General features: G+C 47.9%; 3 protein-coding genes, 1 long non-coding RNA gene and 1 other non-coding gene across 11 annotated transcripts; 3 read left to right on the top strand and 2 right to left on the bottom strand.

Moving 5' to 3' along the window:
- Window positions 1-17,626: 17,626 nt before the first annotated feature.
- Window positions 17,627-17,701, bottom strand: TRNAD-GUC (transfer RNA aspartic acid (anticodon GUC)). Its single transcript has one exon. It is a non-coding gene; the product is annotated as a tRNA-Asp (tRNA).
- A 5,430-nt stretch (window positions 17,702-23,131) lies between these two features.
- Window positions 23,132-28,597, top strand: RTP3 (receptor transporter protein 3). 7 transcript variants are annotated; one of them, XM_066350604.1, is made up of 4 exons: window positions 23,183-23,246; window positions 23,725-23,826; window positions 24,270-24,478; window positions 27,546-28,597. In XM_066350604.1, the coding sequence occupies exons 3-4, from the start codon at window positions 24,312-24,314 to the stop codon at window positions 28,525-28,527; spliced, it is 1,149 nt and encodes a 382-aa protein (XP_066206701.1). In that variant the 5' UTR covers window positions 23,183-23,246; window positions 23,725-23,826; window positions 24,270-24,311; the 3' UTR covers window positions 28,528-28,597. The 7 variants fall into 7 exon arrangements, with proteins under 7 accessions (XP_066206702.1, XP_066206700.1, XP_066206701.1 ...); XM_066350605.1 differs by lacking the exons at window positions 23,183-23,246; window positions 23,725-23,826 and adding an exon at window positions 23,132-23,148; XM_066350603.1 differs by lacking the exon at window positions 23,725-23,826 and having other exon boundaries at window positions 23,146-23,246.
- Window positions 28,598-28,628: 31 nt separating this feature from the next.
- On the top strand, window positions 28,629-32,423 carry LOC136381944 (uncharacterized). The gene is made up of 2 exons (XR_010747177.1): window positions 28,629-30,898; window positions 31,319-32,423. It is a non-coding gene; the product is annotated as an uncharacterized lncRNA (long non-coding RNA).
- A 547-nt stretch (window positions 32,424-32,970) lies between these two features.
- Window positions 32,971-55,646, bottom strand: LRRC2 (leucine rich repeat containing 2). The gene is made up of 9 exons (XM_066350609.1): window positions 55,559-55,646; window positions 50,303-50,446; window positions 48,589-48,796; window positions 47,179-47,335; window positions 44,841-44,977; window positions 42,922-43,067; window positions 40,224-40,379; window positions 36,135-36,271; window positions 32,971-33,213 (listed from the first exon to the last, which is right to left on the bottom strand). Exons 2-9 carry the CDS (start codon window positions 50,425-50,427, stop codon window positions 33,164-33,166), a joined length of 1,116 nt encoding a protein of 371 aa, XP_066206706.1. The 5' UTR covers window positions 50,428-50,446; window positions 55,559-55,646; the 3' UTR covers window positions 32,971-33,163.
- Window positions 55,647-62,261: 6,615 nt separating this feature from the next.
- CRIPTO (cripto, EGF-CFC family member) lies at window positions 62,262-69,587 on the top strand. The gene is made up of 8 exons (XM_066351387.1): window positions 62,262-62,358; window positions 62,828-62,923; window positions 65,852-65,891; window positions 66,839-66,891; window positions 66,983-67,117; window positions 67,554-67,668; window positions 67,761-67,870; window positions 69,089-69,587. Exons 2-8 carry the CDS (start codon window positions 62,917-62,919, stop codon window positions 69,196-69,198), a joined length of 570 nt encoding a protein of 189 aa, XP_066207484.1. The 5' UTR covers window positions 62,262-62,358; window positions 62,828-62,916; the 3' UTR covers window positions 69,199-69,587.
- The last annotated feature ends 232 nt before the right edge of the window (window positions 69,588-69,819 follow it).

The following is a 69,819-nucleotide window of genomic DNA, read 5'->3' as shown; positions in this document are numbered from 1 at the left end:
GCACAGCAGCACCTGCCTGTCCAGCCGCCTGAGGAGAGACGATGTGAGGACAGCAGCAGGGAGTGGGTAGGAAAGGCTGAGGTGGGGGCTCCCTGATCACCCCCAGCCCCCAGCACTCTGCTGCGAGGACGTGGGAACCAACTTCCACAGAAAGGCCTCTCTCCTCCCTGGAGCCCACATCAGCTTGCAAAGATAAGGAGAGAGCCCACCAGGGAAACCCCTGTGCTGAGCTGCGAGCACAGGAGCCGGGGCCCCCCAAGCCCTAGAGCACCCCCCTCTCAAGGCCAGAGATGCTCTCATCTTAGTGGACTAGTGGCCAGCCCAGGTCGTGAGTGTCTCTACAGGGGTCCTTAGCAGCCCGGGCCTGTCCAGGGACGCCCCCTTCACTTCCCTCTCCCGCCCCTCCCAGCTCTGGATCCTCTCCTGCTCCCCCTCCCTCTACTTGGGTTCGACCCAAACCAGAAGTGAAGGTAGCACCAGCTCCGGCCCCTTTAGAAGGTGCTTGCTCGTGGCTGTGCCATTTACTCCTTTTTATTTTATTTTATTTTATTTATTCATTTTAATGGGGTGACACAGATCAATCGGGGCACATATGTTCAGAGAAAACATCTCCAGGGTATTTTGACATTGATTATGTTGCATACCCCTCGCCCAAAGTCAGATTACTTTCTTACACACATTTACTCCTGAAGTGTGTGTTATTCCTGAAGCTACACTCCCGGGCTGCACAGCGGGCGAGAACGGGCCCAGGGTTCTGTCCAGGGCAAGGGCCCCTCATCCCCAACCTCTTGTGTGTTCACGTTGAGAGGGAGAGGAAGGTTGGGGGGCAGGCACCCCCTTTTCTTGATCCCCCAGGCAGATCTTTATCCTGAGCAAAGAGTATTCATTTCCAGGAAAAAAAAAAGACATTTGGGAAGAGACTTTTAATGTCTGGTCACCTGGTTGACCCTCTTAAAAAGAGACTTGAAGTCCCTGGAGCTCTGTGGTGTTTGTGGGGTATTAGGGAGAAGCTTTGGGGGGGCATAGCTCTGAACCAACAGCACTGTTGCCCATGGTTGCCCCCCTTGCCAGGGAAACTCGGCAATCAAAGAGCTTCTCTCCGCTTGTCTGTCCCGCCCCTCCTTCATGTCTTCCCCTTCCTCTCTGAAGGCCCCTCCCTGTGGTGCTCCTCTCGCCCGTGTCTGGCCGGGGCGGGCCCAGGCTCTCGGCTGCTCTCGGTCGGTATCTGTGTGTCCTTTCCAATTACCTCTTCTGCTTCACTCACGACGTGCAATCCGGTGCCCAAACATACTGTGTTCCTTCATCCTGCCTCTGTGCTCACGCATTCTTTTCATCCCATGGCCACGGGAGGGCCCTGGGCTCCTGATCCCTCTCCTTGACTCCTGTCTCCCCCACTGCGGTCCGTCCCTCAGAAATGTTTCAAGACCGCAGAGCTAACACTGCTTCCAACACACCTCGCTGGCCCCTCCTCTCCTCTCACTACATTCTGTCCTCGAGGCAGCTCATCCTTCCTCCTCTGGAATCATCCAAGGCCTTCCCAGCAAGCCAGGTCCACACACCAACCACTGTACCCTCTGGTCGGGCTTCTGTTTTATTTTATCATATCCTGTGTTCATGCAGGGGAAATACTGTTCAGTTAAACTATTGTTTATGAAAGGAAGGAAGGAAGGAACCAAGGAAGGAAGGGGAGAAGAAAAGAAGGGAAGGGAAGGGAAGGGAAGGGAAGGGAAGGGAAGGGAAGGGAAGGGAAGGGAAGGAGGGGAAGGGAAGGGAAGGGAAGGGAAGGGAAGGGAAGGGAAGGGAAGGGAAGGGAAGGGAAAGAGGGGAAGGGAAGGGAAGGGAAGGGGAGAAAAAAGAAAAGAGGCCAAGTTCCTCCCAAGCCTCTGGAACCGTGACTTTGAGTGAGCGCCCAGGTAGGCCAGGCCAATGTTTTTGAGAAATGCAGATGTTAAGTGTGTGTATGGAGGAGAGAGGAGAGAGAGCACTCCATTATTCTTCGGGTAAACTCCCTGCGAGAAGAGATCGCTTTCTTCTTGTTCTCTCTCCCACACTTCTTGTTCTCTCTCCCACACTTCTTGTTCTCTCTCCCACACTTCTTGTTCTCTCTCCCACACTTCCTGTTCTCTCTCCTCCTCTTCCCACTCCGCTGCCCTGCAGAAGGCCACCCTTGAACCACATGGCCCTTGTGATCTGGCTACTGACAACGGACCTCTGTGGATCACTTCACTCAAGCTGGCCAAATAATTCTCTTCAGAAACTTTTTAAATGATTCTCATACAGAAAACTGTAGAAACAGACAGGTACAACTCAACAACTTATCCCAAAGAAACACTCAGGGAACCACAGCCAAGGTCAAAAAAATAAAACATTGCCCATGTCCCCTTAGACCTCCACTCACACTTCCAACCTCTCCCCATCCCCCAAGATGAACTACTATCCTAATTTCTAAAGCTATCGTTTATTTCTGCATCTATCTGAACGTTATATAGATGGAATTATTCAACATGTATTCTTTGTATCTGATTTCTTCATTCAACATGGTCATCAAGGCATCTATATTTTATTTTCATTTCATTTTTCTATTAATATATAGTATTAAAATCTATTTTTGTATATTGTCCTTATAGCTAGCAATCTTGTTAAATTCACTGATTAATTCTAATTATTTGGAAATTTCCACAAACACAATACTGAGAGCTTCATTACTTTTTTCCCATCGTTTTGCATGGAAGAGACTTTGGGCACAATGTTGGCTGGATGGGGCCATCAAGACATCCCAGTTGGAAAGCTTTCAACATTTCACCCATTAAATAATTGTAAATTAAGGAATTGCCCTTCAATTCTCATTTTTTAACATAAGTGAATGTTGAATTTGGCATCTATCAAGCGAACCATTTGATTTTTCTCTCTTGTGATGAATTGCACTGATTTATTTTTGAAGGCCAAACCAACCTTACGTTTCTTTTTTTAAAAAAACTATATATATTGCCCGGTCGTGGTCATTTAGCTCTCGTTCCTCGCATGAGGCACTTGTCGCCGAGACAATGACTCATCAGAGACCGCATGGCGTACACTGAGCTCTGAGCCTGTTCCGTGTTCCTACTCAGGGCCTCTACATCACCCCCCGTTTTTGTTTGAGCTATCTACTAACGATTCAAATCTTCAAGAGGTCCGGGAGGACATTTCTTCTACAGGCGGCAGAGGTTGCCGTGGAAGGTGAAGGGCAAACATGGAAAAGGGTTTTCGGCGGTCACAGGCGTGCCTGTGTTCTGCGGTTCCTCAGCAGGCCTGGTCAGATGCTTCCAAGTGCCCCGGGTGATGTCAGGCGCTCCCTGAGTGCTTGGGAGCCAGTTAGGTCTCCTCCTCTTTTTCAGGTCATTCCCGGAGGTGGACTCTCTATCAGTTTCTGAATCTCTAGAACCGAGTTCTTCCTAGGGGCTGATGCCAACTTATGATGAGGTTTTATGTTCCCTGCTCGTATCCAAAGAGGAGCTGTTGGTGAGAAAATTGCAACATACCCTCACCCCCAGGTTAGCAATTTGACTGGATCCTGCCACCCAGGGCCAACTAACACATCCTGGTACAACACAAGAGAGAGGCTTAGGTCGTTGCTTGGCTGGTATAAAATGCCTCTGGGCTGCAGTAAGTCCAGATGAGAAAAATGTTCAAACAATTAAGAGTACAGCCTGACCAGGTGGTGGCACAGTGGATAGAACATAGGACTGGGACGCAGAGGACCCAGGTTCGAGACCCCAAGGTCGCCAGCTTGAGCGCAGGCTCATCTGGTTTGATCAAGGCTCACCAGCTTGGACCCAAGGTCGCTGGCTCGAGCAAGGGGTCACTCAGTCTGCTGTAGCCCCATGGTCAAGGCACATATGAGAAAGCAATCAATGAACAACTAAGGAACCGCAACAAAGAATTGATGCTTCTCATCTCTCTCCCTTCCTGTCTGTCTGTCCCTATCTGTCCCTCTCTCTGACTCTCTCTGTCTCTGCCACACAGAAAAAAAAAAAACTTAAAAGTACAAAAAGCCTTATACAATTGTTCTTGTGGGGCAAGTCTCCTCCTGACTCCCCCTTTTCTGTTTGTGCTGTTGATGCTTTAAAGGCTCTTTCTACGGTACCTGTAAGTTTGGGTGAATCCCTCAAGCTCCTGAGACCCTCAAAAATGTCCCAAGTTCCTTTTTATTTTCCTATCAGGACAATCCTTTTTCTTAAGTCCTTTCCTTCCTCTCCTTTTCTCACCTCTGTTCACTTTCCCAGTTCCTTCTCTTTTTGTTTCTTCCCTCTGCACAAACCTTCTGCAACCCGCACAACCCTTCTTCTCTATTCAGAAATAACCAGCTTTCAGAACGATTTACTTTCTTCCTTTTCCTTTCAAAAATGCCTCCATACCTTATACCATTTACCATTAAAAAACCATCCAAGGCCCTGGCCGGTTGGCTCAGTGGTAGAGCGTCGGCCTGGCGTGCTGAAGTCCCGGGTTCGATTCCCGGCCAGGGCACACAGGAGAAGCGCCCATCTGCTTCTCCACCCCTCCCCCTCTCCTTCCTCTCTGTCTCTCTCTTCCCCTCCCGCGGCCGAGGCTCCATTGGAGCAAAGATGGCCCGGGCACTGGGGATGGCTCCTTAGCCTCTGCCCCAGGCGCTAGAGTGGCTCTGGTCACAGCAGAGCGATGCCCAGGAGGGGCAGAGCATCTCCCCCTGGTGGGCAGAGCGTCGCCCCTTTTGGGCGTGCCGCGTGGATCCCTGTCGGGCGCATGCGGGAGTCTGTCTGACTGTCTCTCCCCGTTTCCATCTTCAGAAAAATACAAACAAACAAACAAACAAACAAAAAAAAATCCAATTTCTTTCCAATTAATCAGAATTCTCGATTTCCAAAAACCTCAACTTTCAATGAGGACTAAGTTAATATCAATAATTAGCAATTTTAGATTTATACTTTTATGAACATATTTCATGACCTTTAGAAACAGGTTTTTTCACTGTTTTGAAAGAACAACTGTTTTGTTTGAACATTTCCTCATCTGGACTTACTGCAGCCCAGAGGCATTTTATACCAGCCAAGCAACGGCCTAACCCTCTCTCCTGTGTTGTCCCGGGATGTGTTAGTTGGCCCTGAGTGGCAGGATCCAGTCAAATTGCTAACCTAGGGGTAAGGGTATGTTGCAATTTTGTCATCAGACAAAACAGTGAAATAAACTTATACTTTCAAAAGATGTAACAATGATAACAGGAGCCTTCTGCCCAAAACATTCAAGAAAATCAGAAAAAAATTCAAGATCCAGTCTAATTTCTGATATTCACAACTGTGTGTTAATGGACTTTACCAAAATATTTTTTTTTCTTCCTAAACGTACCCTTTGGTTTGTTTGTTTTTAAGCCAAATTAATATTATCCTAGTTAGAGTATTAAGTCCAGTTTTAACTGGTCCTGGTCGTTTGTATTAACACAATTATTCTGAACACAACCAGAAATAGCAACTGATCATCATGATTTCTTACAATCGGAATTTTCAGGTTAAGTTTTAGTTAGCCCCTCAGGGCACACACAAAAGGCACACTACACAGGTGCCATGAGGCTCCGCCTGCAATCTTCCTGAAAACGTCCTTCTTGGCCACAGCGATAACAAGTTTCTGGCAGCAGGGACCTGGGCTCGATGTCATTCAGTCCCTACATTTTGACAAGTGTGAGTCATCTGGGCTGGGTTAGGGTTTTGTCGTCGCAAAGGGGCGAAGACTTTCTGACAATCTTCATTGGCAGTTTCTCGTGCCAGTTGGAGCACGAGGACATTGAGTACTGTCTCTTTGTCTGGAGATGGCATTCTGTAGACAATTAACAAGATCTATATATATATAAGGTTCATTCGCCCCTTGTCTGAAGATAGCAGAGGAGCCCGTGGGGACTTTGGTGTCCAGAACTTTACCCCCCACGCCCTGTAAGCAGCTTGGTAAAAACCATAGGAAATGCAGCTCTGTTTCATTTGCCACTGAGCCTGGGGAGTTTCGTAGGTGGCAGTCCCAAGTAACATGTCAATTCCAATTGGAAACACCAGCTCCTAAATTTTTCCTGGCCAATCGCTGAGCGACATCCTGGTATTCTTGTAGCCAGACACTGGACTGGGCAGTGGTGGTTACTGCTTTCATTCACCCCTCTCAGTCCCATGGGGTCATTAAATATCCTGCCCCCTAAAGCAGCGGTTCTCAACCTGTGGGTCGCGACCCCGATGGGGTCGCCCAAAGCCATTGGAAAATACATAACGCATATCAGGTATTTACATTCCGAATCATAACTGTAGCAAAATTACAGTTATGAAGTAGCTACCAAAATTATTTTTTGGTTTGGGGTCACCGCAACATGAGGAACTGTATTGCGGGGTGATGGCATTAGAAAGGTTGAGAACCACTGCCCTAAAGGCTCTACGATTCCCTTGGATCCATTTTCAGAGCCAGCACCCCATTCGCTCCCGGTCTTCAAGGTCTAAGTTCTCTTTCGGATACCGAGGACACTGTTGACACAATAAGCAGCTTTGTGATTTGCCTATCGGTGACCTTACATCCCGCATGGTGGAGGAGGCCGTGGAGTTGCAGCTCACGGTTACGCTGCTCGGGGCGACAGGAAACTTCACAGGCTAGAGAGTAAATGAAGGAGAGGTGGGGAGAGGGAAATGGGGGGTCCACTGGTCTGAAACCTATTTGACCTCGCCGCAGATGTTTCGGAGACTGTTCCTCTGTCATCTGTGTCCCACTCACCGGACGTGTCGGACATCCTTTCCCTTTCCCGGGCTTTGGGAGGTCGTTTCATTCCAGCGCCCCACATTGGGCACTGCTCGTCATGGTAGTTTTGTTCTCAGTCCTCACACAGGGCACTACTTGTCACGGAGACAGTGACTATTTGGAGATCACATGGAGTGTGCACCGAGGGACCTAGGGGAGGCCGCCTCATCGTCCCTTATACAGGTTTCATGAGGTGGCCTGACTCCCAGTCCTTCTGGGTATTTATCGATACACACAAAGAGAAGCAGGGACCAGAATGAGGAAGTCAGGAAGCAGAGAAGAGAATGAGGAACTCAGGAAGGGGAACTGCTTTAGAGCAGATAAAAGGACAAGGGAGTAGCTCAAACGTCCTCACCTATTGATTAATCAGAGTTGCAAATTCTATCCCTATTGTGCTGTGTTCAGCACAGTACTGCGTTCAGGACTTTTGTCAGTAAAGCCACTGTGGCTTTTGCATCAAGGCACCGAACTCTGTCCCTGTTCTATGTTCCTATTCAGGGCCTCTACATTCCCCAGTCTCACATGTTCTGCTTTTAAAAGTAAACTTTTTATTGGAATGAAACTTACAAAACATAACAAATACACAAATCATAAGTGTACAGTTTGATGGGTTTTAAAAATCTGAACACTTCTCTCGAAAACAGCTCCAGAACATCACCAGCCCCGGAACATCACGTGCCCCTTCCAGTCGTCACCCCGAAGGGTAACCACTCTCCTAAGCTCTAGCATAATGTATGCATTGTGAGTGTTGAAGGTTTTCATAAGTGGAATAATATACACTGTACCTTAGGTATTTTGTTAGAAATTGGGTTTAGGAGATGCCCCCGATGTTGGTCCATAAAGAAATAGTACTTATGTTTTCATTGTTATGTGCTCTTTGTTTATGTGAATATACCAAATATTATCTTTTTCTATTAGTAGTAGACATTTGAGGAATTTTTAATATGAGGCTATTACAACAGTGCTATTGTGAACCTATGTGCTCATATATGCATAGCACATAGGTGCTGCTGCAGAAACTTCTGCCAGATGGTTTTCCAACAGTAACTGTAACAACCTAGATTCCCACCAGCATTGTCTCTATTTCCTGCTCAGGAAGGTCTTCCAAGCTTATGGAACAGAAAGTCTTCCTTCAACCAAACAGTGCTTCATTTGTGAACTGCACCGTTACCAGCACACAGAGTTAAATATACAATCAGATTCAATACAAGAGTTCCCTTGCTTCACGCCTTTGCCAACTCTTGGAATTGTCTGTCTTTTTGTTTTAGCCATTCTGTTGAGGATGTAGTGATACAGCTTTATAGTTTTAACTTGAACTTGCCCTGATGACTAATGGAATTGAGCATCCTCTCATTTTTTTGGGGGGGGGGGGAATATTCAGATAGCCTCTGAATATTCATGCAGCTTTTTGGATCACTTGTCCATTTTTTAATTGACTGGTCAGTCTTTTTCTTATTGGCTGAAAGGAGTTCTTCATCTGGTCTTCAAAGTCACCAATTCCCTCCAGGTCCCTTCACCTGCCTTGTGCTCCTCTTCCCTTGGCTCAGTTCTTCACCTCCGGTCCATTCCGCTCCGCCATCCCGGGTGACCCCCCTTGCCCCTTCCTTTACTCACTAGACAGGCTGGGGCCCCCAAAAAGCCATGGCAGTTATGGGAGTAAATAGAATCTCAGACATGGGTGTTTCAAGCCAGCTCTATCTCTTACCCACTTCCCAGATCTGGGGAAATTATTCATCTGCCCGCCTCAGTTTCCCTATGTGTGTCTCTCTGCCTCCTCCCCTCTCTACAGTTCCCTGTCTCTCTCACCATTCTCCTCTCTTCCCTCAGCCCCATAGTCCCTCAAACGTCCCCTCCCAGTAGCCTCAGCGGCTTCTCTTGGCAATCTCTAAATCTCTAATCCGCCTCCCAGCCTGCTGCCCCCCGCCTCTCAGGTCTTCCCTCTCCCACCTCCCAGGTTCTCTGGGCTGCAAGGGAAGGCCCTCCCAGAACCCGTGTGGCCACTTGGTTACTTCCCCAAGAGCCAAAGGTCACTCACTATGTCGGTGACTAAAGACAAGTGATGGACTTGGCCTACCAGCAGGCAATGCGGTATGGGCCACGGAGGTTTGCCAGGGACCACGGATGAGTCCAGGCCCAGCGGGCTCTTAGCCACCGTCCCCTGATCATCAGGGAAGGTGCAGCCCAGCTGGGAAGCAGCAGCAGGAGGCAACCTGGCTGCCCGAGGACCAGGAGGCAGAAACAAAAGCAGAAGGTAGAGGTGACTGCAGGATGCGGAACTGGCGGGCAGGGCCTGTGGGCTGGTAAGTGAAGCAGAACTCGAGGGCTGTTTGGAAATGAGGGAAAGAGTGAGCAATTTCCAGGAGATTTGGAAATAATCTGGCTTGAGGTGGCCCCTGTGAAATCATTGGACCAAGAAAATCAGACAGTCTCAGAGCTAAATGTTTCCTTTGATGTCATTTTAGAAATAGAATCTCCAAGCCCAAAAGTGGGTATGTGGCCCCCAGGCCGGCCCTGGTAGGGCTACGTAGAATCAGGTTTCTGACTCCCTGACGTGTTAATAGGGGGTCGCTTTGTTTGAAAACATCCTCATGGGGCAATTACTCTGGGGCCAGGCCCTGATCGAGTCCTGGCGTCATCAACATGAATCAGACTTGGTCCCTCCCCTGAGGACAACAGGCTAGGGAGGTCTTCCCAAGACCTTGTAAATGGGGGGAGGACTCTACCTCCCACCTGCTGCGGCTCTGGAGGAGGAAGGGGAAGCCCCCCGCCCCCACTCCCCCAACCTGGCACCTTACAGCAACCTCTACGAGGTGGGCTTGGCTGGAACCAAGTGGCTGAGGGGGAAATTATAGGCAGCAGGAACTGTGGGTAACTGGAAGGACTTCTGCCTTTGTTCTGGGGGAGGTAGGAGCCACTGGAAGGGACCGAGAATAGCGTGAGAGAAAGCGGTAAGGGAGGAGCAGGGAGACAGTTGTGAAGGTTCAGCAACAATCCAGGAGAGCGACGAGACAGCTCAGTGTGGGGTTGGCAGTGGGGGAGAGGGGGATGGGTTGGACTCTAGATATGTCTTCAAGGTGGAGACCACGGGATGTGTTTACAGTCCCAAGGGAGGCCGGGTGTGAAGGCCAGGAGTGGAGAAGGACACCAAGGTGCTCGGCCTGCGAAGCCAGCAGGATGGAGCGGCATTAACCGAGAGGAGGAAGACTGACACAGACTGGGAGGGGCTTGACCAGACGTTCACTCTGGGCACCATCAGACTGGCAGACCCTTGGACCTCCAGGTGGATTGTGAGAAATGAATCTCCCCGATGTGTTGCCACCCAGAGTGGCACTAGTACTACAGAAGTCAAGCATATAGGTCTGGAACTTTATTTAAAATATTTTTGGGTCTAAGGGTCCATTTTCTCCCCAGGATAACACAAAACACTGTCCAGCTCTGCAGGCTCCTGAAATGCTCTGTATCATGTCCATGGATGTTCTCACATTTGGGGGGTTCACAACTCCGCAGCCTCCTGAACCACGCTTCAAAGCCCCACTCTGACCTTTCTGGCCCCTGCGCCCACCCGTACCTGCAGAGGCAGAGTGCCGACCACATCCCACGCGAGCCCTCGGCTCGGCTGCCCTGCTGGGACGGGATGTGCCGTGCAGGCTCCTTCCCTGCACGTGAACGCAGAGGGGGCTGAAGCTTCTCTTTGCACAGTTCGTGTCTGCGGCAGTGTCGGGAGCCGATCAACAACTGCTGGCTGACAAGGTCACAGCAGGAGAAGATCCACAACTGCTGGTTGACAAAGTCACAGCAGAAGAAGATCCACAACTGCTGGTTGACAAAGTCACAGCAGAGAAGACCAATGGCTGCAGGTTGACAAAGTCACCGCAGAGGAAAGGCACAACGATACTTCCCCCTTTGACCTTTTGAATTAATCTGGCCTTATATCCCCCCTTTTCTGGGTGTGTGCTATTATTTATGGCACAGGGATAATAGTACCGTGCTTTCCCTGTAGATTCGTAGTAATTTCTTTGGAAATAAGACAGAGAAAAGCCTGTAAGCCCCTTGAACTGGGTTCATAAACATAAGAGGCTGGCTATGATATCCCTTGTAAAGGGTTAAGTTTGTAGGAGAATTTCTTCTTATTAATCATGTTAGAAAAAATAGATTGTGACTAATGAATAGGTAGGAAACAGTAACTATACACAGAGCACCTTTCAACCTTCACTTAATCCATCACTTTTCCTCCCTAGCCTTTTCATGTGGTAGAGTAGAGAAACTTTCCTTTCTTCTTGCATACCTGACCTGCAGGTGGTGGAACACTCTGAGAAGAATAAAGTTAGAACTTAACTAGTGTATGAATATAGTAAATATAATAAATAAAATTTGACTAGACAATAGAATCTTAGGTAAGGTAGAATTATTAATCAGTACTGACCTTTTAGAAGTTTGTACCAATATTGTTATTGCTATTCAAGTTATTGTATAACTGTACTTTGAATGACTTACCATCTGATTTATAGCTTATAGAAATGAATTAACTGTTACCTAGAAATATGTAACCATAGTGAAACAAAAATAATTATTAATCAGTGTATTCTGAATACCATGTGATTGTAACTTAGTGTGTGTGTATAAAAGTAAAGCTAGACCAGCCATTGGCAGAGATGCCTGGCAGTAAATGCTAACGAGAGAATAAAGAGAAAAAAAAGAATTCGGCTCTCTCACTTGATTCGCGCCAACGCCGTCTCTTCCTGTGGGACCCCTGGATTCCCCCCGGGGCTGGACCCCGGCACGGCAGAGCCTGCCCCTGAGAGATTCACAACTCAAACTTATTGATGGTTGATTATTGACCATGCCGTGGCCTTTCTGTGTGACAAAGAACAGGAAACCTTTTCCCCGGTGGCAGGAAGAACAATGGCCACGTTCATGAGCCTCAGAAGGGTTTGAGTGCATTTTGGACGATTTATTTACATTGTATAGGTCACCGGGTGGCCCGCAAATGTCAGTGTGGCAAAGAATTTCTGGAAATTCAATCTGCGCAGTGAGGTGTAAGACGTGAGAATTAAACCCATGAGAGAAGGCTCGCGGACAAAACAGGGGCGTCCTCGAACTAGGTTTCTCTCCAGAAACAGCCTGGTCCTGGCTTTCTGCCAGGTGAGTCATGGGGCTGATGCATGAAGGACAGGAGACCTGGACAGCAGGGACACCTCTGCCAGTGGAAACGCCCCCGACTCTCTGCCCCAGCCACACTCCATGCCCCGACGCCTGGTGCCTCCCTGCCCTATTCAAACTCTCAAGGCTAACAGAGTGCCCCCCCTCCAGGAAGTCACCAGCTACACCTTATTTGTGGTTGATTGTTGGCCAGGTGACCTCTTCCTCCCTGCAGCCCACGGCCCTGCCCAGACCACACTTCAGCAAGTGTCTCTGTGGAAATAGCACTTGCTTATAGAATCTTCTGCCAATAATTAGCAAGTAGCCTGTGTCAGCCACAGCCTTAGTTTCTAGGAAACTGCTGGTTTGGAGACAGGAGCACAAAGTACAACCAATTTTTTTGTTTTAAAACCCAGTTACAGACATGTAAATTGGAATGGCCGCTTTTGGAAAACCATTTGGCAGTACAGGGGGTCATTGGGTTACGACACAGTTCCGTTCCTATGACAGTGACGTAACCTGAATTTTGGTGTAAGTCGAGACACACCCTAGCCTAAGTCACTTACCTATCCTAACACAGTTGTAAAGCCATAATCTAGAACACAAAAGCACAACTAAGCCACAGAAAAAGGAAAAGGACATAAATATACTGTACTGTATACTGTACTATAGTAACAGGAAAAATGACCAAAAGTGAGTGTGGAAAAAAAAAATCCTTACCTTTATTCCTGTGGCTGGCTGGCACACTGGCAGGGGCATTGCAAGGTGGGAGAGAGTGACCTACTGGGAGGAGGAAGCTGGGGAGGCAGGAGAACCTGCAGAAGGTGCTGGAGACACTGGGTCAGGTGAATCGGGATTGCCTAAGGGACATGCAGGAGACGCTGGAGAGGATTCGACCTGTACTCCAGGTGTTTCATCTCGAGAAGCAGCTGATGCAGAGGATACAGGATCTGTTACAGGCCTCTCTACCTTCTTAAAGAATTGTTCCAGGCTAGTCTGGAAGGTTGGTGACTTCTTCTCTTCCAAAATCTGCCTTAACACATCTCAATTTTTTTAAGTTTCTAGGGGAGAGAGTGTCGTAAACTTGAAATGTCATATATTGAGACTGTTGTAACCCGAGGACCCCGTATCTGCTCAAGCATAATATGCTCTATGCTGGTAGGTGTTCACCACTGGCTCTGGGAGAGTATGGTTCCAACAATTTTTCTATAATTTTCATAAATTTAACTCCAGATAGTCAGCAAAACAATAACTCTATTAAGCCCAGACTGGTAGCATTTTGCCAATTTCCATGGTATAAAATTTCCCCTGTGGTTGTTTCCATGCCACTAGCATGAATGGACATCACTAAATCTGGATTTAGAAAGAGATGAATGGCCCTGGCCGGTTGGCTCAGTAGTAGAGCATCGACCCTGTGTGTAGATGTCCTGGGTTCAATTTCCGGCCAGGGCACACAGGAGAAGCACCCATCAGCCTCTTCACCCTTCCCCCTCTCCTTCCTCTCTGTCTCTCTCTTCCCCTCCTGCAGCCAAGGCTCCATTGGAGCAAAGTTGGCCCGGCTGCTGAGGATGGCTCCATGGCCTCTGCCTCAGGCACTAGAGTGGCTCTGATTGCAAAGGAACAACACCCCAGATGGGCAGAGCATCGCCCCCTGGTGGGCATACCGGGTGGGTCCCAGTCGGGCACGTGCGGGTGTCTGCCTCTGCCTCCCCAATTCTCACTAAAATAAATAAATAAATAAATAAATAAATAAATAAATAAATAGATAAATAGATAAAAACAGATGAGTAATTGTATAGTATTCCCACCAGACACAGAACAATAGGCATGAGTCACTCCGCCCTCCCTCTTCACGGAGTCCTCCCCTGCTGACTAGCCCCTCCCCTTCCTGCAGGTTGCGCCGTCACACACATTGCCGCTACCTTTTTGGTAAGCATGGAAAGCAAGGCCCAGCCAGGTCGGCTGTACACCCTTCATCACTGGCACCAAGGCCTCAAGAGCCACAGGAATGCAAGGAGAGGAAGGTCAGAGTGGGGCAGCATTTTACAAACTCCTGACAATCGAACAGCTGGGTCTCATGAGCCAGGAGAAGTCAGTTCCCACACAACTCCGCCTAGGACGAGGCAACACCTCCCCTAGGAACACGCCCCACAGAAGCGTGTACACGCGTGCAGCAAAAGCATTCACAGCAATGCGTTCATAAGTGCGTTCCCCATAAATGTCTCTTAGTGGTAAATGGGATAAACAATCATGATCTTATAAACTAACCCATGAACAAGTGCTCCTACCTGCTATGCCACGGCTGAATCATCTCACAAATACAGACCTGAGCAAAAAGCAGGCGGACGCAAAGGAGCACCCCGCCACCTGACTGCACTTACAGAAAGCTCAAGAACAGCTCAAACTAGCCTGTGATGTCACAGGCTAGGAGAGTGGTCACTCTGGGCATGAGAGGCAGGAAAGCGATTGGTGGGGACAGGGGTAGCAGGGCTTCAGGGTGCTGGTAACTATGGGGTTTTCTCCTCGACTTGGGTCTGATTACATGAAGGTGTTCGTTTTGTGATGACCCATCTAGCTCTAGATATTTTAACCCACTTTTCTGTGTGTAGGTTACATACACACCAGAAATACTACCAATACATACTGCCAATGTCCCCACTTCCCTGAAATTGGCACCAAACCCTTGTGACCTGAGGGCCCCAGCATATGACTGCCAGTCAAAATTAGCTGTGGTTGATGAAGCAGGGGCGTCAAAGGGGCCCACAGGAGGAAGGAGGAAACAAGTGAGAAATGGAGTCAGGTGTCCTCGGCCCTTGCTGACCCCGCAGCTTGCTGTCTGTCTCACGTCACACACTCATCTCCACCCAGCTCCCCTCGGCAGAGCAAGAACCCACCACTTTGGGGCCCAGCAGCCAACGCTTCCACACCCTGAGGTCTGCAGAGTGAGGCACAGACTGGGAAATGGAACCATGCCCCATGGACAGGCCCCGGAGGCGGGCGTCCTCCATGGCCAGCCTCCTGCTTGCCCAAGTCCCCGGCAGCTCCCAGAGTTGCGGGTTTTCTCCTTTGCTTTTGTGGACGAAAGTCTGGGTCAGGTCAGACCTCAGTCCAGGGTCCAGCTGGAGCTTCAGGGATCAGAGACTCTGGTATCAGAAGGTTCAGGGTGCAGCCGGGCTGAGCCGGCGGCAGGTGGCCTGGGAGGCGGTGATAAGGTCCGCCAGGGCTCAGGGCTGATAGTCGTGTTCAGGAAGGCTTTAACTCCTGAAAATAAAAAGCTGACAGGCTCCTGCAACTCAGCCAGACCCTGAAGGTTGGGGCTGGGGGTGACAGCAGGCTCCCACTCTCTCCTTCCCTGAGGCTCAGGCAGGGCAGCCCGGGGGCTCCTGACACCGACCAGCTCAGCCGACATTTGAGGGCTGGGCTCCGCCAAGGATGTACCAGCCAACACAACAAAAGTCCCTTCCTTCCTGGGACTGCCTCCAGGGGGCAGTGCAGATAGACAGATAATATATGCATCCTAGGCCGCTCAGAAGCATGATTGGAACTGTTAAGAGGTAAACTGAGGCATGTTGCAAATGTCGAGGAGTTTACTTGAGCAAAAATCTATTCGAGTCGGGCAACATCAAGGCAGAAATGGTTAGGAGTGCTCCGCCGACAGGAGCCGGGCTGACAGGGAGAAGGTGCCCAGCAAAGAAGGAAGTCATTGACTGGCTGTAGCTTAAAGCCCAGTTGGCTGTTTGTGATCGGTTGTTCTTAGCGATTTGATTTCATGACCCTGAGGCGCATACAGGTTCGCTTACCTAGGCCACCAAAGTGTCAGAGCCCCCGCAGCCTAGCGGCCTCCCCGTTTCATTCACTGAACACAGGGCTTCCCACGGCGAGGTCCAGAGCATTCACCATCGCAGCACCCCCTCCACACCCACCGCATCCTGGGCGGTGGGGTGACCACTCAGGCTCACGGCCGTCAGCGGGGCAGCAGGGTGGCACCCCCTTCTCCTCACTCACACTCCGTGTTTTTGTCACCCTGCCTGGAATTCAGAATTGCAGGATATTGGAGCTTCAAGACCAAGCGGACTTGGCAGTCTGGGTGTGTATGGCCAGGGGCCCCCATCGTGGCCATTCACATGCAGGTTCTCATTGAATTTGGGCAGATGGTAAAGAAATAGCGGAGTCAGAGGATGGTGGGCCATTCTGTTTATTGGGGGTCTCACCAAGACTGGCAAGCCACAAGAGAAGCGAAGGGAGAAGCCAAGAAAAACCTGCTTTTCCCATAGAGGGCCAGAGATTAGGGAGGGGAGAAAAAGAAATCCTCCCGCACCTCTCCGTGGTGGGGGCAGAATCTCCCCTCCAGTAAACATCAGCAAGACAACGGCCCCTCCCAAGCAAGAAGGTAATTAGCCTTTTCACCTGGGCAGCGGCCATTTTTAACAATAAAAGTGAGCAAAACCAGAGAATACAGATTTTTTTTTTAACTCATCTTTTTTTTTTCAAATATTTTATTTATTGATTTTTTAGAAAGAGGAGTGAGAGAGAGAGAGAAGGGGGAGGAACAGGAAGCTTCGACACGGGCAAGCCCAAGGTTTCGAACCGGCGACCTCAGTGTTCCAGGTCGACGCTTTATCCCACTGCGCCACCACAGGTCAGGCCAGAGAATACAGATTTTTATAAACTTATTTGCCCAACAGGGTATTAGTGACCTGGCAGCCACAATTCCTGCCAGGCCCAACTGGGGGATGAAGGAAGCCAGGGGGCTGCGGGAGGCCCAGGTCAGCCCCACGAGTGGGACCAAGGTGCCCTCCAGGGGCGCAGAGCTTGAGCTCCTTGCCCCTCCCCCACGTCCAAACCCCTGCACCCCATCATGCCCGAGTCAGCCTGGGTTGACCACAAAGACTGTCTTCATCACAGCCTGGGAAAACCTCAGAGTATTCCCCTCATTTTACAGGGGAAACTGAGGCAGGGGAACTTCCTGCGCCAAAACACCCATTTGAAAAAAAAAAGTAAATTTTTAATTTGGACATAGTTTTAGATTTACAGTAGAGTTACAAAGATCGTTCAGGGATTTCCCATACAACCCTCACGTACCCGCCCCCACGGTTCCCGTCTTTGTTATCATGGTACACATGTCAAAACCTGAGAGCCAACAGTGGTGCGTTACCATGGACTGAACCCCAGACTCTATTGTTGGTCAAATAAGTTTGTAAATTGATATATATGTTTGCTCGTTTATAGTTTGCATTGGGTGTGGGGACAGGCTATAAGCAGGCTGGGTAGTTATAGCCTAAGGCTTAGTTTTAAGACTAAGTTTTTCCCCACACCCTTGACTGTTGCTTGATGTGAGTGGTGTACTCTTACAAGGAATCCCATTATGCCTCAGATAAGTGACTTTGTTTTTTTTTTCTTTTTTTTTTTTTTGTATTTTTCTGAAGCTGGAAACGGGGAGAGACAGTCAGACAGACTCCCGCATGCGCCCGACCGGGATCCACCCGGCACGCCCACCAGGGGCGACGCTCTGCCCACCAGGGGGCAATGCTCTGCCCCTCCGGGGCATGGCTCTGCCGCGACCAGAGCCACTCTAGCGCCTGGGGCAGAGGCCAAGGAGCCATCCCCAGCGCCCGGGCCAACTTTGCTCCAATGGAGCCTTGGCTGCGGGAGGGGAAGAGAGAGACAGAGAGGAAGGAGGGGGGTGGAGAAGCAAATGGGTGCTTCTCCTATGTGCCCTGGCCGGGAATCGAACCCGGGTCCCCGCACGACAGGCCGACGCTCTACCGCTGAGCCAACCGGCCAGGGCCAGATAAGTGACTTTGTATCAGAGACTTCCTTGTTTGTATATTGAATTAAAAGGTTTTGATTTCTATACTATAAAGTGGGGCAGAGCGGGAGCTTGCCCTCTCTCAGTTCCTGCTATCACCATTGCAGGGGCCTCCTTGACCCCTTGTCCTTCATGGGAAAAGCAGGTTTTCTGCTTTTCCCTTGTCTTCTCTTGTGGCTTGCCTGTCTTGGTGAGACACCAATAAACAGAATGGCCCACCATCCTCCGACTCTGCCATTTCTTTACCGTCTGCCCGAATCCAATGGGAACCTGCGTGTGAGTGGCCACGATGGTGGCTCTTGGCAATATGTCTATTTATTTGGAGTCTGCCAACTTTCCCATTAATATTCTCTTTCTCCTCCATCGTCCCATCCAGGATACCACCTTGCATTCCGTCAACATGTCTCCCCAGGTTCCTCTGTTCTGTGATCTTTCTCATGACCTTCATGATCTTGAGGAGTCCTGGCCAGGTGTCCTGTTGAATGTCCCCCAACCTGGGGGCCTGACATTCGTCTCATGATCAGACTGCGGATGTGGGTTTTGGGTAAGAACACCACAGAGGTAGAGTGCCTCTCTTGTCACATCCTATCAGGAGTGCATGACCTCCCCACGACATCGCTGGTGGTTAAGTGGTGTCTCTACTCCCTGGAAGTGAGTCTAGCCCACCCAGCAGAAGAGTCGTAAGGACTAAATGAAGTCTCAGCTCCTAGAGGGGGGAGTATCTCCATGTTATTTGGAACTCTTCTGTAAAGCAGTTTTGCCTTTCTACCTGTTTATTTACTTATTCAATCGCTTATTTACATCAATAGGAATTCATGCATGTTTATTTTATACTTGGGGTTATATATCCCAACACTGAATTATTTTCTTTGTGGCTCATATTGTACCAGCTCTGGCCGTTGGGAGTTCTTCCGGGTTGGTCTGCGTCCCTTTGATCTGCCCCCGTCCTTTTCTCTTTATTTATTCATTTATTTACTTATTTATTTATTTGGCATTTCATGACCTTCTAGCAATAGAGCATGCTCCAGACTCATCTTTGTATCTTCTCTGCCCCAGGCCTGGAATCAGCTGTTTTACCAAGGAGCCTTCCTTCTTTTTACTGGAGAATCGTACTTAGAAACCAAGACTTGAGCACAGGGTGTGCACGTTGGTACTGGCCTCTCTGAGCAGACAGAGCCAGGTAACAAACGTACAGGTGATGTACGTAAATCACGTAGACGGACGCATGTACTTGTTGTTTCTGTCCGTATCCACCTGTGTGTGTGCTTCATCCTGATGTCTCCAATTCTAATCCAGCCTTCAGAATGGGTCCTCGCCTTCCTTTCCTGTGGATCTGTGACTTCCCCTAGTGTGAACAACCTGGCCCACCTTCCAGCATCCATTTACTTGTTTGTTCAACCCCGGCACGCCTGTGAAGCGATTTCAGAATCGGTGACCTGTAGCCCTCTGGGAAACAGATTACCAGTTAGAGAGTATATCTGTAGTTCCTTTCCTCTTCGGCCTTACACTTTCCAGGAAAACACACTGCTTTCTAGAGGTACTTAGTGTGGTGTTGTCGAGCATCCTATGAAATTTGTGTCGGTTCCGAACCTATTGCCTCGCAGCTCTGAAAGCACCCGCTGCCACACGGGAACTGGAATTCTTCCCGTAGTTCTCCTTTAGATAGAGTGCAATGGTAACCTTTCCCAGGAGAGGGCGCCGGAGGACCATTGCAAGAGGTAGGGGTCCTCCGACCCTTTCCAATGTGGGCGGGGAAGGGCTGTGCTGCCTGAGGAGGAGCCGTCCTGGCTGTAATTTTGCAGGGTCTGGTGATAGATAACCTTTTCCGCGGCCCTCTCATCACTGATGCTGGAGCCCTGCGCCGCCGTGTGCTCCATACGCCTGTGGCCCCGAGAGTCCTCACCTGCAGCCCTTCGTCCAGACTCCGCCTGGTTCAGGCACTCAGACGGCCTGTCCCTCCCGACCCCCCCCCCCTCCCCCCCGTGTATCTCTGGTGGGCTGACCACACCCTCTCCAGAGAAACCTGACCCCCTGGCGAGAGTGTCCTTCCTAAAGCACGCTCCCTGAGCCCCTCCCTACCGTAGTTTCCTTCTATCTTATAGTCACCCTTTCGTCATAGTCAATAGCTCTTCCCTGACTCCTCCAGGGCCCTAGGAGAGAAGGCTGGCCTCTGCCCTGAGGAATGCACCCTAATTAAAAGCAGCCCGATTATGGCACTTTGGGACCAAGGCCAGTGAGATAAGAAATGCAGGGTCAGGCTGGTGGTCTGTGTCCCCGGGCTGGTGGCAGGAGCAGGGGTGGGTGGTTAGCCTCCCACTCCTAAATCCCACCGGTCAGTGTTCCCCTGGTCCCTCCTGGTGGCTCTCCCTCGCTTTCCTGTGTGGCAGTTAGAGTTTGTCTGATGTCCCTGGACCCGGTGACCTTCTCTGGGGCGGGTCTCAGGACAGACTAGCCACAGCCTCCACCATAGGGGACAAGACCCATAAGGAAGCTCAGCTTAAAGGGAACCCAGAGTTTCAAAGAAGCTCGCTCTCTCTCTCTCTCTCTCTCTCTCTCTCTCTCTCTCTCTCTGGAGTCCAGAGTGTCCTCTGCTTGTGCACCCTTTGCCAGGAGATGCTCCTTGCCGCCTAGAAAGGTAGGCAGTGCGCATGCTCCCTTGAAACCCTGTCTAGAGCCGCTTCCGGGCAGCTCTGGCCACCGCGCAGCCTTGGGCCCTCTCAGGACCCCTGAGGAAAGGCCTGCGTCCGGCACCAGGGTCGGCCAATAGCAGGGTCTGGAGTCCTTGAAGAGATTCTGTAATCCTCCCCTCATCGTACTAATCTGTGCTCTTAGTTTACTATAAAATACGGTACTTAAATCATACACGAATACAGAAAGACTGAACAATTGGACTCTGCTTCCAGCTTAAGAAATGTTGTCAGTGTAGACAGTGCCCCCTCCTTGATCACATCCACCCTCCTTCTGTCATGAATTTCCTAGGTCTTAGTCCAACCGAGGGATTCCCTAGCTGAGGGCTCCCCAAATGTAGTTAGTTCGTGATCTGAGCAAAGTAATGTTAAGAAACAAAATGGAGGGGAAGGAGGCAGACGACCACAGTTAGGGCCCACACGCAGGAGCTGAACTCGGGCAGCGGCAGTGAGGGCGGAAGGAGGGGGCTTGGTGAGTCTGGCAAAGGCTATGCCAGCAGAGCCCACCCTGCTCCCCCCGAGTCCTTTCCTTTTCCTCCCTTCCCCCTTCTTCCCTCCCTCCCTCCCCCTTCTGCACCCTCTCCCTTCCTCCTAAGGCGCTTACCCCTCCCTGGTGGCCTGCTGCTCAGACCCAGTGAGTCCATGCCACCAGGCAGGCCCAGGCCTGACTCCCCTGAGAACAAATTCTGACACCTGACCTGTGGTGGCGCAGTGGATAAGGCCTCGACCTGGAATGCTGAGGTCGCTGGTTCGAAGCCCTGGGCTTGCCTGGTCAGGGCACATGCGGTCAGGGCACAAATGGTCAGGGGACATACGGTCAGGGCACATATGGTCAGGGGACATGCGGTCAGGGCACATATGGTCAGGGGACATACGGTCAAGGCACATATGGTCAGGGGACATGCGGTCAGGGCACATATGGTCAGGGGACATATGGTCAGGGGACATGCAGTCAGGGCACATATGGTCAGGGGACATGCGGTCAAGGCACATGCGGTCAGGGCACATATGGTCAGGGGACATGCGGTCAAGGCACATATGGTCAGGGGACATGTGATCAAGGTACATATGGTCAGGGGACATACGGTCAAGGCACATATGGTCAGGGGACATGCGGTCAGGGCACACATGGCCAGGGGACATACGGTCAAGGCACACATGGCCAGGGGACATACGGTCAGGGCACATGCGGTCAGGGGACATACGGTCAGGGCACATGCGGTCAGGGGACATGTGGTCAGGGCACATGCGGTCAGGGGACATGTGGTCAGGGCACATGCGGTCAGGGCACATATGGTCAGGGGACATACGGTCAGGGCACATATGGTCAGGGGACATGCGGTCAGGGCACATATGGTCAGGGCACATACGGTCAGGGCACACATGGTCAGGGGACATACGGTCAGGGCACACATGGTCAGGGGACATGCGGTCAGGGCACACATGGCCAGGGGACATACGGTCAAGGCACACATGGCCAGGGGACATACGGTCAAGGCACACATGGCCAGGGGACATACGGTCAAGGCACATGCGGTCAGGGGACATGCGGTCAAGGCACATACGGTCAGGGGACATGTGGTCAAGGCACATGCGGTCAGGGGACATGTGGTCAAGGCACATGCGGTCAGGGCACATGTGGTCAGGGGACATACGGTCAAGGCACATATGGTCAGGGGACATATGGTCAAGGCACATATGGTTAGGGGACACACGGTCAAGGCACATATGGTCAGGGGACATGCGGTCAAGGCACATGCGGTCAGGGCACATATGGTCAGGGGACATGCGGTCAAGGCACATATGGTCAGGGGACATACGGTCAAGGCACATATGGTCAAGGCACATATGAGAAGCAACTATTCGTTGATACTTCCTGCTCCTCCCCTGCCTTTCTCCCCTCCTCCCTCTAAAATCATTAAATCTTTAAAAAAGAAGAATAATAATGGATTCTGGCATAGGCTTGGGAGACCTCTGGCTCTGGGTCTGTCTCCCTCTTGAGTGATTGCTAGCCGGGACCTCCAGGGTTTCCTTTCCTTAAGCCTCCCTGTGTGTGGTCCCCGTGAGAATCACTCGGGAGCTTTGTACAAGTGCTGATGCCCAGACCAATTCAGTGAGACCTTCTGGGGCTGGGACTAACAGTGTCCCAGTGACCAGATGGTGTGAGAAATATGAACACCAGGCTAGCGGCCCTGCCCTGCTGAGCTGTGTGGCGTCCCCCGTCACCACCCCAGAAAGCCAGAATTCTCTGCAACACCAAGTAAATGACTTCACTCATGATAGAGGGAAGACAGCTAGCCTGTGTTCATTTAAATACGACAAACTTTCTCGCATTCTTAAATACGTGTGTTCAAATAGTTAAGTCACTTAGGAACACAGTTTTTCCATCAGCATGTTCTGACCAGAGCAAGAAGCTGAAGGGAGGAACCTTTACTGGCGCAAAAACCCTCGGCTCTCTGGGTATCTTTCAGGATCTCCGTGCAGTTACCCCCAAGGGTTGTTTGAATGAAACATGAAACATAACAGGCTATGACATTTCCCTCAGATTCCACACCAGACCGGAAAGTCGCTGGTCACCACTTCCTCTGAACTGGCTGCGGGATGCAGGAGGCCTTTCTGTTTGTTCAGCAGGGGGCGGGGTTGGGGGGGGTGTCTCTCTCCAGTAGCAGCTGGGAGGCTGGCACAGGGCAGGGCGGGAGTGGCCTGTGGGGGCTCAAGGTCTGAGCCCAGGACTTGCAGGTGAGTGGCAGTGAGGAAGGGAAGGCAGGCACTCTGGGTGGATAGGGCAACGGGATGCACAGACCTGGAAGAGCAGGCGTATCTGAGGACCACAGGGGGTGAGGGCTGTGACTTCGGGCGGGCGTAAGGGTGGATAGGGCTGAGCTTGGCAGGGCCGAGGCTGGCAGAGAGGCAGGGGTGGCCTGTGAGGGGTCCAAAAGCCAGGCTGAGGAGCAGGGGCCAGGTGGGGCTGCAGTGGGGGGAGTGGCCAGAGCAGTGTGGGAGGGGCCAGCAGGCCAGGACAGAGGCTGTTGTGTGGTCAAAGTTCCATGGGGCCGCCAGGCTGGAAGACTTATGGAAGGTGGGGCTTTCCTCCGGGGAGGAAGTTGCCACGCAGGCCCTGTCCATAGAGATATGGAAGCCCAGAGTCTTGTCCACACTCCCGGGCTGTTCCCTGCTGCTGCTCCCTCCCTCCTTGAGCCTCTCCTGGAGGGAGAGGGCATGGTGAAGCCCCTCAGGCTATAGCCAGTGGCCTCTCACCCAGGCAGGGGCCTCCTCTGCTGGGCACAGGGACTGCCCAGCTTCCGTCTGTAACAGCTGGAGGACCGGGGCTTGGGAGTCACTGCGGACAGCTCCACATCCTACAGAGACTGGGCACCGAGGGGCGTGAGGAACAGAGGGCAGGGACACAGGACTCAGGTGAGGGCCCATGATGGCTGCCCTTCATTGTGGGACTGCTCCCGGGTCGCGGTCTCAGCAGCCCAATGGGTAAGGATTTCAAATGTGCGAACTAGAGAGAGCAAGCGCAGGCCCCTCCACCACACACAGGGCTTCAAGGTGGAACGGTGTGCTCCAGGCCGAGGGAGGCAACAGCGGGGTCAGACTGAGACCCACCCTCCTGACAGGGGGTCCCGAGCGCCCCTGGGGTGATAGCTTATGATTAAAACCATGCATTCCTCATCTTTCCAAATTCCCTGTGGAGCCCAGTGTTGTTCTCTGAGCATGGATGGAGCCAGGCTCATCTGACCTTTGTCCTTGGGGCAAAGATCTTGGGGACTAGGTCCACAAGCCTAGTCCAGGTACATAAAGGGGAGCAGGGTGAGCCCGTGCTCTCTAACGCAGGAGGCCTCGTGTCCTGCTAGGGAGCCGCCAGAGCCGGGAGACCCTGATGCCCCCAGCTCATCATGCCGGCCTTCACGCATCAGGACAGGAAGGTGTGGCAGAAAGCCTTTCAGGAACTAATTCAAGAAGTGAAACCATCGGACCAGTGGAGCCTGACACTAGACGAAAGTCTCGCCCCCAGTGCCCTGCAACCAGGATGGACACAATACCAGCAGTGGGTCTTTGCCCGGTGAGTAGGAATGGGATGGTATATATTCCACAAAATTCTTCCTTATTTGTTACTGCATATACTGGCTAGTTTTCTTACTCCATTCATGCTTGTAAACTGAAGATTACAAAAAGTAAGGTGCCCATCACCCAAGAAGTTTTAGCTCCATTAACGATTGTTTTCGTATTACAATGGGCCCCAAAACAATAGCAGGGGCAGGCACTGGTGTGGGCTAACTCCTAGCTGCAAGGAAGTCAGGCTGCGAGGGGCGGAGCAAGGGCCGGAGCAGGGAGGCCCAGGGGAAGGGGGAGGGCAGGGCTTGGTGCGTCTGCTCCCAGACCTGGAAGACCAGGGGTCTGCCACAGAGCCCACGAAAGAGGGTCCCTGTGCACAGAGGAGACCCCTTCAGGGAGGGGACAGAGGACAGGGCAGCTGAGCCACGCGCAGCCATCTTAACCCTCTCTACTCTGCGCTAATATAATCTTTTAGAAATAAGACCCTTAGAAGACATCCAGAGCCTCATCCCCTCTTTTCCAGGTGGGAAATCAGAGCCCCGAGCACGCAGGGGGTTGCCCACTTGCACAAAGGTTGAGGACGTGGGACTCTGTTTCAGGACTGGGAGGGGCTTGTTGCCTGCCCGCTGTCTTCCTCCTGGGAGAGGGTCTGGAGAGAGGAAACCGTCTTCCTCTCCTGGTGACCTGTGGTTTTCCTGGGTCAGGAGCTGGCACCAGGAGCAGCTGAGCAAAGTCTCTGCTTGTTTTATTGTGTGTGTTTGTTTATTTATTTATTTTTGAGAACTTTGAACTCAGAGCCAACACACAAGCAAAGCAGCATGACCCACTGAGGACAAGGGACCGCAGTTCAAAACAGGGCGCAGGCCTCTCTGCGCCAGCGGGGCCATCTCGCCTATGGGGAACAGAGCTCCTGGGAACCTCTCTTTCACTCTGTCCTCGTTCCCCACCCCTGCGAGGTCCTGTGTCCGCCCCCGCCCCCCACATCCCCCCACCCCGCGAGGTCCTGTGCTCCCCCTGCGAGGTCCTGTGTCCGCCCCCGCCCCCCACCCCGCGAGGTCCTGTGTCCGCCCCCGCCCCCCACCCCGCGAGGTCCTGTGTCCGCCCCCGCCCCCCACCCCGCGAGGTCCTGTGCTCCCCCGCGAGGTCCTGTGTCCGCCCCCGCCCCCCAGCCCCACCCCGCGGGAGGCGAGGCTAGAACAGGGATACGGAAGGAAAAGCCTTGATGACTCCTCCCCGGCCCCCTCCCATTCACCATCCCAGGCTCCAGGAGCCCTGCATCAAGCCAGGCAAGGCTAGGCCTGGCTGCTGTGACGAAGAAGCCCTGAAACATCAGGGATTTAACCTAATGCATGCCCCTCGCCCCAGGCACAGGAGGAAAGAGCTGGTGGAAGGTCTTTCAAAGGCTTCAGTGTCTGTCACCTCAGCCCACATCCCATCAGCCATCGGGTGGCCTTGCCCCAACCTAACTGCAGGGGGGCAGGAAAATGGGGCAGAGTACACACATAACTCAGTGACCACTAAGTGTCCCTGCCATTCAGCAGCCCTCTGAAGTGCCAGTTTCTTGTGCCCTGTGTGAGGCCAGGGGCATGAGGAATAGGAAGTGTGTCAGGCCGCTTTGAGCAATGAACTGGGTTGGAGGGGACAAAGAAGAGAGAGCTGGGCACTGTGCCCTCCCAGTAATGCTGGCAGATGGGGGTGGGGGGTGGGGGCTGGGCAACTGAGAGCACAGCAAGCTTCTCCCCAGGACACTGCGCCCTCTAGGGTTCCTCCCTGACCTGTTGGTCTATGACTTACTGTCTTAGTCCTTTGGAGCTGAAATTAAAATAATAATAACACAGACTAGGCAACTTATAAACAATAGAAATTTGTCACTCCGAGTTCTGGCGACTGGAAGTCCAAGATCAGGGTGCCCGCTGGTCGAGCGAGGGCCCTCTTCTGGGTTGCAGACTTCTTGTTGTGTCCTCACATAGCAGAAGGATTTAGGGAGCTCTGGGTGTCTTTTAGAAGGGCTCTTATCTCATCCATGAGGGTTCTGCCCTCAGGACTTAATCACCTCCCAAAGGCCCCACCTTCTAACACCATCACCGTGGGCATTAGGATTTCTTGTAAATTTGAGGAAGACACAGCATTCAGACTGCAGCACTTACTGACACCCGCTTGTATCGTGTGGATTTCAGTTCAGGGTTCCTGGGGGCTGATACAATGGCTCCTATTGCTCTTAATAGCCTTTGACCCACTTCAATTGACATTTGAAGAAGCCTTGTTTTTTGTTTGTTTGGGGTTTTGTTTTTTGTTTTTTTTTGTATTTTTATATTTTTCTGAGGTTGGAAACGGGGAGAGACAGTCAGACAGACTCCCGCATGCGCCTGACCAGGATCCACCCGGCACGCCCACCAGGGGCGACGCTCTGCCCACCAGGGGGCGATGCTCTGCCCCTCTGGGGCGTCGCTCTTCTGCGACCAGAGCCACTCTAGCACCTGGGGCAGAGGCCAAGGAGCCATCCCCAGCACCCGGGCCATCTTTGCTCCAATGGAGCCTTGGCTGCAGGAGGGGAAGAGAGAGAGAGGAAGGAGGAGGGCTGGAGAAGCAAATGGGCACTTCTCCCATGTGCCCTGGCCGGGAATCGAACCCAGGTCTCCGGCACGCCAGGCCGACGCTCTACCGCTGAGTCAACCGGCCAGGGCTTGTTTTTTGTTTTTTGTTTTTTGTTTTTGGAGTCAGAAAACTGGAGTTCTCATTCTGCCTCTTACAACCACTGGGTCCACGGAGGATGCCAAGTTCACAGTATGTGCCTCATATCTCTGAAATGATCACACTGGACTTAGAAGGTGCCCAAGATCCCTTTCAGCTCTGACAGCTTGTGACCCATTTCAGGATAGACACCTGTAGGTCACAGAGCATGTTGGTGGCACATTGGAGGTAGGAATGAGGGACTCAGTAATTTCTTCCCCCGCTGATCCATGACCCCAGTCCAGTCATGTCTCTGTGATGTTGGCCCCGCCCCTTCCCTCTGACACAGCCCACAGTGTGGCCGCAGCGAGCCCCGCTGAGGGTCTTGTCTTCTGTCTCCACAGGTTCAACTGCTCCTGGTGCTCTCGGAGTTGGGCTTCTGCCAAAGTCCGGGTCCTTTTCCACATGCACTGGAGCAAGAGGGACTATGAGGGCCGGGTGAAGATGAGGATCTTTGGCCAGAGATGCAACAAGTGCTCTCCAGATTCGTTTGAGGTTCCCGAGTTCACGGAAGAGAACATCTCAAGGATCCTGAACAACCTGGTGTTCCGAATTCTGAAGAAATGCTATAAAGAAGGATTTAAGTCCATGGAGGAGATTCCTACAGTCCAGGACATCTCTCTGGAAGGGCCACATGACAGTGACAACTGTGAGGCATGTCTGCAGGGCTTTTGTACTAAGAGTGGGTCAGAGCTGGTGAAACCGTCCCCAGTGTCTCCATCACTTCCCACAATAAGCTCGCCTACCTTCGGGGTCCCCATCTATAAGCCTTCTCCCCTAAGTAGCAGCACCGTGGTGAAAGCAGTGACAGGGAACAGCAGGGTGAAGGAAGGAAAGGTACCCCCCAACCCCTGGTTCTCTAAGCCCCCACAGGCTGAAAACCCCAGGGTAAACACCAATGACCGTGTAAAGACTATAATCCAGGTCCCTTCTCCAAGGGGGTCTATGGGTTCTCACACAGCCCGGGACCGCACAGACACTATAATCCAGGTCCCTTCTCCATGGGGGTCTGTGGGTTCTCGCACAGCCCGGGACCGCACAGACACTATAATCCAGGTCCCTTCTCCATGGGGGTCTATGGGTTCTCGCACAGCCCGGGACCGCACAGACACTATAATCCAGGTCCCTTCTCCATGGGGGTCTATGGGTTCTCGCACAGCCCGGGATCGCACAGACACTATAATCCAGGTCCCTTCTCCAAGGCAGTCTGTGGGTTCTCACACAGCCCGGGATCGCTGGCGCTGCAATCCAAAGATCTGCTGCTGTTTAGTCGTTCTAATCCTAATCATTGCTGTGGTGGTGGTTGTGGTGAAAACCATTACATGAACCTCAAAACCGACGCTACGTTTAAAAAAGTCAAACACACAAAATCATATATAGCATGATCCCATTGATGTGAAATATTCACTTCAGAATAGGTGAATCCAGAGACAGGAGTCAGGTTGGTGCTCCCAGGGCCTGGGGAGAGGGGAAGGGAAAGCCGATACTTCCTCTGTCCGGTTGAGGGGTGCTGCTGTTTGCTGGAGGGAGTAGTGACAAACGTGTTTGGGGCCAAGATAGAGTTGGTGGCTGCACAACTTGTGAATGCACTAAATGTCACTGAATTGTCCACTTTACAATGGTTCACCTAATGTGGATGTTAAGGGTTAATTTAATGTAAATTTCACCTTGTTTTTTTTTTTTTTTTTTAAATACTGAAATGTCATTCATTCTCCAGAGAACTGAGACAGAAGGGTCTGCAGCTCGAACCATTTGGAAATCTCAGGAACCCTAGGGGTCCTCCCACCAGAAAGTTTCTCCCAGACCCTCCGATGTCAGTCTGTCGAGGCATTACAGCCAAAGCGTTTGGGCGGCAACCCTGGGTTCTAAGGCAGCGGCCTCCAGGGGGCGCACGCAGCCGGGAAGGGAGGCAGGACCACCCACTGGATTCTCGCCAGGTCTCTGAAGCCAAGTACCTTTTAAAAAAGGTTTCTGTTCTGATTCATGAAAATAATTTTAAAACTCATTCTCACATTTTTTGTACCTAGAAATATGACTCCCAACAGTTTATGTGGCTACAATTAAAGTGGCAGTCGTTTACTACAAAGACTTTTTCTCCCTGGCCCCACCCCTCCCCCATCGTCTGCCCCTCCCCATCAACTCCAGTTCCCACAGGGACAGGGTGGCCAGGACCCGGCCCTGCCTGCACTCGGCCATTCCCTCTGGAGCCATCTCTAGAACTCTTCATTTTTCAGAACTGAAACTCTATCCCCATAAAACAACTTCCCTTTTTCTCCCTCCCCCCAGGTTCTGCTAACCAACATTCTTCTTTCTGTTTACATTGACTACTTTGAATGCCTCCTGTTACACACACAGTACTTGTCTTCTTGTGTCTGGTTTACTGCATTCAGCATCATGGCCTCAAGACTCATCTATGTTGTAGGATGTGTCAGGATCTCCTTTCTGTTTAAGGCTGAATAATATTTCATTGCTTGTATGTACCACATGTTCCTTCCTCCATCGATAAGATACTTGGGTTGCTCCCTCCTCTTGGCTTGTGAGTAGTGCTGCTATGAACATGGTGTATAAAGATCTCTTTGAGACCCTAGTTTCAACAGTTTTGAATATACGGGGTGGGGCAAATGTAGGTTTACAGGTGATTGTATGGAAAATAATATAATTAATAAATAATAGTAATGCAAGAGTGAAGTGTGTTTTGTGTACTCACAACTGTAAACCTACTTCTGCCTAACCCTGTATAATCAGAAGGGACATTACTGATTCACATGGTATTTGTATATTTAATATTTTGAGGCACCGCCACACTGTTTTCCGTTCTACTTTAGAATCTTCCTGTATTTTTATTGTTATGAATAAGTTGAATAGTATCTTGACAAGCACTGTAGTCAGTAATAGATTTGTTTGGGGTATTACGTAACATGAAATAATTAAATAGCAATGCAGTACTTTTTATTTAGTTATATGAACACCAAGACAAGACTTTTGCACAAAAGACTGGCTGTATTGAAATAAAATTTGCATAACTTCTGGACAGTCAATTTGTATGCAAGTTCCCACTTCCCCCTTTCCAGATATATTTCCCATTTGACGATACATAGCAAAACCTTGGCATGAAATAAAATTCCCAAATCATTCAAGTAGTACAACTAATAAATTTGCATTACATTGTTAGAGTTAAAAAAGAAAAATACAATTGTTTGAGGTTCAGTTACAGTGATTTCCCATTTTCCGATTCTTTCCATCTCTTAACCTACTTCTCAGAGCTTGTCTTTAAGTTGAAGCAATCCTTGACTGTGGTTTTAGAATGTTCTGCCTGTTTTACATATGTTGAGGATAAATTATCTGTAATTATAACCAGTCCACTGAGACAATATATTGGGTGTCAGCAGTCACCTTTTTTAAATGCACACCTGTGGGGACAGGCTGATTCTTCAGGACAAGAGAAAATAAGTCACCCTTCATTTTTAGCTCAGATTAACCTTGAAGAATCCAACTGCCTAGACCCATGATGTCCAATATGGTAACCATCTCTGGTTATTTCAATTTAATTAAAACTTTAGTTCTTGACTTGTGGTTCAGGTGATGGGTGAGAGCGACCCATTGGGGAGAGACGGGGGGAGGGGACTTTAGTTCTTCAGTCACACCTGTCATTGTTAAGTGCTCAGGAAGCACATGTGTCTGGCGGTGACAATACTAGGCACAGAGCCCTGGCCGGTTGGCTCAGCGGTAGAGCGTCGGCCTAGCGTGCGGAGGACCCGGGTTCGATTCCCGGCCAGGGCACATAGGAGAAGCGCCCATTTGCTTCTCCACCCCTCCGCCGCGCTTTCCTCTCTGTCTCTCTCTTCCCCTCCCGCAGCCAAGGCTCCATTGGAGCAGGGATGGCCCGGGCGCTGGGCATGGCTCTGTGGCCTCTGCCTCAGGCGCTAGAGTGGCTCTGGTCGCAATATGGCGACGCCCAGGATGGGCAGAGCATCGCCCCCTGGGGGGCAGAGCACCGCCCCTGGTGGGCGTGCCGGGTGGATCCCGGTCAGGCGCATGCGGGAGTCTGTCTGACTGTCACTCCCTGTTTCCAGCTTCAGAAAAATGAAAAAGAAAAAAAAAAAAAAAAAAATACTAGGCACAGAGATATAGAAGAAAGCCATCACTGCAGGAAGTTCTATTGGACAGCACCAGGCTAACTCGTGTGGGAGTCTATTCATTCATACATATATTTGAATATATGCATTTGTCCCTCTTAGTCACAAAAGCTACTTATCTAAGCTTATCTTCAACATACAATCTTGTTTATTTGAGTCCAAGACAGTGCTATAAAAGTAGATACTTGTGCCTGACCAGGCGGTGGCGCAGTGGGTAGAGCGTTGGACTGGGACACGGAGGACCCAGGTTCGAGACCCCGAGGTCGCCAGCTTGAGCGCGGGCTCATCTGGTTTGAGCATAGGCTCACCAGCTTGAGTCCAAGGTCGCTGGCTCGAGCAAGGGGTCACTCAGTCTGCTGTAGCCCCCTAGTCAAGGCACATATGAGAGGGCAATCAATAAACAAATAAGGTGCCGCAACAAAGAATTGATGTTTCTCATCTCTCTCCCTTCCTGTCTGTCTGTCCCTATCTGTCTCTCTCTCTCTCTCTGTCTCTGTCACAAAAAAAGTAGATAATTGTACAATTTCTCCAAACCATGATGTGATGTGAGAGTCCAAAGCCCTGTAAACAGTCTCACGAACCCCATCATCTGGGCCATGGCATCTTGGCCATGGGCAGAGCTCTCCTGAGATACCCTGAGGAAGCCTTGCTGGGACCCCTCACCAACATGCTGGGACCCCTCACCAACATGGATTAGTCATTCCTGCTATACTACATGGCCACCTTAAAGGGGAGATCCCAGAGGGCATTGCCTCTGCTTCCTGCTCTTGGATGGATCCCAGGACCCTGAGGTGTCCACACAGGGCAAACGGCCATCCAGGCAAACCGTGCAAGCTTCTCATAGCCAGCAAGACCCACCTGTCCTCCACTAGGGCACCAGCACACCACCAGGTGTCCCTGCCCTGTACACAGGCAGTCACCTGAGCCCGCCCTTCTACCTTCCAGGCCCAGGTCATACCCAAAGTCTCTGCTGAGAGCCCACTTGCAAAATGTAATTTAAATCATATGGAAATAGAAGTTTGTATAAACCCAAGGAAAATTATTCCCAATATTACAAATAATGCATTAAAATTCTTTCAAAATAACCTCTCACCTGACTAGTCCAATATAAACGCTCTTTTCACGACCCTTTATCCCCTTGATTCCTAAAAACCACACCATCAACTTCAGATTTGGTCGAAGTTATAATGTTAAAAATAATAATACAGCCTGACCAGGTGGTGGCACAGTGGATAGAGTGTCGGACTGGGATGCCGAGGACCCAGGTTCGAGACCCCGAGGTTGCCAGCTTGAGCGCGGGCTCATCTGATTTGAGCAAAGCTCACCAGCTTGGACCCGAGGTCGCTGGCTCGAGCAAGGGGTTACTCGGTCTGCTGAAGGCCGGCGGTCAAAGCACATATGAGAAAGCAATCAATGAGCAACTAAGGTGTCGCAACGAAAAACTGATGATTGATGCTTCTCATCTCTCTCCATTCCTATCTGTCTGTCCCTATCTATCCCTCTCTCTGTCTCTGTCTCTGTCTCTTTAAAAAAAAAAAAAAAATCTAAAATATTAAATGTGCATTATTTGGAAACAAGTATATGCAAATGAACCTTTAATATCAATACTGTATATAAACCCATTTATCAATTCTTCAGTCCACAGAGAGAAGTATTCATATATTTGAAATTTGAAAATCATTTTTCCTAACAAAATGACTTCTAGACTTTGTGGTTGCTAACCTTCGTGCTTAAGCACAAGCCATTACACTAGATGACATGACCCACACCATGAAGATTTACGGCTCCACGGACAGGGAGAGTCTGCCGTCTTCCGATGGATAGTATCAAAGCTGAAGGCTAAAAGATACTTTGGTGGTATAGCTGGGAACAGATTCTGCAACAAAAGGAAAACACACACTCAACCGTTCTCTATGTCATCATGAAGTGTACCTACATGCCTATATACACAAATTATTGCCACTTCATATTTTAAGTATAGAGATAAGGACATGTATCACCATTGTCAGCCATCATAATGAAGTCATATTCTAGAAGTATTTATATCTAAGACAGAATTGTTAACTCTCACTCTTTTGCAATATTTCCAACCAGCTCACACAGCTACATCAGGATTCTGCAAACCACATGACCCTAAAATAATAAAAGTTGACAAAATAGAAATAGACGGTCGAGAACTTGGGACTGTGGGTACCAGGTGGAAGGGGACATGGATTATAAAAGAAGTTTGGACTATTTCTATTCCAAGTAGGTCCCTAATAAGTATAGATTTTCTCAATCTTGTTCTTCCCATTGCTTACTACTCTTTCTCTCTTCACAGCTGAATTTTGTCCAAGGATGGTCTATACCAGTGGTCCTCAACCTTTTCTGGGCCACGGACCGGTTTAATGTCAGAAAATATTTTCACGGACTGGCCTTTAAGGTGGGATGGATAAATGTATCACGTGACTGAGACAAGCGTCAAGAGTGAGTCTTAGACGGATGTAACAGAGGGAATCTGGTCATTTTTTAAAAATAAAACATCGTTCAGACTTAAATATAAATAAAACGGAAATAATGTAAGTTATTTATTCTTTCTCTGCAGACCGGTACCAAATGGCCCACGGACTGATATCGGTCCGCGGCCTGGGAGTTGGGGACCACTGGTCTATACAAATGATTCTTGGACCCAAGGCATCAACATCACCTGGGAACTTGTTATAAATGCACATTCTCAGGCCCTACCCCAGATCTGATGAGTCAAAAACTCTCAGGGGTGGGACCCGCAAATGAGTCTTAAGTTCACTAACATTTGAGGCCTGAGGGGTTTTACTTCCTCATTGTTCTTGAATCACACATGGTTGGAGGTCTCTGTGGACTCATTAAATCTTTTTTTCTGTTTAGCCATGGATTCTGTGACTAACTCAGACATTAGTCTAATGAGGAAGGAGAAAAAAGAGGGAAGACAGCATGATGAAGAAAAAAAATTTTTTAAATATTCAAAGACAGGCCCAACTACAAGTAGGTCAAACCATTAAAAAATCATTATTTTTGTAGGTTACAACCAGCTAAATATTGGCAATATTATTTGGTTCAATATAATATGAATACATCAGGGATATAATTATTATAATTACTTAGAAATAAGTGAATCCATTCAAAATTTATCACCGCTAAAGTTAATTTTTAAAAGCAAATTGTTTTACTGCTGGCCACAAAAAGCTGAAGCTTAATGCTTATTTTCTCTTATTCTTTCTGTATTTTTCCATAATAGCACTGAAACATAATTATGAGTAAATTAATAACTACAACAATAAAGTTTTCACAAGAGGAAAATTATGCAACCCAAAGATTAATTTTGACAAATAAATGGTTTTGTTATTTCAGGTTTACATTTAACATAAATTTTTTTTTTTTTTTTAGTGAGAGGAGAGGGAGGGGACAAAGAGACAGACTCCCATGTGCACCTCAACTGGGATCCACCAGCAAGCCCCCTCAGGGGTGATGCTGTGCCCATCTGGGGCTGTTGCTGGTTGCTCAACAACCATGCTATTTTTAGCGCTTGAGGCAGAGGCTCCAGGAAGCCATCCTCAGCACCTGAGCCAACTCACTTGAACCAATCAAGTCATGGCTGCGGGAAGGGGGGAGAGAAAGAGAAAGAGAAGGGGGAGGGGTGGAGAAGCATGGTCACTTCTCCTGCCTATCCTGACTGGAAATCAAACCTGGGACTCCCACAGCCGGCCAACACTCTACCACTGAGACAACCAGCCCGAGTCATAAATTTCTAATTTATTTCATAATATTTCAGCATTTAAGATTAGGGATTATTAGATGAGAGGTAACTGTATAGAAATGTTCTTAATTTAGTTGAACAAAAATTTAATTTGCTAAATAAATGGTGTGTTGTTTTTTTTTACTAATGTCATGAAACTTCTGAATATCTGAATCTGATTAATTGTCTGCAGACATCCACTAGCCGGAGAGGAGTAAATTCACATACATTATATTTTCTGAGGGTGACTGAGAGAACCTAGCCACAGGTGTTCAAAGTCCTGGGAACCAGGGCGACCTCCTCCCTAAATCCACATACATCACAGCTTCGCATCAGGTTCACACCTAGCTCACCAAAGAAGAGAACTGAAAAATTAAGGGATCACTCTTAGGCATCCACGCCCCAAAAAGAGGTGGCATTAGAAGGACAACTAATTTATGCCTTTATTTGCTTATGCATTCTTGTGACAGGTGGAAAGGGCTCTAAGCCTTCTGTAACACTTTGGAAACAGCCTGGGAAAAATCCTGCCCAACTGTTCTGCGACCTCCCTGCTCATCTGCATTACCCCCACCTTCTAGGAAACCAGAATTAAATGGACTACTTTATCACTCTGCATATTGTGTTTTTCCTTCTATGATTTTGATGTAGGTGTACCCTGGTTTATAATAAGAGATGACTTTCTGATGTTGAATTTACATGAATTTTGAAATGGAATCTTATTTTCCCATTAACTAGAATACTCTTTTCATCCACGTCATTTAGTTAAAAACTCACATACAACTAGTCATGCAACCCTCACGTTTTACGTGTATGCTTCTCTGTGAAATATTTGATGGTGTATCAAGCATTCAGGTGCACTAGACAGATCAAATATTTTAAGGAAATGTATCTTTTTTTATTTTTGGTACATAGAAAAATAATTTACAACATAAACTGCCCCTAGCCAATTAACTTTTTGTCAACTTGACTTATATCAATAAATGTGTTGCCTAAGTATATGAAATTCTGTATAATCGTTTTAAATAGTTTAAGTATGAGCAACCTACCTCTTTCTTTAAGATCTTCAATATAGGCTTTCATAAATTCTTTGTCAAAGTGTTGACGATCTTGTTCACTTTCCATCATTTCTTCACCATCTTGACACTGGGTGTTATCAATAGGATTGTCCATAAGGTTTACAAATCTATTCAAGAAAATATAGACAATATCACTTTTTCCCTTGTACATTTTTTTTTACAGGGACAGACAGAGAGTCAGAGAGAGGGATAGATAGGGACAGACAGACAGGAACGGAGAGATGAGAAGCATCAATCATCAGTTTTTCCTTGCGACACCTTAGTTGTTCATTGATTGCTTTCTCATATGTGCCTTGACCGGGGCCTTCAGCAGACCGAGTAACCCCTTGCTCAAGCCAGCAACCTTGGGTCCAAGCTGGTGAGCTTTTTGCTCAAGCCAGATGAGCCCGCACTCAAGCTGGCGACCTCGGGGTCTCGAACCTGGGTCCTCTGCATCCCAGTCCGACACTCTATCTACTGCACCGCCGCCTGGTCAGTCTCCCCTGTACATTTTTAACTATAAAATTTCTCCTATAGGAAGTCAATCTTTGTGGTCCTAAATCCCAAGTTCCTACTTATTCTTGAAAGTTACAGTTGACCTCATAAAATGAGCATCACCAGTTAGAGCTCCACTGTGGAACCAGTCTTAAGGCAGAGACCACTCAGAGCCTGAGGGGGAAAGGAGAGCTACTCAGCCACATACAGTTTCCAGTTAATCTTTTCCTTTTAATTCAGCGGTTCTTAACCTGTGGGTCGCCACCCCAGCGGGGTCGCCTAAAGCCATTGGAAAATACATAATGCACATCAGGTATTTACATTCCGAATCATAACTGTAGCAAAATTACAGTTATAAAGTAGCCACCAAAATTATTTTTTGGTTTGGGGTCACCGCAACATGAGGAACTGTATTGCGGGGTCACGGCATTAGAAAGGTTGAGAATCACTGTTTTAATTGTATTTAATGTCTAAATATAGAGAAAGCAAAGAAGTTTTTATTCCTACGTAGACAGACCCCTTCAACTTTTCCTTTGCAATCTCTTTCATTGAATTGTTATTGTCCTTCCCTATCTCCCCTCTGAAAAAAAATCTTCCTATATTTTATCCTTCTTCAATTTTTTATCAAAGTAAATCACTGTACATATTTTTAAATTTACATAGTGCAATGACACTTTTTATTTAAAGCAGTAGTCGCTCGCCCTAGCCCTTCGTTCCTCTCTGACCCAGACGCAATCTCTTCCACTGGTCAGCCACTATTTTCACTCAATCCATATAAAATATCTTTTATCAACAGCAAATATTTCAGTGTTGTTCAATCAAATAGAGACATTCCTTCCCTTCTCTTCAGTTCCCCAACCCGCTACCCACCTCCCAGTTTTTCTGTTCTATACCTTTACTTTTTGAACATTTTGTTATAAACATTTTCAAACATTCAGAAAAGTTGAAAATTTGTCGCAATACTCCTGTATTTCAAAATTATCATTGCTGCTTTTAGCTTTTTGTTTTTTTGTTTTGTTTCGTTTTGTTTTTTGTATTTTTCTGAAGCTGGAAACGGGGAGAGACAGTCAGACAGACTCCCGCATGTGCCCGACCGGGATCCACCCGGCATGCCCACCAGGGGGCGATGCTCTGCCCACCAGGGGGTGACGCTCTGCCCCTCTGAGGCGTAGCTCTGTCGCTACCAGAGCCACTCTAGCGCCTGGGGCAGAGGCCAAGGAGCCATCCCCAGTGTCCGGGCCATCTTTGCTCCAATGGATCCTCGCTGCGGGAGGGGAAGAGAGAGACAGAGAGGAAGGAGAGGGGGAGGGGTGGAGAAGCAGATGGGCGCTTCTCCTGTGTGCCCTGGCCGGGAATCGAACCCGGGACTTCCGGACACCAGGCCGACGCTCTACCACTGAGCCAACCAGCCAGGGCTAGCTTTTTGTTTTTCAGTTATACTTTCAAATCCATTTTTCAAGTTACAAGAAGGAAATCTCACTGCAGTGATGGTTAAAATCGTATTATACTTAAGTATAATTTTTGGAAGAAATCACATCTTTATTTTTCTTTTTATCCAGAAAAGATAGTATACCTTTCTAAATATTCAAGACCTCTTTGATATTTCTTTTGGAACACTTCTTAGCTCTCTTCATATAAGATAACTATTTTTTCAGGGGGGTTTTCATAGATATTTTGTATTTGAGTTTTATTACTGTTACTGCCATTGTCTCTTCCATTCTTTTTCTATAGATTGTTTCTAAGAAGTCAGAACGTTATTGCCTTTTTAACGCAAACTTATATCTAGTCCTTCTGTTGAACTGATATATAGCCACAGAGTGCCCATCTGATTCTCTTAGATCTCCAAGTCCTACAGTTATATTGTTTGATATGACTTCAGTTCCCTGCACATAGGTTACAGTTTTACCCTGACCACAGGCTCCCCTCCTGCCCTTGGATGTAAGCTCTGCCTGCCTCAGTTGCCCAAATGTGGAAGGGGTCGTAGCGATGGCTCCTGCTACCCCTCTCACCAGCGGGCCTCTCTTACTCAGACAGCATTTCTAAGCCAGCCAAGGACAGTGGGAAGCCCATTCCAGTGGAAGGAGTCGTGTGGGTCAGGGAGAGAAGATGTCTTAAACCCCTGTTAAACTTGTGCTTATGCAGGAACGGATTTGGTCTCTCCCTCCGCAATAATCAACCTCTTTCTTTCTGTTTGCTATGCCCTTTACTGTGGAAACCAGAACATAATAAAGATTTATGCTGAGATCGACCCGTGGTGGCACAGTAGATAAAGTGTCGACCTGGAATGCTGAGGTCGCTGGTTCAAAACCCTGGGCTTGCCTGGTCAAGGCACATGCGAGAAGCAACTACTACAAGTTGATGCTTCCCATTCCTTTCCCCACTTTTCATTCTCTCTATCCTCTCTCTAACAAACATAAATAGCCTGACCAGGCGGTGGCGTAGTGGATGGGAGCGTTGGACTGGGATGCAGAGGACCCAGGTTCGAGACCTCTGGGTCGCCAGCTTGAGCACGGGCTAGTCTGGTTTGAGCAGGGCTCACCAGCTTGGACCCAGGGTCGCTGGCTCAAGCCGGGGTTACTCGGTCTGCTGTAGCCCCACGGTCGGGGCACATATGAGAAAGCGATTGATGAACAGCTAAGGTGTCACAACGTGCAGCGAGGGACTGATGATGGATGCTTCTCATCTCTCCGTTCCTGTCTGTCTGACCCTGTCTATCCCTCTCTCTGACTCTCTGTCTCTGTAAAAAACAAACAAAAAAAAACATAAATAAATAAAATCTTTAAAAAAAAAAGCATTTATGTTGATATGAGCATTGGCCACTGAGAACTGGTATTCCCAGGGAAATAGCTCCTTGATGGTGGTTTGAACAAGAAGCTGATGTTCAGGGAAGATGGGTCTCTGGACTCAGTGAGGAAGTGGCTCTCACTGGAGTGGCCTCAAGGGAAGGTTCCTGGGGAGGCTTCAAGCTACTGGAAAGGGGCCAAAATAGTCTCAGGGCAGAGGTGATCGGGGATCCCCAGAGCTCCACATTCTGGCAGGATGCATGAGCAGGGAGCCAAGGGGACACGCCATGGAATCGGCCGCAAGGGAGTGACAGGCCCGGGAGCCCCCAGCGTCGCCCTGCTGTGCCTTCAAACAGCACAGAGCCTTGTCTAGAAGTCCTCTGAGCTCTCCCTCTCCATGGCACTGTCCAAAACCTTCAAAATCCTGTCAAAAGGTATCAGAACTCCCATGAACCAGGATCAGGGTCTCGGAGTACAAGGACCAGCTGACGCGCCCCAGCTCCAGACGCTCCGTGCCCCTTACCTTGTGTCTGAACGAGTCTCTGCTAGCATCTCAGCTCTACTCACTTTTTTTTTTATTTTTTTTTTAACTTTTCTTTTATTAATTTTTTTTTTTTTAGAGAGGAGAGAGAATGAGAGAGAGAGAGAGAGAGAGAGAGAGAGAGAAGGGGGAGGGAGGAGCAGGAAGCATCAACTCCCATATGCGCCTTGACCAGGCAAGCCCAGGGTTTTGAACCGGTGACCTCAGTGTTCCAGGTCAACGCTTTATCCACTGCGCCACCACAGGTCAGTCTCTACTCACTTTAAAGGTGTGGACGAGTCACAAAGGGCGGTTGGGAGCTCCACCAGATGGTCCCCGCTGACGACTAACAAGGTGAGCTTCTTCAGGTTAAGCAGGGCGTAAGGAAGGTAGGTCAGCTTGTTCTTATACAGGAGAAACGTCTGGAGTTCTTCCAGCCTATGAAGGAAAAGGGATCAGAACCAAGGACTTAGCTTCATGGCGAAGAAAGCCAGAGTGAATGACAAAGAAAGCCTAGCAGGAAATCCTGACTCCGTTTATCTGTTATATGTGACCCTTATGAGAAAAAAAAAACTAACTTCAAAAATTAAATAAATAAAGTCATAGCAGGTGACACTTTTTTTTTTTTTTTTTTACTGGCTTAATTGCCAATAGAAGACCCAGATACAACCACAGCATAAGCAAATTACACACTATGCAGTAGGCGGAGATGGAGCCTAAAAATTCAATATATCCTTCCAGTATGAATTTATTTCCACTGCGCTATACACCTGAAACTAATACAAAATAGTGTTGAATACAAACTGTAATTGAAAACTTTTTTTTTTAAATCAATATATTCCTCCAAGTGTCTGCCTCGTTCCAAGCATGAACAGGGCATGGGAGAAGTCATACTAGAGCTGGCATGAAAATAAACAAACTTCAGCAATTGTTTCCTTTCGTATATCTTAAAAGCACAGTCATCCCCCTCTCGTCTATTTTCTAACTTTAAAACAGGGAGAAACCTGCAGGGAGGAAAGGAAATCAGCCAGTTAGGCTCCCAAAGCATTTCCCTCTATTTTCAGTTGTATTCTATCTAACTTAGTGACCCTCTCTCCAGGTTCTTTTCTTTCGTTCATTTGCAAAATCTTGACCAATCCCATAAATGTTTTACAAAGTTTCTCTTGTGTTTCAAACTAAAACAATTCCCCTTGAGTCTCACAACCTGAGAAAGCCTCTAAATACATCAGCTGTACCAGGAGTAGAAAACAGAAACAGATGGCCGACGGGAGGAAGCCACTTTTGGTGCCGATAACCTGACAGTTTACTTATGCTACCTTAGAAAGAATGCTGTGGATTGGATTCCAGGAAGCCAGAGGTTTCGTTTCATTCACCAATTTATTTATTTATTTATTTATTTATTTATTTATTCATTCATTCATTCATTTTTAATTCGGTGAGAGGACAGGAGGCAGAGAGAGACTCCCACATGTGCCCAACTGGGATCCACCCAGCAAGCCCCCTAGGGGTGATGCTTTGCCCATCTGGGGCTTTGCTCCATTGCTTAACAACCAAGCTCTTCTTAGCGCCTGAGGCAGAGGCCATGGAGCCATCCTCAGCATGTAGGGTCAACTCTCTTCAATTGAGCCATGGCTGCTAGAGAGGAAGAGAGAAAGAGGGGCAAGGAGGAGTGGAGAAGCAGATGGGTGCTTCTCCTGTGTGCCCTGACCAGGAATCAAACCTGGGACATTCACATGCCAGGCCGACACTCTACCACTGAGCCAACCAGCCAGGGTCTTCATTTACCACTTTAAACCCAGCCCACTCTCCAGGCCTGCCATACAGAATGAAGAAAGGAAAGAAAGAAAGAAGAAAGAAAGAAAGAAAGAAAGAAAGAAAGAAAGAAAGAAAGAAAGAAAGAAAGAAAGAAAGAAAGAAAGAAAGAAAGAAAGAGAAAGAAAGAAAGGGAGAGAGAGAGAAAGAAAGGGAGAGAGAGAGAAAGAAAGAAAGAAAAGAAAGAAAGAATCTTACATAATTCAGTGTAATAATTATTTTTAAACATGAAATAGCTACAAGGATATAATTTGAAAACCTTACTAAGCATACCAGTTTTGTTTGAAAGATTATATATATAATAAATCAATAAAAAAACTAATAAAAATTATCCTCACTGATATTCTAAACATAGAGTTGATATGTTTCTATTCTATATGTAATAATTTTACTTTTCTACTTCTGTGGAATAAAGAAAAGTTAATGATGCCATTCTATTGGGAACCAAAGTAAATTAAAGTTCACCAAGACAAAGACGATTTGTTCAAATGCACGTATACAGGGTAGGTAAAAGTAGATTTACAGTTATTCATATGGAAAATAATATAATATAATAATTAATAAATAATATAAGAATAAACTATTTCGCCTGACCAGGCAGTGGTGCAGTGGATAGAGCGTCAAACTGGGATGCGGAGGACCCAGGTTCAAGCCCCTGAGGTCGCCAGCTTGAGAGCGGGCTCATCTGGTTTAAGCAAAGCTCATTAGCTTGGACCCAAGGTTGTTGGCTTGAGCAAGGGGTTACTCGGTCTGCTGAAGGCCCACGGTCAAGGCACATATGAGAAAGCAGTCAATGAACAATTAAGGTGTCGCAACGAGAAATTGATGATTGATGCTTCTCATCTCTCTCCGTTCCTGTCTGTCTGTGCCTATCTATCCCTCTCTGACTCTCTGTCTCTGTATAAAAAAAAAAAAAGAATAAACTGTTTCACATGCTCACAACTGTAAAACTACTTTTGCCTACCCCTGTATATGCACATGTATGGATGTAGACTAGAAATTGTTTTATTATATAAAGAACCAAACTAATTTCCTGGACACAATGAACTCGGGAAAATTCATTGATTTCCACGAATATTCATGTGTTATGCAAGTTTATAAATGTTAACGGTGTTTAAGATGTTAGTAACTAATTCATACACCTCACCTTCAGAATGCAAGTAGCTACCTGTCTATATCTTGTGGCAGGTCATTCAGGCTATTGTTGCTAATATCCAACCACTGCAAATTAGACATCCTCAGGACACAGATCGGGACACTGGAAAACTTGTTGGCTGAGATATCTACGAATGTAACTTGCTTCAAATTACTTAACTAGAAAGGAACGACAAAATATTGTAGTTACTTTTGTAAGAGTGAGAATTAAGTTCAACTCATAACTTTTTGATTGATGTCTCTTCCCAAAGGCATTTCTATGGATATATGCAAGTATTTCGGACCTCTGCAACCTGCCTGGGTTGCTAAGATAAACAGCACACGGTGGCTGCCTTTGAGGAGTTGGTGATTTCATAAACAAGCGATGTAATTTTATATAGTAAATGGCAAGACGGAATTCTTAGGGGGTAATGGGTTGGTGAAACGTACATTTATAGTGGGTGAATTTTATGGTATGTAAATTATATCTCAATAAAGGGGGGTGGAGTACAAGAAGGTTGCTAGGAGGCTGTTGTCCCAGTTCAGATGACAGACAGCACGGGCTTGGCCGAGGGTGTTGGTGGAAAGATGCAGGGAGTGGTCAGATACCGAACATCTTCTGGAGGTGCTGCCCAGCGGGACTGGCTTACGAGTGGATATGGCACATGGGAGCAAGAAAGGTCAGAGGTGACTTGGCTTGCTTCCAGCCTAAACATCTGAGAGAAGACTGAGCCAGGTTGAGCCATTCTCTAAACTGGGGAGGGATGGAGACTGACACTGTGCAGAGAATCATGATACTCAGTGGTGTCCCCTCACCTGGACCACTTTTGGGCATTTCCTGGGGCAAGATGGATGCTGACTTAGAAGCAGCCACTTCCTCCCACACGGAAGTTTTCGGGAAAGGAAATTAATGCCCCTTCCAGGACTATCATCTTGACCAAGGCCTTGTCAGAACCTTGCCCACAATACATTTTTAGCCTTTTATTACCAGCAGGATTGTGAGATTTTTATCTCCCTTCAGCACAAGAAGCTTGTTTAGTTTTATTTGGCAATAAAAGCTATTCATGTTAATCTGCTCCATTTTATCAGAAAATGATTTAAAACCATTTCTCCAATGAACACAGACCAAAAGAAACTAATAATATTTTTTTTTGTATTTTTCTTAAGTTGGAAACGGGGAGGCAGTCAGACGGACTCCCACATGCGCCTGACCGGGATCCACCCGGCATGCCCACCAGGGGGCGATGCTCTGCACATCCAGGGCGTCGCTCTGTTGCAACCAGAGCCATTCTAGCGCCTGAGGCAGAGGCCACAGAGCCATCCTCAGCGCCAGGGCAAACTTTGCTCCAATGGAACCTCGGCTGCGGGAGGGGAAGAGAGAGAAACAGAGAGGAAGGAGAGGGGGAGGGGTGGAGAAGCAGATGGGCGCTTCTCCTGTGTGCCCTGGCCGGGAATCGAACCTGGGACTCCCTCAGGCCAGACCGACACTCTACCACTGAGCCAACCGGCCAGGGCCTTTTTAATTAATGGACTTCTTAATCTGTAGGACTGTGTTAGTTACCTACAATTTTTGTTGAGGATATAAATCTTTTTTTTTCTTTTCTTTTTCTTTTTTTTTTTTTTTTTTTTTACCCCTTGTATTTATTTCCAACTGCTTCTACTTCATTTCACCATTGTGGATAAACACACTGGGTTCTGCATGACAGCCAACAGAGATCATATGTTAAACAGGCATTAAATAAAAATATCCTGCATAAGAACAGGATTATTTGGCCTCGTTTTCCTTTGATGGCATTTCTGAACTTAAATCAGGTCCTGGCCTAGCGTGAGAACATTTTAAAGACCTTATAATAGCTGGTAGAGGGTGATGGAAATCTTCTCCATATTATAGACCACTTCATGTCAGAAACCAAATAAAAGTAAATCATAGTGCAAAAATGTTTCCTTTCTTACTTCAAAGGGGAGCTCAGTTAATTCTAGATTTCCAGAGCAGTCCAGCCTCTCTAGATTTTCACAATCTCCCAGCTCCGGAGGGATGCTCTTCAGCTGGTTGAAACTCACATTGAGTTCTCTCAGGTTCTTCAAACAGCCTGTCACCAGGGGAAAAAAATGAACATCACAGGGTTGGTCCTTTAAGGTTTTTTAAGAACAGAAAGCAAAACACAATGTAAAACCTTTGTATAAATGTAATTTCAATGTCGTTATTTTAAGCACCTTTTTTTTTTGTTTGTATTTTTCTGAAGTTGGAAACGGGGAAGTAGTCCGACAGACTCCCGCATGTGCCCAACTGGGATCCACCTGGCACGCCCACCAGGGGGCAATGCTCTGCCCATCTGGGGCGTCACTCTGTTGCAACCAGGGCCATTCTAGCACCTGAGGCAGAGGCCACAGAGCCATCCTCAGGGCCCGGGCCCACTTTGCTCCAATGGAGCCTTGGCTGCGGGAGGGGAAGAGAGAGACAGAGAAGAAGGAGAGGGGGAGGGGTGGAGAAGCAGATGGGCGCCTCTCCTGTGTGCCCTGGCCGAGAATCGAACCCGGGACTCCTGCACGCCAGGCCGACGCTCTACCACTGAGCCAACCAGCAGGGCCAGCACTTTTTATTAAATGTCTGCTCATCTTTTATCCTGAGCATTTGGTCCTTGATCAGAGCTTCCCCTCCTCCTTCTCTTTACCTGTTTAACCCTTTGTGAAAGTAGAGGCAAGGTGAGTGGGGGGGGAGTCTGTTGGCCATGTCAGGCCCAGCGTCCCAGAGCACAAACCCCTCTGGAATGACATAAGGAATGCAATAACAGGCGATGGCTTTGGAGAGCGGTAACAGCTCCAGGAAGCACAGTGACCAGCCATGGCCTGTTGGTGGGCTCTACTGAGACGTGAGCTAGGTACCAAAATACACACAAAACTTTATGTACGCAGTGAATGACTCAAATAAGCATACTGTTTATAGACTGCATGGAATTCTTTTATCTTGGGCTTCACAGTTACATTGATTGAATTATGATGTATCATGCTTCATTAAGAATATGCTTTTAAATAGAAAATCCCTTTCACAGGCAGGAAGTGAACACACTCAGGATAACAAGCAACAACTGGATTGATGAAGAAACACTGCACGCCAAGTCTGTCTTGATTGAATGCAGACACAACCAGCTCCCAAACCAGAAACCGGCAAAGGAGCAATATTCCAAACATCGTGTCATGCATGTTCTAAGGCATTGAGCACTTGAACATTTTTTAACCTAATTTTTAAAATTGGGAAATCAAAAAAAAAAAAATTGGGAAATCAAATTACTGTTTACTTACACAGAGAAAGAGAAACAGTAACCACCACTTGTGGTTTATTGTGGTCTTCAACAATAAAACGAAGTATAAAATTTTGATCAGAATGACATAATAGCCCTGGCTGAGTAGCTCAGTTGGTTAGAGCAGGGGTCTCAAACTCAACTCAGCATGTGGGCCGCAGAGCAAGATCACAGCCGTTCGGCACAACAAGCACAATCGTACATGCAGTTTACTCAGTGTCACAAAACGGCCAGAAACTGTAGTTCGCATCACAACTGCTGTTAACTAAGCTAATATCTAGCTAGGATGCTAGAGAAATGAAAAATACAAGTAGGCCCCTAGGCTTACTTAATTTTATCCAAAATATTTTGAACTTTGTGGATTAGTCTGCGGGCCGCACAAAATTGTTCAGCAGGCCGCATGCAGCCCGCGGGCCACGAGTTTGAGACCCCTGGGTTAGAGTGTCATCGTGATATGCCAAGATCACAGGTTCAGTTCCCAGTCAGAGCACATGCAAGAATCAACCAATGAATGCATAAACAAAGTGTAACAACAAATCAATGTTTCTCTCTCTCTTTCTCTCTAAAATCAATAAATTTAAAAATCTTTTTCAAATGGCAGAAGTTAAACTAAACTTATCAATGGACTAATTTATGGGAACAATATGTTGCATTTCATGTTTCCATTAAAGGTATCATTGCATGTTTGTATTTCTACAGCTGAAAGGAAATAAAAAGTTTCTAAACACTGAGTTGCTCACCCATGAGACTTCTGGTTTCTGAGCATTTGCAAACGTCTGTATGTGCTGAGTTACACAGGTGAGATCTTGGCATCACTGCCCAAGGGGGACACTATGGACAAGCAGCTCTGGGGACACAAGAAATGGCCCTCTAGGCTACTTCCTGTTCCTGGGGAGTGCGGGGCGGACTTTTCACACAGCGTTATATCCCCTCCCCTCCCTTCCGCCAGCTGCCTGCTTACCAGAGGCCTGAGACTCTGCTCAGAGACATACCAATTTCAGCCGGAAGATGGGAGATTTGGTTTTTCGGCAGATCCAGAATTCTCATCGCTTGAAACAGCTGGATGAAAGTGGGAATGGTTTGAATCAGGGTGTTGTTTATGTGCCATTCTTTCAAGTGCGTCTGCTCCTTCAACGACTCTGGGAGCTCCTGGAACAGATGAATGACAGCAGTTGGCACTAGGTCCTAAATGTGTGCCCAAGTTGAGTAACACAAAGCCAAGGAAAACCCTGCACTTATTTAAAAAGCCAGGACTGAGAGAACTCACGTGCGCGCTAGGGTAACTAACTGCCAGCTCTCCGGCCACTCCAAAAAGGAAGCGGAGACACTGCGGTTACCACTAATCTCACAATAAGAGATCCGCCCATGAATTCATGATACTATCCGAATCAAAGACCCCGTCAGCACAGACAACCGGGCTCACACGCATGCCACAACATGTCTTCTTTATCTACAGAATGCCACTTTAACATAAAATAAAATCTGAAAGTAAAATCTGTCCACACATTAGATTGTTAAGTTTGGGCTGCATGTCCCTTCCTATGCAGTTGTTTTTTAAAATACTTGATAAACAGGAGGGAAAGAGCACCAGAGAGACGGTAAGGATTCCAGGCCGGGCTCTCCACAGGTGTCCGGGAGAGCCACCTCCCTGGGCCTGCACCTCTGAAGTGACAGAGAGGAAGACCCACGGGGCTCCCAGCCTTCCCTCACCCGGGTGGGTGTTCGGGGACAACACCATAATGGTATTGAGGAGAGCGTTGAGATTTGAGGGGGACTATTTGTCCGGTTGAAGAAATTCAGTTCACCAAGTGCTCCCTCTGCAAACAAGGTGAGCCAGCACTGAGGGGATGGAACAAAGACAAAGACAGCATGTGTGTCCCCTAACCACAGGGCGCCATCAGTAAAGTGTGGCAGGTGGGGGGGGGGGTGTCAGTGGGGTGGAGATGGCAGTCAGAAAGTCCACAGTGACCCCTCTGCTTGGCACTTGTAATGTGCTTCATGATCATTGCCATTGGATCTGCAGGTTAAGATTTTAACTTAAAAATTACAAAAATATTTTCACCCTAAATATGACTTCACATGGGCCCCCTAAGATAGGCAGAGTGAGTATTATTCAATCGCATTTGAAAGAAGAAAGCATTTATTTAAAGGCTAGGCGCTCCTGGGAGGTCCCCTGGATCCTCCTCGCTGCTCCCAGCCTGAAAGGATCCAAGTGGACCCCCAGCCCCTCCTCTTTCCAGAACGACACTGTCTTTCTGCAGGAGAAGCAGCGAGAACCCGGTGCAGAGCAGAACCTCTCTGAACCAGGAGCACTCACCCCGCCAAGGCCAAGACCTTGAGGTCGGCTTGCAGCGCCACCCTGAGCCTCCACTGGCTGCAGGTCCAGGAACACAGCGACTCACCTTCCAGTGCTCCCCCGACAGCTCAAACACAAAAGGGCTGCTCGCTTTGTCTCTGCCCTTGGAGGGTGAACTCTGCCTTATGAGAGAGTTCTTCTCGATCTTTTCCAGAAGCCTCATGCTGGTGTCTACGAAGCCATTCTTGCAGTACACCTCCTGGGGGACGCCCTTCCTCCGGCACTCCGCCACGAAGTTCCATTCTTCCTTTATCCTGAAACGTCCGACAGAGGCCTCGGTTACTCCGCGGCATCGCCCTTACCTGCCCAGAGAGGGCCACCTGGGCGCGGGCGCGGGCGCGGGCGCAGGCGCAGTCCTCCGCGTTCCCTGCGGTCTCCCTGACCCTCCGCTTTCTCCTGCCTCCCCCTTGTCTAGTTCCTTCTGCCTGGGGATATAGAGGAATCTTTAAAACCTCAGCGTTCTGAATTACTACCACCTGTGGTGGCTCACTGGATAAAGGGTCGACCTGGAATGCTGTCCCCAGTTCAAAGTCAGGAACATATGGGAGTTGATGCTTCCTGCTCCCTCCCCCCACCTTTTCTCTCTTTCTCTCCCCTCACTAAAATAAATAAATAAAAAAGCAACTTTAAAAAGATAGAAACCCCTTCTCTCTCTCTCCCCCCTCCCCTCCCTCTCTCTTTCCTCTCTCCTCTCTAAAAAATAAATAAATAAATAAATCTTTTAAAAGGCCTGACCTGTGGTGGCACAATGAATAAAGCACCAACTTGGAACGTCGAGGTTACCAGTTCAAAACCCTGGGCTTGCCTGGTCAGGCACATGTGGGAGTTGATGCTTCCTGCTCCTCCCCCCTTCTCTCTCTCTCTCTCTCTCTCTCTCTCTCTCTCTCTCTCTCAATGGGAAAATAAATACTTTTAAAGAGAGAATCACATTTTGCGTATTTTGTTTTTAACTTAAAGCATAGAAATACATCACACTTTGCAAACCTGATAGGGCCATTGACTTCCCCTGAGAATGGGTGTGCCCATCAGAATCCCGTTCTGCCTTTCCCAGATAAACCACGCCCGTAATGCATCACGCAAGAGTTCCAGTCTGGGTTTCTTCACAGGGAATAAAAATGACAGACACGCAGAGCCACTTGGATGTGCCACCTTCCTGGCCTGTCATATTTTCATCAGCCTTGTGCAGTGTTAATTCAATTATGTGAGTCACGTTTATCACAAATGCAGTTTTTCCAAAACACTCAATTTAGCTTTTCATCGACATAACAGCTCTTTTGCTCATATTACACGAGCTTACCTAATAGTAGTAAGCTTGCAAATTACATCATTGCCATCAAGTAAAAATAGCATCAATACAATGACTCTTATCTAGCATTCAGCTCGTGGGTGAGAGAGCTGAAGTGCGGGACAGAAAGCAGGACAGCAGGACGGAGGGCAGCCATCACCTGGCCGCACAGACGGGGAGAGCTTCCGACAGCCTCGTGAGCTACCATGGGCCGTAGAGGACTTCGGTGTGTCGCCGCTGTCTTCCCCGTGCCTAGCCCAGTGCCTGGGATGCACGTGGGTCCTGACAGCTCTGGGTGCTACTTTACAGGGATTGAACGTTCATTCTGGGCAACAGCGTGAAGGTTCTGAAGTTCAATAAGCAGGTGTCACTGACAGTGAGAAGTCCCGGAAGATAGCCCCCTGCAGAGCAAAACCGGAGTCTATCCAGGATCCTTACTCACTAAAGGAGCTACGAGCAAGTACAGAAAACATACTTTTCCAGTGCGCTTTTCTCGAGTCTCTCTGCCTCCTTCTGCTGCCGCACTTTGTGCTTCTTGACGCGAGTTTCCCATAAGGCTCTGACGACAGCAATGTCGAATACGACCACTTTATGTCCCATTTTGGGACCATGAAATTACCTGTTTAAAAATATATACATATAATATGTCAGCTTCGTCCACACACAGAAAAAAAAATAGTTTTATCATGAACTTCAAAATGAAACGTGAATGAATTAGGAATGTTCAGCCATTGTTTCTTCAACATATTTTTTTTTTGTACTGTACTCTTAACCCCCCCCCCACTCGGGGACTCTGATAACACAAATATTAGGCCTTTAGATATTGTTCCATAGATTCTTGAGGCCCTGTTTGTTATTGGTAAATCTCTCTCCCTCTCTTTTTTTCAGATCAATAATATCCAGCAATCTCTCTTCAAGTCTCTCACTCTTCCCTCGAATTGTCTCCATTATGTTTATAAGCCTATTTCAATTCTTGTCTATTTCATTTGGTTCTTTCTATGTTCTGTTTCTTTGCTGAGACTTTCTGTCTTTCCTCTCCTATCCCAGAGCAGAGGGAGAGTATTCAAGAAAGGGCTTCAGACAGCATTCTGGAAGTTGTAGTTTTCCCCACCGGAACAGCAGAGAGGTCCTTGATCTGGCCCGGCTGCTCGGGTTTGCTGGATGATGACCAGCCCCCGAGCCCCCGCCAGAGTGCAGCTAGAAGACAGCTGACCAGCATCCGGGGCATAGGTAGTGAGAGTCCAGGTGCAAGCAGGGACGGGAGGCCTTCAGAGCATGGACCACACAGGGACTTGCAGAAGGAGTGGCAGCTGGGAATGTAACCCGTGAGACCACAAGAAGCTGTGTGAAGGCCACGTGGGTGCAGAGAAAGTCCAGGTATAAGCAGGGGCAGAAGGATTTCTGAGCACATGGGCTACAGGAGGGCTCTGTTTTCTGGGTTGAAAGAGCTGCAGAAAGGCTACTCCTAGCCAAGGCTGCCAGGTTGAGAAGGGACCATGTTCTGGGCACACGGCTGGGGCAGACTCCCATAGGTGTCCCACTCTGCTGATGCCCAGCCCACACTGGAAAAGGCAGGAAGCCTCCTCCTCCTCCCACACTGTCTACTGAGGAATTTTAGTATTTGCAAGGACAAACACTTGAAAGAGTTCCACTGGGTTTCACAGAGTACATACATTGAAGGGCACATTCAGAGGGAGGAGGCGCTCCGCTGAGAACTGACACAGAAGGTAATCAACTTGGTTGGGTTTAGACCTTACATTCCAACCTGCCTTCTGTGGGCTGTGATTCTCCCATCAGAGCAGTCTTGACTTTGCAGCGCTGGTCCATGTGCTGATCTGCGATGGGGTGATGGTCTGTCTTGATGCTTGGTTCTAACAGATTTTGGCTGGTTAGGATCAGATCCACCCATGCAGCTTCTGGAGGAGCCCAGAAGTTCATAAACAACCTTGTGGGGTTGTCTTAAAAGCAGCTCCTCCAGCCCCAGTGGAGATGACTTCAGCTGACTGTAACCCTGGCCAGTATCTCGATCTTGATGGCGACTCCAGGACAAAGCCCGAGCCAGAACCACTCAGCTAAGCCATTCCAGGTCCCTGGCCCTCAGAAACTGTGAGATAATACATGTTTGTTGTTTTAAGCTGTTAAGTGTTGGGGTGATTTTGTTTCATAGCAATAAATAACAGGGTGGACAGTAAGGTAGGAGGCACTTATAAAAATCAGCCGTTTTTTATAGCGACATCTGGTGTCTATATATCCAGCTGCTTCTTTTGACACATATACTTGGAATGTCTTACACGTATTGCAAAGAAACATAATTCCTTTTAGAATCAACCCATCCCTAATTGCCTTAATTCCCATCTAAGGAATGACTCCACATTTATCTGGAGGTCCCTCCTTTATGCCTTCTGTTTGCTCACTCTGCTCACCCCTAGGCGGACATGCACACACACACTCTCTCATGCACACTCCCAATTCATCGCCTAAGTCAGGGATCCCCAAACTACGGCCATTTATTCGGCCCCCCGCCGCACTTCCAGAAGGGGCACCTCTTTCACTGATGGTCAGTGAGAGGAGCACAGGATGCGGGTGCAAAGTGCAGCGTCGCTCACGTACAGTACTACTTCCAGTGACGCGGGACACACGCATGCTCCGGAAGCGCGTCATATCACTTGTTACAGCTAGCAGTGACAAATATGGAACCGGACATTGACCATCTCATTAGCCAAAAGCAGGCCCATAGTTCCCATTGAAATATTGGTCAGTTTGTTGATTTAAATTTACTTGTTCTTTATTTTAAATATTGTATTTGTTCCCGTTTTGTTTTTTTACTTTAAAATAAGATATGTGCAGTGTGCATAGGGATTTGTTCATAGTTTTTTTTATAGTCCGGCTCTCCAACGGTCTGAGGGACAGTGAACTGGCCCCCTATGTAAAAAGTTTGGGGATCCCTGACCTAAGTCTTAGAGGGCATGCGATTCTTACCACCAATTAGTGTCACATCTGGCCTCAGTTGTGCAAAAATCACAGCTAGCTTCCTGACTTCCCACTCACCCACTTCCAACACTTCCAATCCATGTGCCACATGAGAGTGATAGTCGTTTTCCAAGGAGAACTAGATCATGCTGCCACCTGCTCAAGTCCTCCAGAGTCTTCCCTTTGGAATGAGGGGGACCCCAGCGCCTCACAGGGCCCAGGAAGCCCCTGGCATGATGTGCCCTGGGCCAGCCCCTCCCACTCACCTGGACTGCTCTCCTCAGTGTTCGGCCCCCTCCTGCTCTCCCCCCCTCAGACTGCTCACAACCTCCCTCTGCCTAGACTCTGTCCCCCATTCCTGTGGCCTTCCCACTCCTTCACGTGAGATAGATCTGCCTGTTGATTTCTCTCTCGGGCTCTTGCTTATTTTCTTCACAGCACATAACACAAGTTGAATTATTTAATCTTTTGTTTAATTACACTTTATCTGTCCACAGACCAAGATGAGAAGAACCACGCTTTACAGACATGAGCAACCGTGTGGGAGGCCCTAGATTTGGGCTCTGAGCCTGGCCCCCACAAATCAGGCCCCCCGGGCCCCTGACACTGAGCAGTTATCCAGTGACAACAGCTGGAGGGCTAGAGATGCCCAGCTCCTGCTTCTGAACCTCAACACAGGAACCTGTGGACTGAGCCATCTCACTCAGTGCGTATTTCTGTTCTTTGTTTCCGGGAACCCTAAACACCTGACATTGCTGGACACTCACTAAATGCAGAAAGATGCATTTGAGTCCTGGATCTAGAGGGGAGAAGAGATGCTGAAAGCAATACATTTCACTGCAGCAGCAGCGTGTGGATTCAACACCAGAGGCTGCCCAAGCTGCTGTGGGACCTGGGGGAGAAGGGATATCCTCAATTGTGTGTGGTAAGGGGTGGCCCTGCAGGACCGTAAGTGAGGAGAAATAATTTTCCATGCTCCATCCCCAACCCGGGTATGTCAGAATCACGTGTCCCCTGGCACCAGAACTCCCATCTCCACTCAGAAGTCATTTGCCAGGGTTCCAGGCAGGAGGGGAGACTTTCTGATTCACCTTGTCCTCTCCCTTTTTGTCAAATGATAAACTGGACTGAGGTGACCAGGGATGGGGACAGAGCTGACATCTGAGAGAATATAAGGTGGGAAGGATCAAGGGAGTCTGGGAGGAGACCCAACCAAGTCCACAATCCAGGCTCTGGGCCCTCCCTGGCGCTCCCCGTTTGAGGTCTGGAGAGGGTCTGCAGCGAGCGGGAAGCGGGGAGAGTGGCCGGAAGCCGGTGTCAGGGGGTCACCTGAACCAGCCATGGGGAGAGACCTGGCTCCCCTCCTCCCATCCTGTCCCTTGGGCAGGCCAGCTCCAGGTCACCTACAGCCTTCCCCCAGGGGCATGTCCCACATGAAGGAGATGCCTGTCATTGGCCTCACTGGACCCAGAGGAATGACAGCAACCAATGGGAATTTCTGATGACACCAAGGAACAGTGTAGACCCTATGGCAGGCAAGGGGCTTTAGTGGCACACAAATTTCATTTGTCCTTACATAAGGCCATTACCTGGATCCCAGAGTTAGAAGGCAGAGTGAGTTTTCTGATAGAAACAATGGTGTAAATAGGGGTTAACTATTCAAGTGAGGTGGGTATAGTCACCATATTTCAACCAAATTCAGAATTAAATTGCATTTTATGTCACATGATTAAGGTTTCCCTGGGAACACCCATTATTTTTATGATGATTTGTTCAACTAGAAATAGGGGGAGGGTGTCAGAAGCTACAGACGGGACTAAGAGGACAGTCGGAGAGGGCCTGCCAGGGGAGTCCTGACTCTCACAGCTGCGTGTCCCTGAGACGGCTACCTAACCTCTCTGAACCTCTGGGGTTCTCATGTAGACAAAGTGTAACCAGCTCTGAGCTCATAGGATTGCTGAGAAGATCACGTGGAATAATTGTGTCAAGTGCTTAATTAAGACTGTACCAGGCACTTAACGAAGCTCCAAATATGTCAGGTATTTTAAAAAAATCAAAACAATTAAGGCAGACACTGCTGCCAATTACATATAAGATGAAAAGGAGAGCTACATTAGTACGGGAGGATTTTTCTCTCTGGGCATGGCTAGCGGAGGGTGTTTGGAGAACACCCCAGACCCTGAGTTACGGGGAGGATCCCGTCCAGGGGGAGAGCTGCCAGCACAGCTGAGCTGCTTACAGAGGCCAGCAGTCCTCCTCTGGGTGTCCGGTCACTTTTTGACCCTCACCCCGGCCAGAGCCGGAGACAGTCTCTGGGAGGAAAGACGTCCCGGTCAGATGTCAATCATTCCCTTCAGGACACTGAAGAAGACACAAAGTTGATTTATCTGCCCTGGACAGCATTTGGGACCACAAAGTTTGCAGCTCAGCCTTGGGCACCCGGGCAGTGTGCTGGGAGTACCCACGACACAAGGAGCAGGAGTCCTGGGGACCCTGCCACAGCAGCAGCCCGGTCCCTCTCTTCCCAGCCCGCATTCAGTCCCAGCCCTTGCCCTGAAACGCAGATTACTGCGTAATCCTCAGCCCTGCACGTCAGGTTGGGGATGTTCGCCCGGGTCTTGCCGTAAACAAGGAGAGAACCGCCCCGGTCCTTCCAGCGGGTGCCACACACAAGGCCACCCTCCCGGTGCCCGCAATGCCCCCGGGTTTCAGGAGCAGCCGCTGGCCCGCGCCCCGCGCCCCCTCCACGACGGCCACCTACCCGTGACTGCGCTGCAGCCTGAGCCCCTGCCCGCCGCGCCACACGCTGGAGCCGGAAGCGCTCCAACTGCCCGAGCCTCTGCCGGTGCGCTAACGGGCTATATTTGTAAGCCGAAAACATGATCTGCGGGACATGTGCTGATAAACTATCTATCTATTCTATGTGACTCAGCCGGGCATGAGACAAAACAGACCTCGTAGGGGAGGGTTTGGCACAGCGAAAATGACAAGCCGGCCAACGTGAGCCTATAACCCGGGATTATCTGCACCTCCCGGGCAGGTTGGCCGGGCCTTTTGACATTGGAAATCCTAAAGTGTGTTGCATAAAACAGGCCAGAAAAGGGAAAGGGTCTGTGTCCCAGCACTGGAAGCTAGGACCTGCACAAAAAGCAGGATAAGAAAGCCAGGTGACCCAGGGGGTGAATAATATTTTTTTCAGTGTTTGAAGCAACAGATGTGGAAGGTCGGAAGGTCTTGATTTTATCCTTACTTTTTTTCCCCCTTTTAATTTCCTATAACGTATGTGAGTTTAGGTTCTCATAGAGATTTGACTAACTGGGAAAACATGCTTTGTTGATATCCAACATTGTAACAATTTGACAATTAGTTGATCCTCAGGAATGGGGCACCCCCATCCCAGTCCACACAACCCCCTCCCCCACCCTCGTAGCAACACTCTTCATATATCCTGTGCCCTAAAGAGGACAACAGTTTTGTCTGTATATATACATATATATATTCACAATAACTCTAATTACAAAATGGTCTGATTTTGAAAGGACTGTTTTTCTTTTCTTTTCTCTTTTCTTTTTTAGATTTTTAAAAGAATTGATTGATTGATGTTAGAGAAAGAGGATGAGAGACAGAAACATCTATCTATCTGTTCCTGTTTGTGCCCTGACCACAGATCGAACCCACAAAACCCACAACCTTTTGCATATTAGGACACGCTCTAACCCAGGGGTAGTCAACCTTTTTATACCTACCGCCCACTTTTGTATCTCTGTTAGTAGTAAAATTTTCTAACCACAGACCAGTTCCACAGTAATGGTGATTTATAAAGTAGGGAAGTAACTTTATAAAATTTATAAAGCAGAGTTACAGCAAGTTAAAGCATATAATAATAATTACTTACCAAGTATTTTATGTCGGATTTTCGCTAAGTTTGGCAGAATAAATCTTTATAAAACAACTTACTATAGTTAAATCTATCTTTTTATTTATACTTTGGTTGCTCTGCTGCCGCCCACCATGAAAGCTGGAACGCCCACTAGTGGGCGGTAGGGACCAGGTTGACTACCACTGCTCTAACCAACAGATCTATCCAGCCAGGGCAGGACTATTTTCTATATAGAACTCTTTCTATTTGTTGACATTTATAATTGTTGACACAATTATCATTTTACATTATATACTACGTTGGTGGAGTGCAAAAACTTCTTTGTGACTACTGTATATGAAATTAGAGCTCTAAAGTGTTGGCTGTGCTTATTATGTACTTAGGATAGAATCTTTTCATTGTTTTTCTCTTCTGATGAATAATATTAAGTCACATATTTAGTAATTAACATTTGATTTGTTTTTTCTTTTGTTTTTGTGGTATTCTGAACCAAAAAAATATCACTGGAAAAAGCAGTTTCAGTTCAATACTACTGAAGTACTATTTCAATGTTTAAGAGCTAAATAGTCAAAAGCTTAGTCATATTTAGGTGGAAGAAAATATTTTTTCCCACAAATGCATTCAAAACTCAAAAAGCAATAGGATGTTTTTTGGGGTTTTTTTTTTGTATTTTTCTGAAGTTGGAAATGGGGAGGCAGTCAGACAGACTCCCGCATGTGCTGACCGGGATCCACCTGGCATGCCCACCAGGGGGCAATGCTCTGCCCATCTGGGGCATCGCTCTGTTGCAACCAGAGCCATTCCAGCACCTGAGGCAGAGGCCACAGAGCCATCCTCAGTGCCCGGACCAACTTTGCTCCAATGGAGCCTGGGCTGTGGGAAGGGAAGAGAGAGACAGAGAGGAAGGAGAGGGGGAGGGGTGGAGAAGCAGATGGGCGCTTCTCCTGTGTGCCCTGGCTGGGAATCAAACCCGGGACTCCTGCAAGCCAGGCCAACGCTCTACCACTGAGCCAACCGGCCAGGGCCTGCAATAGGATGTTTTCATGATGGTAGTACAAGAGAAGGGGGCCTTGTATAGGTCAGGTCCCTTCGACCATCACGTGCACCCAAATAGGACTGAGAAACTTAGAAAATAAAAATTATTTCAGGTACATCTGAATTTCAGATAAATAGTAATTTTTATATGTCTCAAATATTGCATGTCATATTGATACAAATAAAATAATTGTTATTTATCTGAAATTTAATTATAAATAGGCGTCCTTTATTTTATTTTATTTTATTTATTATTTTTTATTTTACAGAGACAAAGAGAGAGTCAGAGAGAGGGATAGACAGACAGAACGGAGAGATTTTCATTGCGACACCTTAGTTGTTCATTGATTGCTTTCTCATGTGTGCCTTGACTGTGGGCCTTCAGCAGACCAAGTAACCTCTTGCTCAAGCCAGTGACTTTGGGTTCAAGCTGGTGAGCTTTTGCTCAAACCAGATGAGCCCGCGCTCAAGCTGGTGACCTCGGGGTCTCAAACCTGGGTCCTCCGCATCCCAGTCCGACGCTCTAACCACTACGCCACCACCTGGTTAAGCAGGTGTCCTTTATTTTATCTGGAAACCCTCCACCCAAACCATCAGGGAGCAACTGTTTAATAGGTATGGGGTTTTATTTGGGGATGATTTAAATGTTTTGGAATTAGAGGTAGAAGTTGCACAGTATTGTGAATGTACTAAATACTATTTAAAATGGTTGATTTTAGGCTGTGTGAATGTCATTTCTTTTTTCTTTTTTTTATTTTTATTTTATTTATTCATTTTGGAGAGGGGAGAGAAAGAGACAGAGAAGGGGGAGAGGAGCAGGAAGCATCAACTCCCATATGTGCCTTGACCAGGCAAGCCTGGGGTTTTGAACCAGCGACCTCAGCATTCCAGGTCCACGTTTTATCCACTGCGCCACCACAGGTCAGGCTATTAATAAAAAAGTAGATAATAAATAGAATATATATACAAATATAATTATTCATTCACTGGTAATATAATTCTTTATGTTAATAATCCAAAGGAATCTATAGATAAACTATAGGACTTGGTAAATTTTATAAGCTGAATTGGATCGCCCCAAAAGTTATATGTTGAAATCTTAACCTCCAGTACCTAAGACATAACTGTTGGAGGTAGGGCCTTTAAAGAGGTATTTAAGAGAAAATGAGGTCATATGGGTGGACCCTAATACAGTATGACGGGTTTTCTTATAAGAAAAAGAGCTTAGGACAGATACGTGCACACACAGAAAGGTCGTGTGAGGACACAGCAAGAAGGTGGCCATCGGCAGGACAAGGAGAGAGGCCTCAGAGGAAACCAAACCTGTAGACAACTTCATCTTGCACTTCTAGCCTTCAGAGCCTTGAGATAAGAAATATCCATTGTTTAGGCTACTCGGACTGTGGTATTTGTTATGGCAGCCCTAGCAAACTAACAGAATAAATAAATTTCATAAGGTCCGACAGATACAAGGTTGATATAAATATCAGCAACCACAGAAAAGGAAGTAAAAGATAGCATTTCTTTCAACATTTAAAAAAGCAAAAATTTAGGAAGAACCTAACAAAACTGTACAAACTGCTGTATAGAAAACTATAAAAATTATTGAAAGAAATTAAACACCTAAACAAAAAATATTCATGGGCTGGAAGACTCAAGAGGGTACAAGTGTTAATTCCATCTCCCCTCCGAAGAGTCAATGCATTCTAACCAAAATCCCAACAAAATTATTTGGAAACTTAGAAACTTATTTAAAATTATATGGAAATATAGAAATTAAGTGCAGTCAAGATAATCTTGACTATGAACAAAGGAAGAATACTTGCTATGCCAAATATCAAGGACTATTATAAAGTTACCGTAATGAAGACAGAACGGTATTGGCACAAGTCGACCAACCAATCAGAATAAGGCATAGGAAAAGAAGCTCACAAACACACAATCAACTGAGTCCTGATGAAAGTGGTGTTATCGAGCAGTAATATAAAAGTATGTATTTCAATAAATGGTGCTGAATAGGGCATGGGGCCAATAATATGGTAATAACTAGGTAAGGTGACAGATGGTTACTAGACTGGTTGTGATAACTTTGTTAGGTACATAGTTGTTGAATCACTGTGTGGACACCTGAATATAATATTATATATCAACTATCATTAAAAATAAAATTAATAAATAAGTGGTGCTGAATCTCTGTATAGATTCAATGCAATGAAGTACTACTATACAGCAATGAACATGATCAAACTTGTACAAACACCGTGGGTGACTCTTACCAACGTAAAGCTGAGCAAAAAGGAGCAGACATACATACCCACTTATGCCAAGTTTTACAACCATGGGAAAACCAACTATGAAATTGGAAATCAGAAAAACAGCTAGCTTTGGGGAACAGGGAGGGGGTGGTGACTATGCAGAGGCATGGAGTAGATTCCTGGAGTTCTAGAAATAATACTTTTCTTGTCCTGAGTAGTGGATACTTGGTACTCACTTTGGAATAATTTATGAACTTGTAACCCTTACTCTCTGTAAACTGTTATAAATGCCCCCATATACTTCAGTAAAAATGTTTTAAAGTATTTGTATTCATTTTATATTGTCGTGAAACAAATTCTCACCAGCTTAGTGGCTTACTAAACAGCATCATGTATTATCTCACAATTTCCGTAGGTCAGAAGTCCAGCGGGGTTCAACTGAGTTTCCAGAGGGGGGCAGGCACACTTCAAAGTGCCCGGGATCATTTGCATACAGGAAAACTTCTCAGCAGAGCCCTTTAACTCATTTCTGCACTCCCACCCCCTTCCACTTGAATTTAACCCATTTCAAAACCACGAAGAGCTGTGAGGAATGCCTAGATGTAAACAAATACAAAATCCACTTAGGCAGCACTTTAAATGAGATTCTCTGGGTCTTGTAAGTCAAGCGGAACGGCAGCTTGCCTCCCACGTCTCACTCCTGGGAATCTGTCCGCTGGGGCCACTGGCCTTGGGATCAGGAAGTGACTGTCCTCTCCCGATTAACAGTGTTTTGATAAAACTAAAATGGTACTTGGCATAGATTACTGGGCTTGTTTTATCTGGGGAGCAGGGCAGGGGGAGGGAGTAAGGAGCTCTGTCTCCTCGCTGTGTTCTCACCACAGAGTAAGTAGCTGGTGAGGAAATATTTGTTGCATTTGTTTGGAAAGAGAAAAATGTTGGTGAGAAAGAATTCTAAACCACAGCCATAGCTAAAGGAATAAATCAGACTTCCCCCGGCCTAACATGACTTCCAGTGAGTACATCAAGGTGATCTTGTCTTGTGGATAACGGTACACTCTCAAATTTGGAATTGCTTGGAATTCTTAGGATTTGCTTCTCTTTCTTGCTTTGTTGCATTTCCTGGCTCGGGATAGGAAAGCAAGTTGTTTTCCCGTGGTGTTTCTCAAAGTCCTTGCCCTTGCCTCACCCCACCCCCCTTTTCGGAACTGGGGCTGAGACTTGGCATTCCTGTCAGGTGAAGTAATTTCGGCAAGAGGAGCCCGCAGACCCTGTGCTGGAGGCGGGGGAAGCTGGGATTTCCAGACCAGGCTCCTGGACCACCGAGTCTGGGTGACCAAGGACAGGGCGTAGGGTCAGTGAAAAGACAAGAAAACAAGCAGTTTACAATCCAGTGTTGACAAGACGAGGTCAATTCTGGCCATGTTTCCGGGGCTGGAGGGCCTTTCCACCCAGAGCCACGGGAGGACGGAGTCAGGACGGGCTGCCCAGAGCGAATGGCCTTGGGGCTGAGTCTCCAGAGACCAGTTCCCACTAAGAGCTGCCTGTCAAGTCATAGAAAAAGAAATACAGTTGACCCTTGAACAACACAAGGGTTAGGAACATTGACCCCCAAGCAGTTGACGATCCACATATAACTTGTGACTCCCCCAAAACTTAACTATTAATAGCCAACTATTGGCCAGAAGCCTTACCAAGAACAAAAACAGTCCATTAATACATATTTCATATGTGATATCTATTGTATACTCTATTCTTACAATAAAGTAAGCTAGAGAAAAGAAAATGTTATTAAGAAAATCATACGGAAGAGAAAATAGATGACACAGTTCCATGTTGTTCAAGGGTCAATGTTAGGTCAATGCCAAGAGGAACCAGGCTGAAGATGTTTAAAGGAACAAAAATTGTATTAATGCATCTGCTCACAGATGGCCTGAAACCAGAAAATGATGTCAGCAGCAAGCACAGGGAGGCGACACCCTTTATAGGGTAGGTGGTCAAGTCCTGTCTGGTATTGTGAGTCGAAGTCTATCACTCCCCGGGGGTCAGATGTTCTGTTCTCTACAATTGGTTTATTACCTGTGGTTGAGCAACAGGGTAACTGTCAACAGTGGCAATCTGTGGCCCAACACAGCTGTCGTTGTGCCCCAGAGATATTGTATGCATCAGCAGTAAAGGAAGAATGCATCAATGGAAGTTAAGGCACCTGTATGGAAAAATACTAACAAAAAAAATATTTAACACAGCAGGGACGTATAAGGATTGTCCTAACGGTCAACACAACAAGCATTGCCCAAAATGCAGGGAACAAAGCCAATCCAAACAACGCTGAGATACTATTTTTCACTTACAGAATTAGCAAAAATTTAAGAGGCTCGGAGCAGCCAGCTGGTAAGGATGTGTGGGGGAGGGAAGGAAAGAAGGGAAAGGAGACTGGTGCAGCCTACTTGGAAAATTAAATTTACCAGCTGGATAAATAAATTTTCAAGCATTCACCAGGATGCATGTCCATGGGAGCTCACTGCAAAATGAAGAAACCCGCCAAGCGTCCATTCATTGATGAAATGATTCATGATTTGTCTATGGAGGAATTCACACGATATACCCCCATACACACAAATGGAGTCCTCTCCTCAGCTCTTCTCTTCCTTCTTTCCTTCCTAACCCGTTTATATGACAATATAGCTCTAAAGCGAGCTTGTCTTCCCCACTGAGATTGCAAATTTGTAAGAGCAAGAATCCATTCTTCTAGATTTGTGACAAAATGCAGACTAGGTTTCCAGCTGCTGTTGAAGTTCATTGGTGAGAACAGAAAGCCATTAACTTGTTAATGAACGGGGCGAGGTCTTATCACAAACAGTTGGGCGCTGAACTTGGTGGGATTAGAGGCCCAGCCATCCTCAGCTGGAGGGATTCCCCAGCCCGGCCTGCCTGGATGTTCCGAAAACAATGACAGGTAAGACGCAAAGCGTTCGGAGAAGTTCTATGATAAAAGTAGCCTTTTACCCTAAAACCTTGCCATTGTGCTGCAGAAATGGCTGGCCTTTTGGTTAACTCTTTAGTTGGGGTTTATTTCTATATGTTCTCGACCAAGCTAACATCTATCTCATCTCCAAATGTGTTTTCTTCCTTGAATCTTAGACGCCGAAAAAGTCTGTCTTTTGGTTACGATTTTTCAGTTTGACTGTTCTTGGTTGGTTGGATGGTTGTAAGTCATTTGCTTATTTGTGTGATTTTAAAAACAGTTCTGTCTCTCTTGCCCCAGCTTTAATACACAACATCTTGGAGGGTGATACAAAAACATCCCGAGACCAAGAGTATCCGTTTTTCACTTTCAGTCCTCAGTGGCCTCCGTAAGGGACAGGTGGGCTGCCTGGGACTGGGGACCCCATGCCACAACGTCTCCTAACCCCCAGCCTTGCGGTTCATGGGAGTCTGACACACAGTACGCACTGTCTGGAGGTTGAGTGGCCTCCATCAGCTCCAGGCAGTGACCAAGTAGAGGTGTCCAGTGGCCATTCTAAAGTCGCTGGCCAGTTCCCCCACCCAGAGGCAGAAGCGGGAGTTTGCAGTTGGCACAATGACAGTCACTGTTTATTGTTATTCTTTCTCCTCCACTACAGGGTGGGTCCCTTCTCACAACTGTGTCCCCACAGCCCAGCCCTTGACAGGCAACATAGTAGGCACATCAAATACCTGTTCAGGGCACAGCCTGTGGGTCCCCAGCCCAATAGCAAATACCTGGGCACTCAAACACCACAGCCCTCCTATCCTGAAACCTTGACTAGGTTCTGCGGCCCTGCGCACACTTGACCTTCTCGGGCCCCCTGCACCTGTGACGAATGCAGGTCTTGAATAGAAGGAATCTGGTGTGGGGGGAAGGCTGGCAGCCCTGGGCTGTGGGCAGAACTCTCCCACTGCCAGACCTGGGGTATCGGTTCCTTCCTCCTAAAATGGGGAGGCCTTTGCCAGGGGTCCTAGATCAATTTCTAAAAGTTCCACAACAGCCCTCTTGGATAAGGAGGTAGCAATGCCGCTAGCTTGGCCACAGAGCTGCCAGGCCCTCCTGGAGAAGACATTTACACCCGCAGATGGGGTGAGCAAGTCTCACTCATAAAGAGAGATTAGTGATGCCCACACGACTTCTTGGATTTTAAGGACTGAGTGGTCCATCTAGTACTTTCTTTGTACGTTTTCTTTAAGCCTCCTTGCTGCTCCTGGGGTTGGGTGGGTAGCCGCCTATGCACCGCCCTCCCCCACATCCGGCTTCCGGAGCTTCGAGTCAAGTTCCCAGGTCCCCTAGGAATGTCAGCGTGCTACTTGGAGCTGAAAGGCCACACGGGGCGGGGGTGGGGGGTGGTGGTAGTTCAAGTGCAGAGAGAATTTAATAACCAGCGGCTACGAGGCTACGGCAATGGAAATGCTGCTGGCTATAACGGGCTGCATCTGCCCATTGCTCTCGCAGGGCCGCCACCCCTCAGTGAAAATACGCTTAACTCTTCCAAGATGCGGCAGACAGCGGCCCTTCTCAGCACGCGCGGACCCAGCGCAGTCGCTCGGGCCGACACCGACGCTGCAATGGCTTCAGTGCCGCGGGTCTCTTCCAGCACGTGTGAACCCGATGAACAGAGAGGGTGGAAAGAGAACTACCTAAAAGCTGCCCATTCTTGTGTGTTCTCTAGGTAAACGCCAGGCTTTAACTTTGGAAACTAGAATTAAGTTCTATTTAGGAACTAACTACCCTTGACTTGGGACGTATTTGGTGACTAATCAAATATTCTGGAGCACTCTGTTCAGTGAGTGGACGCGCCTCGCCAGCTGTGGTATGGCCACCAAATAAACGCGTTGAGGGTAATGCGGGCCACCACTGAATTTGGGGTTAATTCTGGTGTCGCGGGGGCGGAGCGGCGAAGGGATGGGAGGGGTCGCGCTGCGGACGTGTTTCTAGAACTTCCTGGGGCAGGTCGGGCACCCTGACTGCTGACCCCCCCGGCCGCTTCCTACCCCACAACCCCGCCAGGGGTCTGCCGGGGAGGCGCAAGCGCAGGCTGTACACACTCAAGTGCTCTTGCTTCCTTCCCCACTTGGCATGCAAATCCAGTCCTGGCATTGACACTCATTCGCATGAGGTCAGGGACCCCTGTGGGACCCCTCCTGACTCTGACCTTCTCTATCTCCGTTGCAAACTTTGCAGCCTTCCGCCCCTCACACCCCAGCATACACACATTTAAATTTGCCCAGGGCAGAGCACGGGGATCAACGCACCTTTCTTGGAAAAACAAAGAGGAAAGCAAATTTGAAGAATTAAAACTTGGCGATAAAATATCAAACGCCTTGAGAGTCCCGTCTGTGGTGTTTAGAATTTCCTGATTACAGCAATTTCTTCCCACCGCTCCTCCAGCCTGATATCACCAACTGGATAGCGTAACTGATTTGTCTTTTTTTTTCCCCCTTTTTTTGCAAAAAAAGTAAGTCTGATACTTTTAACCGCACCTCATGATAGACGTTAGGCCTGGTTAACCACAGTTTTACAAGACTCCGCCTTTCCCACTCTTGTTTCTGTGGCTTTACCGCCTCTCACCTGCACCCCTGGAGAGTTAAGGGCTGGAAGGGGCGGGGCGGGGCGGGGGTTCCCGCCCACCTGAGGGGGGGGGGGGGAGAATCCCGAAAAGCTGAGTGCCTGCCTAAGGATTGGGACATGACATAGTTTCCCCAGACATCCTGGCTCCTGTTTCTCCTAAGACCTGGGAAACGGGTATTTCTCATCTGGGGTAGTTTTCTTTTTAAATTCCCTTTTCCATGTCAGGAAGTCAATGTTTTCCTTTGGGTGTTTTGGCAATCACTGAGTTAAAACCATGCTAACATTTACCCCCTGCATTGGTAGGAGCTAAGGGCCGCTCAAAGATGGAGTGCTTCTCTTCCAGGTATGAGCCTATCTTTTATTTATTTATTTATTTATTTATTTATTTTAATTTTAGAGAGAGAGAGAAACATCGATCTGTTTTTGTATGTGCCCTGACCGGGGATTGAACCTGCAACTGTTGCACTATCAGGACGATGCTCTAACCACCTGAGCTATCCAGCCAGGGCTGAACCAATCTTTAAAGTAAACTTGATTCTTAGAGCTTGCCAGCTTAGGAAATAATGTCCTACACTTCTCTGTAGTTTCATTTCATTTGTTCAAATCTTAAAAGAGCTGCCAACAGTGCTGTTTTTTTACCCTGAAAGACCTGAATGGAACTTCACTTAAACCGAGCTTTGCCATTGACTTTTTAAGATTTTCAATCAAGTTAGTGGCTCTGCCTTTGACTAGTATTTTTGGACTCTGTGTAAGAAAAGGTCAGTATTACAACCAAACTAAAAATCGGTTTCTGAGACTATTAAAGACACAGACAGATTCAATATTTGCAAAACCACTGAAAGTAATGTGAAATTTTTTTAACCTGATAATCTTTCAAATGACTGGTTTATATGAAATAGTAAATGTGGTTTGTCAAGTACACAGAATGTTATGACACATTTTAAAGTTTGCATATGAAAACTAGATAAAGGAGGAAAATATATGTGAAATAGATTATAAAGGATTTATACCTACTTAGATTAAAATGCACAGGGGACAGAGACTAAGAAGTAATACATATTGAAAAGAGGTGGATATTAAGTGGCTTTTATTCTCATCAGTTTTCTTTTTGTTGTTAAATGAATTAGTCAGCCTTTCCAAAGAAAGGGAACAGAAAAAAAGAACAGTGATACTCTAGAATTTCTCCTTAGTGGTCTGTGGTCTTGTCCTTGCAGTGGAGAGACCCAGGTGTTAACACAAAAGGTTTTCTGTGCTTTGTTTTGCTAACAATGCCTGCCTTCCTCTTCCTAGGGTGATTTTGATCATGGCCATTTCCGAAGTATTTGAACTGGAATTAGTTGCTGGTAAGAGACTTTTTTGGTTCTTTTGATTACTAGCAATTTTTATTGATAGGTGGCTCGAAACAGACTTCCAAATTTTGATTTTGTCCTTAAGGTTCCGGCGACCATCAACTTGCACGTCAGTCACAGGGAGACCTGTCCTTCAGAGAGGACAGCCTTCTGTACCAGCAGAAGCCTACAAATCATCACCAGCCTTTCCAGCTGGTGCCACCCCTGAGAATCCAGGACAGTAAGACCTACCTTACTGCCGTAGATCCACACTGCGGGTGGCGTCGCTCTCCTGGTCCTCCGTGGGTTTCCTGTCTTCTGCTACTCTTTCTCCTGGGGGAGGCGGAGCCTGCCTCTGGGGCTGGGCAGCTGGTTGGACAGGTGTTCCTTCTGGAGGTGAGACAGGCATCCTGTAGTTCAGATGCCTGGGGTTTCCATCACCTGACTCCACACTGAGAACTCCGGGAACCACCACCGGCCTTTGCATGACAAAGATTTCTCTGTTCAAAGGCCCCGGTAGCAAAAAGAACACTAAAAACTGGAGTCTTACTCTGTGAGGTTTTCACAATGTTTAAACACATCTACCAACACTTTGAGATTACGCCCTTGGCACGGTACTAACCTTTGCTTACAGGAGCTCAGACTCTCAACGCCTCCACTCGCCTGTTCCATTTCAGGTACGGAGCTCAACAGAACCTGCTGTCTGAACGGGGGGACCTGCATGCTGGGGTCCTTCTGTGCCTGCCCCCCCTCCTTCTATGGACGCAACTGCGAGCACGATCGGCGTAGAGAGTAAGCCAACGCAAGGGGCGCGGCGGCCAGGAGAGGGACAGAGACGTGAGGACTTACAACACGTGTGTGTCACCTTATCCATTCATTCTCAGGAACTGCGGGTCCGTGCCCCACGGCACCTGGCTGCCCCGGAAGTGTTCCCTGTGTAAATGCTGGCACGGCTGGCTGCGCTGCTTCCCCCAGACGTTCCTGCCGGGCTGCGGTGAGTAGCGATAGTTCCCTGGGGGACACTGAGCTGACGGGGTCTCTTTCCTTCCCTCATAGCTGGCTGGAGGCTGCCAGCCAGAGTCCTGCATGTGAAAGCATCAAGGACTCCTGACAGCATAGTCGCCTTGGCGTCCAGGATGTTTGTTTACACTCTCATAATGCCACTAGCCATGCTGCCTTTCCCATGGAGAGTTATTTCGGAGTCTTTGACATTTTATAGTATGTGAATGTTTATTGAGGAAAATTAACAAACAACAAGCCTTGGCCTCTTAAAGCACCTGACATGCTTTCTGGTGTTCCTTCAGGCAGAGAGAGAGAGAGACCCAGACAATCTCAGGGGGACAGGTCAGGTGGCCCTCACCCCAGCAGCAGGGTGGGGGCACCCAACTCCAATTAATGCCCTTAAATTATACCGGAGGCTTGGCCCCACTTCTTAGGAACTTGATGGGTCCTGAAAGGTCCCTGCATGGACCTCCCCGCCCCTGGTGATTGGTCTCAGAACCCTGTCTGTCACCTTGTTAATTTTTATGGATTTGAGGAAAACCATGAATGGCAAGAAGGCCAGAAACCTGCAGGGGAACAACAGGAGAGGTTTCTCTCCCTACCCGGACTTGAGCCAGATTTGTAGGTCCACCCAGTTCAGAGGCCTCTCATAGTTCTGCCCCTGCACATGTCAGAAAGTGAAAATGTCCCAGTCCAGAAAGTAAGCGAGAGCAGTTGCTTCCCTAGAATACGAGATGGGACCCCGACCCAGACAGGGACTGCGTCTTTCCCATTGGCATCCTGAGTGTCATGCCCAGGATAGGCATTTGGTGAGTGTGAGTGGAACGATTGGATGGGTGGGGACCGTATGTTCTTCCTGTAACTTGGGATCCAAAACCTGTTGTGTCCTCATCAGAGGCGAACCAAGTTCTGCTGCACCCCTGCAATCGATTGAAGGTGTCACCGGCTGGGGTAGGTGACCAGGTGTGAGAGAACAAATGTCCAGGGAAGAGCGAGTTCACAGTCAGACTGTGGCAACCTTTGTTGAAAGATTTTTTTTCCAGGAGTCTGAATTCATGGAGGTCGGTACTGTTGATCCCATAAGCACCCTGTACTCATCAAATGTTGGGCCCCAGATGATTTTTGGCTCGTGTAGCTGTGCCACGTGTGTGGGCAGCAGGATTACTGCCGGAGGGATTTCCTTTAATGACCAAGTGTCCCTATCTTCCAGATGGCCATGTGATGGATGAGCACCTCACAGCTTCCATCTCTCCAGAATTAGTGCCATCTGCATGCACCACTCTTATGCTGGCTGGCATCTGCCTTGCAGTACAGAGTTAATATTCATCGACATTTGCATGGCACATTCATCATGTAGATTTCACGACGTGTACAAAGGCTGTCACTCCAACATCCGGAGAGGATCATTTGTTAGTTGTCCTAAAGTAGTGAATAGATTTCCATAATGGTCCCTAACACTCCCTACCATAGAAGAATACCTCAGAGACATCGCAGGTGTGGGTTTGCGGTAAAGCGAATATCACAATAAAATGAGTCACAAATTTTTTTGGTTTCCTAATGCATACAAAAGTTATGTTTACACTATACTGTAGTCTGTTAAGTGTACAATAGCATTATGTCTATAATGATGTACATTCCTTGATTAAAAATATTTTGTTTCTAAAAACCACTAACCATCATTTGAGCCTTTGGCAAGTCATATCTTTTTGCAGGAGGAAGGTCTTTAATTTGTTTAAAAAAAAATAACGCACAACTGTGAATGAAGTACAATAAATGAGGTTTGCCTGAACCAGTTACTCACCTCTGTCCTGCTCTTTCCAAAACACTACTTAAAATAAATAATTCAGCCATAACTACATTGTGCCCAAGTCCTCTGTTTCTTGATACATGTAACTCTACCAAGAACTGCTTCTTAATATTTTCCTTTAAACCAGGGGTAGT

The sequence above is a fragment of the Saccopteryx leptura genome, chromosome 10, assembly GCF_036850995.1.
Source record: "Saccopteryx leptura isolate mSacLep1 chromosome 10, mSacLep1_pri_phased_curated, whole genome shotgun sequence".
Taxonomy (NCBI): Eukaryota; Metazoa; Chordata; class Mammalia; order Chiroptera; family Emballonuridae; genus Saccopteryx; species Saccopteryx leptura.
This window is presented reverse-complemented; position numbering and strand designations above follow the sequence as displayed.

Bases quoted from the DNA above. Each gene is read 5' to 3' on its own strand.
- LRRC2 (XM_066350609.1), bottom strand. From the start codon at position 50,427: ATGGGACATAAAGTGGTCGTATTCGACATTGCTGTCGTCAGAGCCTTA. The intron at 48,797-50,302 runs GTATGTTTTCTG...CGGACGTTTCAG, and splicing joins GAGAAAAGCGCACTGGAAAA to GATAAAGGAAGAATGGAACT. The intron at 33,214-36,134 runs GTAGGTTGCTCA...CTTTTGTTGCAG, and splicing joins TGAAGATCTTAAAGAAAGAG to AATCTGTTCCCAGCTATACC.
- RTP3 (XM_066350605.1), top strand. From the start codon at position 24,312: ATGCCGGCCTTCACGCATCAGGACAGGAAGGTGTGGCAGAAAGCCTTT. The intron at 24,479-27,545 runs GTGAGTAGGAAT...CTGTCTCCACAG, and splicing joins CAGCAGTGGGTCTTTGCCCG to GTTCAACTGCTCCTGGTGCT.
- CRIPTO (XM_066351387.1), top strand. The intron at 65,892-66,838 runs GTATGAGCCTAT...TCCTCTTCCTAG, and splicing joins ATGGAGTGCTTCTCTTCCAG to GGTGATTTTGATCATGGCCA. The intron at 66,892-66,982 runs GTAAGAGACTTT...TTTGTCCTTAAG, and splicing joins TGAACTGGAATTAGTTGCTG to GTTCCGGCGACCATCAACTT.